This window comes from Spinacia oleracea, chromosome 4 (genome assembly GCF_020520425.1).
Source record: "Spinacia oleracea cultivar Varoflay chromosome 4, BTI_SOV_V1, whole genome shotgun sequence".
In the NCBI taxonomy this organism is placed as follows: Eukaryota; Viridiplantae; Streptophyta; class Magnoliopsida; order Caryophyllales; family Amaranthaceae; genus Spinacia; species Spinacia oleracea.
This window is the reverse complement of record NC_079490.1, coordinates 8,667,277-8,739,365: the sequence shown is the minus strand read 5'-3', so window position 1 is coordinate 8,739,365 and position 72,089 is coordinate 8,667,277. Positions and strand designations below refer to the sequence as shown.

The following is a 72,089-nucleotide window of genomic DNA, read 5'->3' as shown; positions in this document are numbered from 1 at the left end:
GAATCGGAAATATTATCGGAATCGGAAAATAATTCCGGAAACGGAAATATTAAATATTTGTTCGAAACGGAAATTGATTCCGGAATCGGAAATATTAAATATTGTTCGTATCGGAAATGAATTCCGGAATCGGGAATTTAATCGGAAGCGTATCGTACGAATTAGCATCGGACGAGGCCCGCTAGACGAAGGCCCAGCACGAAGCCAGGCCGTCGCCCAGCGAGCCAACGCGCACCATCGCACGCCAAGCCTCGACCAGGCCCAGCGCAAGGCCAGGCCCAGCCAAGGCCTTGGGCGCGCGCGCGAGAGCACAGCAGTGGGCCGAGCGCTGTGCGCCTAGCGTGGGCCGCAAGGCTTGCGCGGGTGTACGGTGCTCGTGCAATGCTTGTGCGGGAATCCTGAAGCAATCAGGATTCGAAGTGTGATTAAATCCTAAAACTATTAGATAATGATTATTTAATTAGAGTCCTAGTAGGGTTATAATTAAATAAATTAGTATCCTAATAGGATTCCAAAACCCTTTCCATAACTCTATAAATAGGTGCCTAGGGTCACATATTTTCATAGATTATTCAAGTATTCAAAGTGAGTTTTTGAGAGAAAATTCAGACACATTTCTTGACTATAAGTGCCGAAAATCTTTAGTACCTTAAGGGCGATTCTAGTTGGTCAATCTTAAGGCGGATCCGGACGTGCTGTGGACTATCTACGGAGGGACGACACTTGGAGTCCTAAAGACTTGTTCTTGTTCGGTTCGGGCGCAGCTAGGGAAGGCACGCAACAAAGAGTATGCATCTAAACTATGCTATATGATTATGTGTAAATAATATGTATTCCTGGCTAAATGGTTTTTCCGCATGATTTATGAATTGTCATATGTATCATAACCTCACAGTGGTATCACGAGCCTCTTATTATTTTCATAATCTAAATTGCATGAACATGGTTAAATATTACAAATTTGCAAGAATTAAAAGGGGTGATTAATTTTCGTAATTGTTAATTAATTGCAAATTGCGTTTATTTAATTATACGTACGCAGTGTTTCGGCAGTTTCTTCGTTACTCATCCAAATCGAGTGATTTTTGTGTCAATTCCGAATGTAAAAGGCATTCTAAAATTTTGACAAAAATAATATTTTTCTGCCGAACCCAGAATTCTCAAATTCGAAGCCTAACTATGACTTTTCGAAGGTTTTAGTTTTTCGAATGCAAAATTTCGTAAATTTAAGATGTTAAATTAAATATTTGCGATTCTTGTTGATAAATCTTGAATTTTTGATTGACCTACTGTATATGTTTAACAAGTTTGAATGCCTAGCCTTGTTAATTATGCAATCTAATTTGTAGTTATGATTAATTAGTTGAAAATTAGAATAATTTAGAATTAATTTGATTTTCAAAATTAATTATAATTTAATTAGATACCTATGATTAAAAACCACCATAAAAATTGTAAATTTATGTTAAATTTTAAATTTTTATGACCTAGGCTTGAATCCATGATAATCGGAAATCAATTGAATAATAAATTTTCGATTTTTCACCCTAAAATTATGAAATTAATATTATTTATTAATTTCTCATTAATTTTAAATATAAATTTTAAATTTTTATGCGATTCGTTCATATAACTTGCACGCACAAAGCAATGGACGCTTCGTGTTACCCTTAAGGGGTGTTGTATAGTGCAGGCATGCGACGACAAGCAAGGGAGCTCGTCGCCCGTGCGGCACGAATGCGATGAGCAGGGGCATGGTGCACGAGCACAAGGCAGCAGCCCTGCCTTGTGTCGTGGGCCACGAGCTATGGATGAATGGGCATGGGCGAAGTCAAGGCATGGCAGTCGCGTGTGGGCAGCAAGCGAGCTGCGCCACAACGCGCACTGCCTCGCGCAAGCGCGCGCAGCCTCGCGCGCAGCGAGCGCAAGCTCGCGTGCCACGAGCGCTGCGCCCAGCGTTGATCGCGCGCAATTGCTCGCGCACAGCGAGCGATGGCTCGCGTGCATCGAGCGCTGGCGCGCGCGCAGCGAGCACCACTTGTGCGATGGCTTGCGATGGGAAGATGCAGCAGCTATGCGACGAGCGCATGGGCTGCGCGCACATGGCCAGCGATGGCTGTGTGCGTGTGGCCCATGGGCGTGCGATGCGTAGGGTGTTTGCGTTGCGATTAGATCGTTTTGAATGTTTAATTTGAAATTTTCAGTTTACGTAATTAATTTTAAAATTAATAATTTAAATTATTTTCTTGGATTTTAATTTTGAATATTGTAATTATAATAAATTTTATTTATTCTAATTATTTTACTAAAATTAAAATCATGAATTAATTTAAATACGACTGAAATTAAATTAAACTTTTTGGATTCAATTATAAATTCATATGAGCTTTAAATTTTGATTAAATTTGTATGTTTCCGGTTAGACTAGAAATACATTTTTATGTTTAAAATTAGTAAAGCATATAAATTTATTGGTTTAAGTGGGAACCCTTTTAGTCATAAACTCTTGATTAGGTCTACAAATCCTTAAGGTTAAAACAACTTGATTAGAATTAATAAGGACTGAATAATTGGTAGATTATTGGTGCCCTTGATTAATTGCTGCAAATGTTTACGTGATGCATAATGTGTTATACTAACCAGCTATGTGGGCCATTCATGATAATGAATGGGTGAATGGTATATATTGTATATGTACTGTTTTGCAGGTTATGAAGTGACTAGTATGGCCCAAATAGGATAGAAAATATGGTCTGCGTACCATTAATTTGAATGTAATTGGTCTAAAGTACCAAAGTTGTTTTTCAATTCAAAATGGTCTGCGTACCATCAAATAGTTGTAATTAGTTTTAATTATAGCTTATCCTATTTGAAGAAAATGGTGCCTCCCACGGAGATTTTCAAGACGGACTTTGAAGTTAAAGCTTCAAGATGAATTCGGGCCATACTAGATCACATTTATCTTATGCATGCTTTAAGTTATTTATTGCTTTAAATATGTCTTAATTATGCATGAGATTGTGGCTTGATTATGTTGCATGATTAAGGATTTTAGTTCACTTAAAATCTAACCAACATAGTAAGAGCCTTAAGTTCCAAACTTAAAAATTGAGTTAAAAGGTGTCATGCCAAAATATACACTTGCTTGGATATCCTTTACATCAATCTAGTAATAGTTTTCGCTCAGCAAGGTGTTACTTATTGGTCCTAAAGGGGCAAGGTACACAAATAATTGTGAGTACATGTTAGTTTTGGTGAAACTCAACGATATAAGTAAGGAGTCCTTTTATGTCGTGGCAAAATCGATAGGTTTACCTAATAAGTTCTTAGACGTACCTATCAACCAAGAATAGTTTCTAGACTATTAGCAAAAGGCTTTTGCTTACCTAAGATGTTTTAGGATTAAGTCGACAAACTGTGCTTAGTTCTTCAATGATTTTAGGATCTTGGAATCATTTTATTCACACCTGCCGGAACACATAACTTGAATAAAATGCTTAATAAACATTGAATTATGCATGTATGCTAGGATTTAAGTTTATTAAGAGAAACTGTGAATGGTTATTTATTTGTTTATTCTTTTCAATTGTAGTTTTTAATATGGCAAACAACAATCAAAACATCATCATGGGTTCTGAGCTTATGGTCAAGCTGAACCTGGCAAATTTTCTTGAATGGGAAGCTAAGCTAGTTGAAATAGTCAAACTCAATGGACTTGAGTATGTACTATCACATCCCATGCCAAGCTACTATGCCAGAGACATGACCCCTGAGAGATTTTACGCCTGGGATGCGGATCTCAAAAAGGTTATGAGTCTCATGCTGAACAATATCCCTGATGATTGGGCTAGAAGGTTTGTAGCCTATGAACCTTTTACGCTCATCAAGAATCTGAGGGATATCTGTCGTGGAAGCACGGAGGACAGGGACCTGAACGTCCATGAGTTGATTGAATCAATGTCTGGTCTAAAGGTTAGTTCTCCCAACAGGTGTTATAGGATGGAGGTCCAAGAAACACATGTTCAGCTCCTTCGCACTAAACAGAGGGTAGGCGTCCCACTGAGGTTCCATGTGGATCTTATGCGTTCATACTTTGATCGCCTAAGTCTACTAGGAACACCAATAAGCGAAAGGATGGCAGTCTCTATCTTGCTCAATTCACTACACAGTGGGTTTGGTCGCTTCAAGCAACTATACCTAAGTGAACCAAGAGAAGAAACAGTTGCAGAATTTGTTCACCTTGTCAGAAAGGCTGAAATAATACTGGACTGTGAAGCCAAAGATTTACTCAAGGCTAGAAGGAGACCGTTCAAGAAAGGTGGAAAGTCCAAGGGCAATGCTAAATCAAAGCAGGACAAGTCCACATCAAGCTGTCTTTATTGTGATGGAATAGGCCATTACAAAAGAAAATGTCCAAAGCTAAAGGAAGATCAGAAGAACGGAACAGTCGTTCCATCTTCAGGTATTTTCGTTATAGACTGTATACTTGCTAATTCAACTTCTTGGGTATTAGATACAGGTTTTGGCTCACACTTATGTTCCAATCCACAGGGACTAAGAAGAAGTAGAAAGTTAAGCAAGGGTGAAGTCGACCTACGAGTGGGAAATGGAGCACGGATTGCTGCATTAGCTGTAGGAACTTACTATTTGTCGTTGCCCTCCGGGCTAGTTTTGGAACTGGAAGAATGTTTCCATGTTCCAAGTCTTACTAAAAACATCATTTCAGTTTCTTTCTTAGATGCTAAGGGATTTTCCTTTTTAATAAAAGACAATAGTTGTTCGTTTTATTTTAAAGAGATGTTTTATGGATCTGCTAGATTAGTCAATGGACTTTATTTATTAGATCACGACAAACAAGTATATAACATAAATACCAAAAAGGCCAAAAAGGATGATTCAGATCTCACCTATCTGTGGCATTGTCGATTAGGCCATATAAACTTGAAACGCTTAGAAAGACTTCAAAAGGAAGGAATTCTAGAACCATTTGACTTAGAGGATTATGGTAAATGCGAATCATGTTTACTTGGCAAAATGACAAAGCAACCTTTCTCTAAAGTTGGAGAAAGAGCAAATGAACTATTGGGTTTAATCCATACAGATGTATGTGGACCAATGAGTACAAATGCTAGAGGTGGTTTCAGCTACTTTATCACTTTCACTGATGACTTCAGTAGGTATGGTTATGTCTACCTAATGAAGCATAAGTCTGAATCCTTTGACAAATTCAAGGAATTTCAGAGTGAAGTAGAGAATCAATTAGGCAAGAAGATTAAGGCACTGCGGTCTGATAGAGGCGGTGAATATCTGAGCTATGAATTTGATGACCATCTGAAAGAATGTGGAATTCTATCAGAATTGACTCCTCCAGGAACACCACAATGGAACGGTGTGTCGGAACGGAGGAACAGAACCTTGCTAGACATGGTCAGGTCAATGATGGGTCAGGCCGAACTTCCATTAGAATTTTGGGGACATGCACTAAATACAGCTGCACTCACTATAAATAGAGCTCCGTCTAAAGCTGTCGAAAAGACTCCATACGAATTATGGTTTGGAAAGCCTCCAAATGTGTCTTTTCTTAAGATTTGGGGATGTGAAGTATACGTCAAACGATTAATTTCAGACAAACTTCATCCAAAATCTGACAAATGTATCCTTGTGGGCTATCCAAAGGAAACAAAGGGGTATTACTTCTACAATACATCTGAGAACAAGGTGTTTGTTGCTCGAGATGGTGTCTTTTTGGAGAAAGATCACATTTCCAAAATGACAAGTGGGAGAAAAGTAGACCTCGAAGAAATTCGAGTCGAACAACAAACTCTAGAGAATGCTCAAGATGACATTCAGGATGAAACTCAGAGATCTTTAGAAGAATCTGGTGAGAATCATGGTCAATCTAGAAATGTTACCCCGCGTAGATCGCAAAGATATAGATCTCAACCGGAAGGATACTTAGGTATTTTGACGAACGAGAGCTATGACGTTCTATTACTTGAAAGTGATGAACCTGCGACTTACAAACAAGCTATGACGAGCCCTAGCTCCAAGCAATGGCGAGAAGCCATGCAATCTGAATTAGACTCCATGTCTGAAAACCAAGTATGGGATTTGGTCGATTTGCCAGATGGCTACCAAGCCATTGGAAGCAAATGGGTTTTCAAACTGAAAAAGGACAAGGATGGGAAACTTGAAGTTTTCAAAGCTAGATTGGTTGCAAAAGGTTACAGGCAAGTCCACGGTGAGGATTACGATGAAACCTTTTCACCAGTTGCAATGCTGAAGTCTATTCGGATAATGTTAGCAATCGCTGCATATTACGATTACGAAATATGGCAGATGGATGTCAAAACTGCTTTCTTAAACGGCATTTTAACAGAAACTGTGTTTATGACACAGCCTGAAGGTTTTGAGGATCCAAAGAATGCTAAAAAGGTATGCAAGCTAAAGAAGTCAATCTACGGATTGAAGCAGGCATCCAGGAGCTGGAATATACGTTTTGATGAAGCAGTCAGTGACTTTGGTTTCATCAAGAACGCGGACGAATCTTGTGTATACAAGAAGGTCAGTGGGAGCAAAATTGCTTTCCTAGTATTATATGTCGACGACATATTACTTATCGGAAATGACATTCCTATGTTGAACTCTGTCAAGATTTGGCTTGGGAAATGTTTTTCGATGAAAGATCTAGGAGAAGCACAGTACATATTGGGCATCAAGATTTACAGAGATAGATCTAAAAAGATGATTGGACTTAGTCAAAGCACTTATATCAATAAGGTGCTTGATAGGTTCAAGATGGCGGACTCCAAGCGAGGCTACCTACCCATGTCTCATGGAATGACTCTAAGCAAGACTCAGTGCCCAAAAACACTTGATGAGCGTAGACGAATGAATGGGATTCCATATGCATCATTGATTGGTTCAATAATGTATGCTATGATATGTACACGCCCGGATGTTGCGTATGCACTCAGTGCTACGAGCAGATACCAGTCAGACCCAGGAGAGGCGCATTGGACTGCTGCCAAGAACGTTCTGAAGTACCTGAAAAGGCACAAAGATGACTTCCTGGTCTATGGTGGAGATGATGAATTAATTGTTAAAGGCTATACGGACGCAAGTTTCCAAACCGACAAAGATGATTTCAGATCACAGTCTGGGTTTGTCTTCTGCCTCAACGGAGGAGCAGTAAGCTGGAAAAGTGCTAAGCAAAGCACCATTGCGGATTCTACAACTGAAGCGGAGTACATTGCTGCACATGAAGCAGCAAAGGAAGCTATATGGCTAAGGAAGTTCATAGGTGAACTTGGTGTAGTCCCCTCCATTAAAGGACCAATAGCCCTGTATTGTGATAATAACGGAGCTATTGCACAGGCAAAGGAGCCTAGACACCACCAGAGAGTCAAGCATGTACTTCGTAGATTTCACCTTCTACGAGAGTTCGTTGAAAGAAAAGAAGTCGAGATAAGCAAAATTGGAACTGATGACAACATATCAGATCCATTGACTAAACCTCTGCCGCAGGCGAAGCACAACTCGCACACTGCAGCTATGGGAATCAAGCATATTGGAGAATGGCTTTGATGTCTCTGTTTAATGTTTTAAAGTTTTGGAGTTTAAATCTTTGTAAAACATTATTGGTTAATCATTCACAATAAATGAAAAGAATTCATTTTTCCATTTAATTTGTGGTTTATTAAATGATGAGTCCCTTCAATTTGACGATATATTCAAGATAGACTGTCAGGACCAGTCCTGTGACTAAGAAATGTCTATCAAGTGAACTTGAATGTCAAAGGTTGAAAATGGTCCCTAGTCGGAGTTTTCTATAAAATTGGACGCATAGAAAACGTTAGACGATTAGAATGCAAGATGACTAGTAGTTCTGTTTCTTAAACTATGTGGACATGGCAATGTCATAATCATTTGCATAGATACTTACTTTGGGAAGACTAGTATCGGACAAGACCTATGAAACTTTACTGTAAGAGATGAAAATCTGTCATAAGTAAATTTCATTAAAATTATTAGACACTAAATCCTCAATACCTGAGTGATTTGAGATTACTTGTTTGAGAACTGGTTGCTTTGACGTTGACCAACCGTCGCACCGTAAAAGGAGGCTATAAAGGCAACGCTCAAGTAATCACCTATCAAACGAAGTCTAATCTCAAGATCGCAAGATTGGGATTGTCCTCCCATAAATCGGGATGAGATGCTTAAAAGTTGTACAAGGCCACTCGGAGAGCTAGAAACTATGAAATGCATGGCCGTGCTCGGATGAATCATAGGCTATGATTATCTGTTTATTTGATCAGTTGAACTCTGAAACCGAGAAACACCTCTGGACATAATAAGGATGACAACTCTTACCTTATGTTCAAGAGCAAGCATCGAGCGACAAAGGAATTAGGAAATGCACACTTGTCCCTAAGGACAAGTGGGAGACAGAAGGAAATAATGCCCTTGGTCCAAGTATGCATTCTATGTTAAGTCTAATAAATGCGGTTCAGTATTAATTAACAAGTTAATAATTCAGTGAGATCAAGTGAGCTGAATGCCTAGCTAGAGGCCGCTTCAGTTCAAGTGGAATTAATGATATTAATCCACAGCTTACTCTTGACTGAACCCGTAGGGTCACACAAATAGTACGTAAACGGATCAAGTATTTAATGGCATTAAATACTCCATCTATGGATATTCGGAATCGACGGATCTTGGTTTCAGTGGGAGCTGAGATCGTCACAGGGAAGAAATGAATACTCCGAAAACGATGATATTGCCGGAAACGGAAATATGGATCGTATCGGAAATATAAATATTATCCAAGTCGTAGATGTTGCCGGAAACGGAAACATGGTACGTATCGGAAAATATTATCGGAAATGGAAATATTGCCAGAATCGGTAATATTGCCGGAAACGGAAATATTGTCAGAATCGGAAATATTATCGGAATCGGAAAATAATTCCCGAAACGGAAATATTAAATATTTGTTCGAAACGGAAATTGATTCCGGAATTGGAAATATTAAATATTGTTCGTATCGGAAATGAATTCCGGAATCGGGAATTTAATCGGAAGCGTATCGTACGAATTAGCATCGGACGAGGCCCGCTAGACGAAGGCCCAGCACGAAGCCAGGCCGTCGCCCAGCGAGCCAACGCGCACCATCGCACGCCAAGACTCGACCAGGCCCAGCGCAAGGCCAGGCCCAGCCAAGGACTTGGGCGCGCGCACGAGAGCACAGCAGTGAGCCGAGTGATGTGCGCCTAGCGTGGGCCGCAAGGCTTGCGCGGGTGTACGGTGCTCGTGCAATGCTTGTGCGGGAATCCTGAAGCAATCAGGATTCGAAGTGTGATTAAATCCTAAAACTATTAGATAATGATTATTTAATTAGAGTCCTAGTAGGGTTATAATTAAATAAATTAGTATCCTAATAGGATTCCAAAACCCTTTCCATAACTCTATAAATAGGTGCCTAGGGTCACATATTTTCATAGATTATTCAAGTATTCAAAGTGAGTTTTTGAGAGAAAATTCAGACACATTTCTTGACTATAAGTGCCGAAAATCTTTAGTACCTTAAGGGCGATTCTAGTTGGTCAATCTTAAGGCGGATCCGGACGTGCTGTGGACTATCTACGGAGGGACGACACTTGGAGTCCTAAAGACTTGTTCTTGTTCTTGTTCGGTTCGGGCGCAGCTAGGGAAGGCACGCAACAAAGAGTATGCATCTAAACTATGCTATATGATTATGTGTAAATAATATGTATTCCTGGCTAAATGGTTTTTCCGCATGATTTATGAATTGTCATATGTATCATAACCTCACATGAAAAGGCGCGCACGCAGGCGGCATAACAGAAACTACTCAGAAGCGGAAGAACAACCAAGAGAAACACCGGGCTTCACCACGTGGTACAGAGCCTCTCGATCACTTCGAACCTTCTTCGGATCACCCCGAGAGGTACGGGTCGGAGGCCCCTGGGAAGAAACCACTCTAGAAGAAGGCTCCGCAGCCGGACCTCCAGCCTCCGCTGTCATGCTCTCAGTCATGGTCCCGGCAACGTCCTCCCTAGCCAATCGCTCCTGCTCCTCCCTGAGCATGTCAGACATAAGAGCCTCCTCCTCGGCAAGCTTCATGGCACGATAATCTTCCTCGAAAACGGCAAAGTCAGCAGAAGGAAGCATGCGCGCAAACAGCTCACGCATCTTGTCCAGAGTGGACTCCTCCCCAAGTGTAAAGGACTGCTGACCCACACTAGCCGAGTAAGCCGCCCCGGCCTCGGACTCCTTCCACGCCTCAATGTAAGCTGGGCCATCCTTGGGCTCCTTGCTCTCCGCCTGGGCCACAAGTAACTCTTCCTCAAGCTTATCCACCTGCTTTTTCGTCTTTGCATATGAAGCTTTACATGACATGTATCTCGCCTTCACCTTGTCATGAGAATTCTTCCACTTAGCTGACTTCTCCTCCGCCGCCTCAAGCTCGGACTCCATTCTCTGATTCTCAGCCTCAAGATCGGACACCCTGATAGAAAGCTCCTCCTTTTGCTTCCTAAGACCATCAAGCTCAACCTCCATACTCCTAAGGTGATGCTTGCGTCTCTAGCCATAGCCGCCGCACGAACGGAGAGCTACACCATCAAAATAAAAGAGTTAACATCCAAAGCAAAGTTAAAAGTTTCAAGAGAGATATTCAAGTACAATTACCTCAGCCCAAGCCATGTGGAATCCATCTAACTCCTCATCCTGCGGAATCCCCTCAAAATACTCATCATCAGCCGGGGTAAAAAGCACGTCTAAGTTCCTAGTGAGGCGCTTGAAGCGATCTTTCTCACTAATCACCATGAAGGGAGGATCGTCAGGACCCCATGGTTGACCTTCTCCTGCCTTCCTCTTCTTCGAAGCCGGGGACGAGTCATGTCCCTCACCAGCGAAAGCCGGCTCAGCACCATCAGCCTGGAGGGGAACATTGTTATCCTCCACCATATGGTCATCACCTTCATGATCCGACTCCTCAACATGAACAACCGAAGGAGCCTTCCCAGCAGAAGCTTGTACGCGCCTTGGTGCCTTCTTATGATCCTACATAAAAACAAGCAAGAAGCCAAGGATGAGTTAGAAAACCAGGGTTGAAAAAGATCAAAGGGGCAGGAACCTCGTAACCAGCACGAGAAAGCTTACCGCAGGTGGCGGAGGAGCCTTCAAAGCACCCGATGCCATCTTGGCCTGAATTTGTGCCCTCAACAACTGTACCTTGGTGATATGACTCGCCATGGGATCCTCACACCTAGTTAACTCTACAAAAAAAAAAAAAAAAAGGGGCAGCCACGCCCAAGAGGAAGGGGCAGCCAAGCCACGAAGGAACAACCGCCCAGCGAAGAGAGCAGCCAAGCCGTGCACATCTACCCCGCCAAAAGAAAAGGAAAGCCTTCCCACCAAGGCCGAGAAAAACAACAGCCTAGGCCGAGAAAAACAGCAGCCACGCCCAAAAAAAAAAAAAAAAAAAAAAAAAAAAAAAAAAAAACAGCCACGCCAGGAAAACGACAGCCACGCCAGGAAAACAACAGCCAAGCCTCGGCTGCCCACTCAAAAAAAAAAAAAAAAAAAAAACGACAGCCACGCTAGGAAAACAACAGCCAAGCCTCGGCTCCCACGCCTGGCCTTCCTCCGCCAGCAAAAAAAAAAAAAAAAAAAAAAAAAAAAGAACAGCAGCCACGCCCAAGAGGAAGGGGCAGCCACGCCGAGTGAAGACACAGCCGCCCGATTGCACGCCCTGCGCGTCACACGTCCGCCCAGCATCGAGGCTCCGATCGCTCAAACGTCTCCCACATTATGTAACGAGACTCCTCGCACATCTTGTGCGCCAAGATGCAAGCAAGAGAGGGCACGACCCTCGCCCCGCATAGCCAACACGAAAAAGAGAAGCCACGCAAGGGAGCATCAAAATCACTCAACCCCCCGCGTGCAAGACAACAGCCCAGGCTTGGCCGGTCGCCGCCTCGCGCCTCGAAGATAACGTTAGCCACGCCAAGTGTTGGGGCTTGGCACATCACGACAACAAAGATCTTTCCCACAGTGCCATCCTCCAACTCGAATTGCATGAGAAGTTGGTACACAGAAATTGCGGCTTTTACTTTGTTTAGTAGAGGTCGGCCCAAGATGATATTATATGGTAGGGAGATGTCCACGACAAGAAAGTCCACCAGTAGTTGTCTTCCTTTGTTCTTAGGACCCAACCTGACAGGTAGCTTGATGGTACCTTGGGGATGCACGGCTTGTCCTCCAAACCCAATGAGCGGCTGGGAGATGGTTTTCAGATCATCCTTGGAGTATTTGAGCCCTTCTAGGCATTTCAGAGTGATAATGTCGGCAGACGACCCACTGTCTATCAGCACTCGCCCGACTGTTGAGTTGGCAACTTTCATTTCGATTACTAGGGGATCGTCATGGGACTCTTGGATTGGGCGGCCAGTGCTCCCGCCAAAGGTCATCACCGGTGCTGTCTGAGAAGCTGATGATACTTTCAGGACTTGGTGTTCAAGTGCCCATAAGCTGTCTTTTGCCTTGCTAACAGACCCGCCTGCGGCTAGGCCTCCAGCTATCACTCCAATGTAATCCCCCGTATCTTCACTGGCGGATTCCTTTTCCTTGGCTTTTCCTTTCGGGGTAGGATTTTTCCTTAAGTAATCATTCAGCTTGCCCTGATCAGCCAGGTGGTCTAGCGCCCTTTTCAGCTCCCTACAATTCTTCGTGGTGTGCCCGCATTCATGGTGGAACTCACACCACTGCGACTTGTCTCGCTTTGCCTCGGGCGTTCGGATTGCAGGGGGCTTGGGAAGGATGTCTTTTCCCTTTAGATCAAGGTAAATCTCTCGCCTGTTGCGGTTGTACCTCGGATCCTCACCATGGTCCTCGGCTATCACTGGCCTTTTGAGGGAGGGTTGAGTTCGATCGGGGCTGCCATTTTTCTTTTTCTCCGATTGCGAGGCCTCTCCCCAACTTGGATTTTGTTTTTGCCTTGTACTGCGCTCACCTCCCCAACTGATTTTACACACATCTGTGGCCTGGATGTGTTTCTGGGCTTTTTCCATGGCTTCTTCGAAGTTCGACACCCCAGACTTGATCAGCTCAAACTTGAAGTCATCCGGTTGGAGACCCGCCAAGAGGGCTGTGAACTTGGTTTCGTCCTTAAGGTTGTGTATCTTCAGGACTTCTTCATTGAATCTCTTTACATAATTGCGAAGGGTCTCCGTATCTCCTTGCCTGACTGCCATTAAGTTGACACTTGTCTTTTGGTGCCTCCGACCCGCCGCAAATTGGCTGATGAAAACTCTTTCAAGTTCATTGTAACTCTTGATACTTCCTTTTGCTACGTGCTTGTTGAACCAGATAAGGGCCAGACCCTTCAAAGTAGTAGGGAAGTATCTGCACCAAGTGGCTCCACACCCGGTCTGGACGCTCATTTGGGCTGCGTAGGCAGCCATGTGCTCCTCTGGGTCCGTAGTTCCATCGAAAGTTTCAATGGTAGGAACCTTCACTTTATCCCGGCGGGGGGTGTTCATTATCTCTTGGGAGAATGGGGTGAGGGCTTCTTGCAATGATGAGGTAGGTCTGTGCTTATCAATTCTTGGTTGGGGGGAGTCCCACCTTCCTCTTGGGGAGGTATGCCTACCTCTGCTCTCTGGGGGTGGCGAGTATGTCCTCTCACGGCGCGGAGGGCTCCTCTCTATTCTCGAAGGCGAACGAGGTCTAGGGCGATGAGAGGATGAATGGTCCCTTGGATGTTGGTCAGGGAATGAAGTCCTTGGCCTGGGGGAAGGGCCTCTAGTTCGGCTAGGGGGTGAGTGCCGCCTCCTTGTGGGAGAAGGTGATTGACTCCTGGGAGATGTCCTTCGGGAGCTGACCTCGATTGGCTCGACTTGCTTTGAAGGAGTGGGGTAATCTCGTGCAGAGACCGTAGTCCTGACACTAGAGGGGGGTAGACCTCGGGTGATCCTATCATTCCTGATGGCTTCTCTGGCTTGTTCGAGGCGCCTCTTGTGTAAGAGGTCTCGAGCATCGAGGTCTCCTCTGTGCAACCGTCGCTCTTCAATTATCCGGCGTGCATCTTGATTGGCCCTTGATTGATTTGGGCGAGGCTGTGCCCCACCCCTGTCTCCTAGCCTGTCCATCACACTTCGAGGCTGTGCCCTGTGGATGGTGTGAGATGCCGTGCTCACCCTTGAGCTAGTAGGGTGGTTTGGATGTTTCCTTGAAGGTCCTTCTCCCCTCCCTTGGAGGTTGTGGATAGCCTCATTGACCTGAGCAGCCAAATGTTCCAGATCCTTTTGGGTGGCCAAGTTCCCAAGGTGACCTTCAACATGGGGCTGCTGGTTCTCATGGTCCTGGTCGCCATCATGATCATCTCCGTTCCCCGGAATAGGCATCAGCACATAATTAGGATGGGACCCTGATCGGTGAGAGGATGATTGTTGCCTGGTTCGTCGAGTGTTAACCATGGCTTGTAGTTGACTTCCCCACAGACGGCGCCAACTGTTTTTGCGAAGAAAATGCTTAAGTAAGAAAATAGGGGAAGCCTCGTCAACCAGGCTGTCGTTTTCCTCCGATCGGTCGTGGTTTGTCCTACAAAAACGGCAAACGTAAACTGGTCCGGGGGGTTTCCGGGAAAACCCTCTCCGACGCTCAAGTCAGTCTTTGTAGAGAGAGAAAGTAGTGAGAAAGTCAGTTTGGGAATAATTGCATACCTCAATAATGATTAGGTGAAGCGTATTTATAGTAATGCCGGATGGCATTATTAGTAAATATAGGCAAGTGTAGGGGTATGGAACCTTGGGCTTGTAGGAGGCTGAGATATGGGCCCCTAACTTCTGGTTTGAGCCCATTAGGAGGTTTGTGTTTGAAGGTATTTTTAGTATTTTCCTTTAGGAGGGTATTTTGGTAATTTGTGTAAAAGGTGGGTCCCACAGGGGGCCCGAACAGACACATTTTGTATTAATCCGTGTAAGAAAGGGGGAAGATTACCATTGACTAACTCGCTTATGCTCGGGTCTTTTCGAAAATTAGTTTTGAGTAATTCGGGTTTGGTTAACGTTGTTAGATTGTTCTACATACAAGTAAACGACTATAATTTTTAACTTTGCATAGTAATATGCAAATTTAGTTCATTTGAATATTTTTTTACACAACTTTGAATTTATACTTTTTTATATATCCTTTTTACTCTCATGTTTTCCTAATATAACAAGTCTTTTAGTTACTATTAAAATAATAAATTATTTTAGTAGTAGCCGTGCGTTGTACGGGCCCTAAACTAGTTCATCTATAGTTGTTAGTTGATTTAGTTCATATGTCCAGTCTTTTCCTTAACATGACTTAACCCGAGTATTTGGTCCACAAATATTACAACATGGAAATTTTAAAACACCCAACCAAGCAAGAACATTATCCTAATGAGAGTAATTGGTAGTTTTGAAATATAAGAACCATATTATATACTACCTCCGTTCTTTTTCAAATGACACAATTATTTAGGCACGTTTGCCAATGTATGGAGTCGCTCTCGACCCAAATTCGATCGTATCCAAGTCGTCTTGCAATCCGTATGCCATATATCTCACCGCCATAGCCTCATCAGCTCCGGAGTCGTATGATGAATCTTCTTTATTAATGTGACTAGTAGTTTACCATCCTCATCTCGACACATTACACCCAAGCCTGCCATACCATGCTCCTTATATAGAGAACATGTAAGAGGTAAATTCAACATAGGAAGTGATTAAAAATCATCGTCTACCTGAGTAAATTATGGTTGTTTTATGATATCGATTTATAATTTGGGATTGCCTATAGCGTAATTCTTTCTAGAAATAATAGACACATATATTATTTTAGGATATCACTTGGTATAATAAAGTTATACAAGTAATTAGATTTCCATATTTATAATTTTTGAAGTGATGTTCGATTCCTCCCTAAAAAAATAGTGTAATGTTCGATTGTTTCTCTTCCTTTAGCATCAACTAGTATAGTACCCGTGCGATGCACGGTTTATAATCTAAAAATAAATTTATATGAAACCTAGTAGATTATAGATGTTCTCCAAGTTAAAAATATGATGGATAATTTGTTATTGCTCATGCGACGTCGTCTTATTTATTGGTTTAATTGAAACAAATAAGCTGGGTACATAGATAAAATTATTTACATTCTCATTCACCACTTGTGTCAAGAATAAAGGTATCGCTTCCACCCTTCACTTCGATAGTAAAACCCACTTAATACACACACGTTCCCCCATCAACCTTATTACCAGATCATTTAACACGTACCTACACCATTTACTTTATTCATTTAGAGATGACTTTAAGGCAGGGTGAGACCTGCACACCCGTACCCGCCTTCAATTCTCATCCTCATCCACGCCGTTCACGATAGGTATGATACCCACCCCTCTCAATCCTCGTTTTGATAGATACAAAATAAAATGCATTCACTTCATCACCCTCCATGTATCCACATCCCCCTCAAACTCAACCCTAGACTCAACATTTCTTTTTTGGCAAAGGAGCTTTGAATTTTAAAACTTTAATCTAGAGTCTTTTGACAATTCGTTTGTTTAATTAGAATAATTAAGTAAACAAAACATTATAATATGCACTCTTAAGTTAGTATGGAGTAGTATTTTTTTCTATATTATTCATAATCAATTATATGTATGATTAGCGGCGCAGGCGAGTCCAATCTAAAATCCATCATCGCCCTGTCACCCCATAACACATACATTTTTAAACCCCGTCACCCACCAAACTTTCCTCTATCCCCGTCCCTTAGGAAGGATGCACATGGGGATCCACAAAAAAACTTGATCCACAGGCAATCTGACACCCCTATATTTGATAAATAATCCACTTTTGGACAGCACATCTATACCCCCCTTACAATTCTCATCCCTATCCCCTCCATCCACGACAGTAATGATACTCACTCCTCCCAATCCCCGTTTCGAGAGGTACAAAAAAAATGTATCCCCTCTTCATAGCCCCTCCCCATGTTTCCACACCCGCCTCAAACCCACATCTAGACTCAATTCTTTTGTTGGTAAGACAATTTTGAAATTTAAAACTCTATTAATTCTAGAGTGTTTGGCAATTCGTTTGTATGATTAAAATAATTAAGTAAATGGACAAAACATTATAATATTTTAGTTATTAGTAACATTTTTTTAATATTCATAATCAACGTGGTAGCACTTTTAGTAAGTGTCAGTTATACATATTATATTTGGTAGAAAGTAATAAACCATTTGATATTACGTTTCTCAACCCTATATTTAGGAATTTGCATACTATTTGCGTCAGGTCGATTATAGGACTGTATTGTTATAATTTCTTTTTTAAGTTTAATTATATTAAACCGTGCATCGCACGGGTACTATACTCGTATTATACTAAAAGAGAGTAAATCAATGTGTTGATATGATAACAAATGTCACTCATTGACGAATCAATGAGTGATATTTTTCATCACAACATTGATTTCCTCTATGTTAGTACGTAGAATATATAGATAGATTACAATATATTAGTCAAAATTTCAATCAAAATACCCTTAAGACTTCAATAATATGAGTGAATAATTATTATTCGTCATAAAAAAGTAATTTTTAGAATGCCGGTGGCCGTGGACGCTATTGTAAATCTTGCATCGCAAAGGTGGGTGATGAAGTATGGATGATTTTTTATTTTGTACCCGACCTCTCGAGACGCGGATTGGGAGGGGTGGGTAGGCGTTAAGTGATCAAATAATGAGGTAAATAAGTACTAAGTGGTATGACTACCGAAGGAATGGTGAATGAGATAACTTAATGCTTGACAGGGGTGAAAATAATTTGTCCATGTACCATTATTTGTTTTAATATTTTTTAATAAATAAGACACTGATAGGGGCAATAATAATTTATCCGTCATTATTTTAATTAGGAGAATATCTATAAGCACTATTTTAATGATAATTATCTACCAGATTTTCATATAAATTTATATTTATATTATAAGCCGTGAATTGCACGGATACTATACTACACAGTACAAAGCACGAATAATAATTATCGTTAAACGTAGTGTTAGGATCTTCAACCGTTAAGGCATAGGAGCTTGGGAGAGAGTAGAGATACAATTTATTATTGTGCTTGATAATGATTATAAACGATTAACAATATTTTTATTTTTGTATGGAAATTTACATAGATTTCATGGTAGTGAGTAGTGGGAGTTTGCAGAATTGCAATAACTCAATAAGGGATGAGGGAGAAGAGAAAAGAGACGGTAAAGATTTACCCAGTTAAACAAAAAAGTGAATAAATAAATTGAGTAATTTTATGATGTGGACTAATGGTATTAAGTTGTACACAGTGGGATAAAAGAGTGGGATAGAGAATCGAACACGTAAAGTATTTGATGTTTTTTATTTTTTTAAGTTAAATTATTTATATTAAAGGAGATGACAATCAATGAATGACATTTGTCATCACCACATTGATTTTCTTATCTTTTTGTATAATATATAGATTATAAGATAATCAAATAAAATAACGACACTTGTCATCACTATGTAATCAGATTTGTACATAGTTTGAGGAAAAAACAACATATAAGAATGTTTAAAAATGTAAATCTTGATAAGTTATATTTTTACGGTATATTTTTAGGATGTTTATTTTATCAACAGAATCTAAAGATTTATAATGGCAATCAATAATATTTTCTTTGGGCATATTTTTCCTTAAATAAAACAAATAAATTTTGACTAATATTTTTAATTATTTTTTTAATATATTAAAAGAGAGGCCAATCAATGAGTGACATTTGTCATCACCACATTGATTTCCTCTCTTTTAGTATAATATATAGATTTTTGAGGTGATGTTCGTGTCTAAGCCTAATTTTCATAAGGAGGTGACACGTGTCATCTAATCATGTGTGGTTATTCTTTTTATAGACTATATATAGATTCTTTTTTAGTGTGAATGAATATTTAAGGAGGATTGAACAACTTACATATTTTTAAATGGAACTTTGAGCGGGTGGCATCAAAATGCAAGGTTTCCTATTTAAAATGTTTTAAATAAAATATCAGGAATTATGGTGTATTTTGAAATTAAACCACTGAGTTGAACGGAAAAGGCTACATGTACACCACCACTTATTTGTTGACACATCATCAAACCTACTAAAAAATGAGGACGAAAGACAATAAATATGTCATTTCAACCAATAGAAAAACATGATATACAAGATGTCTTGTAGATGTCTTGTACACTAGGTGTACATGTAGTAGGATCAGTTGAACTAAGCAGAGAACTGGAGATTCCCAAATAGGTCAACCTCTCAAAATTCTACAAAATAAGTTTACGGTTAAATTAATTTATTTTTATTTAAGTCTCTTGTTCAACTTCTTCTTCAAACAACAACAACAACAACAACAACAACAACAACAACAAAGCCATAGTCCCAAAATGATTTGGGGTCGGCTAACATGAATCGTCGTAGGAGATCGTCATTGTCACCAATCAAACCAAAAAGGAGCAAGAAGTAATAAGAAAAACAAGGAAGAGAAAGTGGAATTAATGAAAGTAAGATAAGAGAAAAATGTATATATATTATAGAAGAAATATTGTAAGAGATAAAAAATAAGTAAAGTTTAAAATAAAAGAATAAGTAAAATAAGTATATTTCAAAATAGCATGTAAATTAAAAAAAAATATTTAAGAATTTTAAAAATAAAATAAAAATAAAAATAAGAATAAAAAATAAAATAAAAATAGAAATAAACAAAAACATGAAAACTGTAGAAATCAACTGAAGTCATCAATGTATATTCTCTCCCTCCATTCTGTCATATCCAACGCCATATTTTCCTCAATCCCAAGAAAGCTCATATCGTGCTCAATCACCTTCCTCCAAGTTTTTTTAGGTCTCAATCAACTTCTTCTTCAAACCTAATAATAAAAAATTTCCTGAAAAGGTAACCTAGTACTATAAAAAGGGGGGAAAGGATTTAGAAAAAAAACCCTAAGTGAAAAGGAAAAAGTTTTAAACCATGAAAATCCCAAAAAAGAACGGAAAATGCAAACTTACCGGTCCTAATGTGTACGCAATATTATATAGGGTTTTTAATTTTTTAACAGTTTTTAGAATGGTCAAATAATGGTCGGGCACGAGTCCATAGCTATGTCTGCTAATGCAGGTGGCCCACGACTTCGTGCTAACGTCAGAACGTGAGCTACCGTACGTATTACATACCCGTCTAACATGAAAAATGTTAAATGTATCGAAAAATAAGCTATCTTTTCTAATGTTCTCATACACAAGGTAAATAGGAGAGACATTCTCGTGCGCTTTTCACCTCTTTGACCACATTTATGGAATCGCTCTCGACCCAAATTCGATCGTATCCAAGTCGTCTTGCAATCCGTATGCCATATCTCGCCGCCATAGCCTCATCCAGCTCCGAAGTCGTACGATGAATCTTCTTTATTGTTGTGACTCGTAATTTACCATCCTCATCTCGACACACTACACCCAAGCCTGCCATACCATACTCCTTATATGGAGAATATGTAAGAGGTAAATTCAAAAATTAAAAAAAACCCTAAGTGGAAAGGAAAAAGTTATAAACCATTAAAAACCCAAAAATAGAACGGAAAATGCAAACTTACCGGTCATAAATCATAATGTGTACGCAATATTATATTAGGGATTTTATCAGATTTTTTGAGGGAGGATTTTATCAGTTTTTAGGTTGGTCAAATAATGATCGGGCACGAGCCCTACCATGCCCATAGCTAAGTCTGCTAATATCCATGGCCCACGACTTCGTGCTAATGCCAGGGCGTGCTTCTTTTCCATGTCGGATCAGGTTCCGGGCTGACCCAACCCACAACCATACATCTTTAGCTAGGCTAGGCTAAGGTGGACACAAGCCCAACTCGGGAAGAACTTGTTTTCGAGCTTAAGAATCCTTCTTAGAGCTAGCTACGCCTGATAATAATTTTTTCAAGTTCGAGCACACCTTCTAACATTTTCGAGCCTTCACTCTATAACTGATCAAACATATTCCAACAATAAACACAACATTATGTTTTTACTAATTTTCTTAATTAACACTAAAATAGTACTCTCTCTATTCCATTTTAAGTGCCACAAATGTAATTTTTCACAGATTTCTAGGATCCAACAGAAAAAGAGAAAAAAGGCACTTTTTATATTATTTTATTGTTATGGGAAGTAATCTTGGGACAACTTTAATTATAATTAATTGAAATAAAAGTATATTAATTTGTATGAAGTCCACTTTTAATATTGATATTGTTGCAATTAAACACAAAATCAATTGTTTGTTGGTTCAGTAGTGATTGTGGCTGAACTTGGTAGGTAGAACCCGTGTTCGATCCCCCGCAACAACAATTGTAAGGGGACTGAAACCTATCCACCCAGAATTCGCTCCGAATTCGGATTAGCCCGGCCCTAAGGGTAAACCTAGTGTTAACACCCCAAAAAAAAATTGGGACAAATACAAAAGAGAAATGTGGCACTTAAGATGGGACCCAGAGAGTATTATTCTTGGACACATTACGGAAAATCCCCTCCTCTTTGTCATTTGATTGATAGTTAACGCATTGGTATTAAATAATACAAAACACTCCTATAAACATGTGCTCCGTATTATTTAATTTTCTTGAAATTAACTAGCTCAATAGCTCATGAGCTTTTGAGCAAAACACTATCGTTGAGTTTGAACTTGACTCCTGTAGATGTCTATCTATAAATTCAAACTCAACCTTGATTTATTAACAAACGAATTGAGTTTCAGCCAAATTGAACCTTTTTTTTTTTTTTTTTTTTTGATAGTGGCAAAATACTTATATTCTATTACTAAACATGAGGCCTTCTTTTCTGCATTTGTTTGCGATGTTTACCGAACAGAATTGGAATTGTTCACAAACAATTTTATTCATGTCCACCCTTTATTTATTTTAATAGGACACAAAAGTACCGTCAGACTAGGAATGTAGTCTGTATAAGAAAGGGGAAATATTAGCATTGACTATCTTTTTCCCCTGAAACTGCTATGACAAATAGAGGATGAGACAAACTTTTAATGGGCTTTTTGCCATGTGTTGATAAATAATTAATGGACAAAAATCTTCCATTTCTTTGTTTTAGATTTCTAACTCAATGAGTAAATTTAAAGAATGAACATCATGTATCGCTATGTACCAATAGCGTTAAGCACTGCTATGTATTACTAAATAATTATTAATTAATAATAAGGATTAATTATTAAATCTTCTTTCTCCCTCAAAAATCATGTATGCGTCTTTGTGCGCAATTTAGAAGGTGGATCATGGTGCACATAGAGCATGGTGCACCTTAAAAACATTAGTATATAATTGAAATAACATCTGGTTACGAGAAAAGAACATGAGTAATTTTTTGTTAATTTTGAACATCTTGATTTTTCATGGACCATTATATCCATCATTCCTTATGATTGTTGTAAACATTTAATTACCAAAAATGATATTTACCTCCTGAGTCCTGACTTTGAAGATCATTCTATGTACGTTTCGCCTTTTTTTAATAAAGTTTGGGAAAATGTATTACATAAAGTAATCAAATAATGTCTCTCTTGTTATTTTCTTCTTTTTCGGATTTATTCCTCCAAAGCATCAAAAAAAAAAAATCAAATAATGTCTCTCTTGAAATTAGATTAACAATTAATAAAATGGTCTCTAATTTGGAAATATAATAAAAGGGGTAATTTTCTGATATGGCTTTGGAGATTCCAGTGAAAAGTATGAAAATTAAAATTTTGTGAGCCATGAGTACCCTGATTTGATGGAGAAAAGGTCGTAGATTGCATTTGATACTGGGAGTGTTTTGTTTAGGAATTTTGGCAGTGTAACAGGTAAAAGCTAGACAGAAGTTTTTTTTTTTTTTTTGGTTCTACTACGAGGAGTTCCCACCGCCTTCGGCGAGGTAATCTCTCGTGGGAGTTTGCATGGGTACCTCGATGGGCAGCATCCCTCCCAGTTGAGATTTTTTCCATTCCCAAGGCTCAAACCCGAGACCTTGGTTAAGGAGCAAGAGGCCCTTAACCACTCATGCCAACCTCAATTGGTAAAAGCTAGACAGAAGTTAGTAACGGCAAAAACATTGATTATATAGGGAAGTAATGCCATTAAAGGGTATGAATAGGTTTCCTAGAAGAGAAAAATGCAGGCTGAATAGCAAGAAAAAAAGCACGTACCACTAACTACAAAAATGTGTTTGAGATCAGAATGAGACAATTCACAATTAAACAAATACAACAAATGATCAACTAAAACACAATTTCTTACCAATCTAAACTGATATTTGGAAAAAAGATTGAAAATTCCTTTTTGAGCCATATGTTATACTCCCTCCGTCCCGGAATACTTGACCTGTTTTTCTTATCGGGTCGTCCCTTAATACTTGACCTGTTTCTAAAAATGGATATATTCTAACAATATTATATTATTTCTCACTCCACCCCTATTAACCCACCTGCCCCCTACTCCATACAAAAAATAATTAAAAATTTAACCCCTACTCTCCCCCAACCCCACCCCTTTACACATTTTCCACTAACTACATTAAAATAACGGTTTTTTCATGAAATGCCCTCGAGGTTTCACGGAATGCACCAAATACACCTGCGTGTTTCAAATTACATAATATACCCCTATTTTTAAAAAAATGCACCAAATACCCTTGGATTTAACGGAAGACTAACGCCGTTAGTGATTAGCCGATAATCAGCCTTAATTAACCTTATTAACTACATATAATTAACCCTATATCAATTCCAATGAAATATAACTAATATTTTCTTTTTTCTTTTTTCTTTTTTCTTTTTTCCTTTCTCTTTTCTCTTTTCTTCGATTATTTCTAATCTTTCGATCCCTTCTCTTTTCATGATTCATCTTCTCCAGTGCCCTTCACCAAGAACAACACTCCATTGTTCTCCATTCTTCCTTCAACTCCATCCTCCAAACCCAATATCAGATCAGATTGCCTACCTCCAACATTACATTACCACCACTGCTCCCCAATTAAAACCCCAATTTCTACAATTTCTACAATTCGGAGTATTAATGAAGGGGACAAAAAAATTTTGAGGCGGAGAAGTAGTAGCGGCGGGGGCGAGGAGTTGACAAGGGTGGTGTTTTAATACTTGATTTTTCATCAAATTGTGTGATTTATTTAGTCAGTTTTGTTGGTAATATTTGAGTGAATTCATGGGAGATCGGACGAATTATGGATGAGATTAGAGGAGTTGCAGCAAAACGAAGAAGAAGGAAGTGAATCTCAATTGAATTGCACCAATTGAAATACTCAAGATTAAATACTCCCAATTGAATCTCACCGGAAGGAAGTGCCCAATTGAATCTCACCAACTGAATTACTGAAATACTCAAGATTAAATACTCCATTTTCTATGAGATTCGAGGATGGATGTGAACGGGGATGATGTCGGTTGTTGTTAAAATATGGGCATTAATGGCTTCTCAAAAACAAGAAGACCGAAGAAGAAGGAAGAGGAGGCGGCGTCAGGGTGGTGGTTGGGTCGGGGAAGTGCAATAATGTGGATGGCCAGAGGAGAGATAAAACAAAGAAGAGTAGAGGTCAGAGATGAGAAAAAAAGAAAAAAAAAAGGGGAAAAAAAGTTAATGAAAAGTAATTAGATAATTAAAAAATGGTTAAATTTAGGGTTAATTAGGTTAATTAAGGGTTAATTAGGATAATTAAGGGCTAATTCAAACTAAATACTAACGGCGTTAGACATCTGTTAAGTCTAGGGGCATCTGGTGCAAATAAGTTTAAATAGGGGTATATTATGTGATTTGAAACACGCAGGTGTATTTGGTGCATTCCGTGAAACCTCAGGGGCATTTCATGAAAAAACCGTTAAAATAATACCCCACTATCAACTACTACCTATTAAATTAAATAAGTCAATTCAAATCCCTTAAACTATGTGCCGGTCAAACCAGGTCGAGTATTTAAACATAAGTAATTTTGAAGTCTGGAGTACCAAAAGAAATGCATATACAAAAATTTGGATTGCGATTAAAAGCCAAAATATAAATGAATTTCTGACCAATCTAAACTGATATAAAAACAGACGAGTCAACTCTTTAAAATTCCTTCGTGAGCCATCTGTTATATCCACTAAACAGAAGTCAATTTGAAGTTTGAAGTACAAAAAATTGCATATGCAGAAGCCAATATAAAGGAAATATACAACCAATGAAGTGGAAAAATCCAGCCTAAGAATATATACGCTAAATACAAACTTTTATATAAGGCGGTCTTACACAAAAGACCACATTGGTGTCATATAAGTTAAATAATGGAATCAATTAGTTAAGCCCTATAACTAATTAGTAAAACACTACAACCAATTAGTTAAACAATGAAACTAATTAGTTACACACTGAAAGTAATTAGTTAAGAAATAAAATCAATTAGTTAAACAGTTAAAGTGGTCTTTCCAGTAAGGCGGTCTTACACAAAAGTTGTCGTACCCTAAAAAAAACCCTCAAATGCAAACAACCTCAGCAATGTGTCGAGTCCTATCAATACACCATTCTTCAAACGGAACATAATTTTGAAACTGGACAGTGAACCACAACACGAAAAAGTTTAATTTGATTACATCAAGTCATAAGTATTTGTGTTAATACCTTTTTCTTTTTTCTTTTTTCTTTTGTATAGATGAAGGAACACCCAATGAATCCTTACAATCTAAGATACACATACGGAGAACCCTTGGTTGAATATTTAACGACACTGATAAAAAGATGCAACTTTTGGGGAATAGTTATTATTGAAGGAAATAACAATTTTACTACTGGACCAACAAGAGTTATCTTTCATATGTATGAAATGGAAAACTAATATCCACTTTTTTTGCAGATTAAAAGGAAAAGAATAAGTGTCATCAACAACATGGCCAAGGAATAGGCTCTTGTATGTGGAATGAAGGACATCAACAATACAAGGATAAAATATTTTTGTTTCTTGTATTAGGTGTTGTAAACACATTAGACATATTACTTTTTAGATTGTAACTAATTCGTTTGATTTTATCAATTAACTTGGTATAACTTTAAAATAATGTAATTCTAAAACTTTATTTATGTACTGTGCAAAGAATTTAGCTTCAAAGGATTAGACATAATAAAGACTCCTGTAAATTCTACACATTATTATTAAATTAAATAAATTTCTAAAACAAACTGTTCTATCTATAAGTTTTATTTTTATAATTTTCTTCTCCTACAGTCAAATACAACAACTTTTTGTGATAAATTTAGTAACTTTAGTAATTCAAAGGTATACTTTAATATTTTTTTGTTGTTCAAACTACAAAACAATAGGGAGTTCCGTGCATGCCACGGGCTTGAAACTAATTTGCTTTACAACATAGAATATACTTCATCAAGGTTTCTCTGATCCGAAGAAACTAGCTAAAAGCTTGCAACGAGAATCAAAAAAGTTTTGTATCATGGAAAAATAGAAAAACAAAAATGTTGATGAAAAAACAAGAATAATGTTGAAAATTAAAAAGAAAACATAACAATATATTTAGTACTAGGTATTTATTAAACCGTTGGTTAACACCGCCCAAACAAAGTTTTTGGATTTGGTGATATTGTTAAAGTAAGTTGTTTCACCAGGAGAAGACCATGCGTCATCGGGATAGCTATCGATCCCAATAGAAGTGATATTCCATATAACAGTGGCGTCAATTTTGTGAGTTTGAGTTTCCTCTTCTTTTTCTTTTTCTTTCTTCTTTCTTCTTTCTTCTTTCTTCTTTCTTCCATCTCATGTCGCACCGTACGACTCCGGAAAAGTCAAAACTTTCACCATACATTAAAACGCAATGCACTTCCAATATATTACTGCTATCATTAATCGTCATCTTATTCATGATTTTCCCATGAACTATGGTTTTATGCGGCAGTAGTGGTGTGATGATAACATACAAAATACAGGAAATTCCAATAATGGAAATAAGAATTTTAAAGATATTCACACAAACATACTTACAAAAATCACACCAGCAGCTAAATGTCAAATGTGTTCATATCATCGTCTCCATCCCAAGCCGGATAACCCGCATAACTAACATCAATATTATGATCAGGAATCACATTAATGTCCGTCACCTTCGAAACCCGACCGCTAACCATTTTTCAAATAAAATATTATTAAGGGTGTAACTTAACTGCGTTGATGGAGAAATATATGAAGGGTTTAACATAAGTATTTTAGCTATACGATAGAATATCGTATGCGATAAAGTTATATTTTAGCTATATGATACGAAGTATAAGATAGAAGTTTATATGAATTATGAAACCTAGCTATGAAGAGTATGATATCTAGTTTGTAATATAAATAGAAGCGTATGTCTACAAATTGTTGGTAATTATAAAGCAATACGGACCCCTTTAACATGATAATGCTTGTGGGCCCGTTTCATTGTTGTCGTGGGTATTGGTTTTGGAGTATTGTTGAGGAGTTGCGGTTTATATACCAGATTAATTCCAACCTTCCAATCGAAAAACAGAGTTGGAAGGTAGCTGTGTTACCACGTATTATTTCCAACCCAAATAATAGTATAATACAACATGCAACACGAACAATATATTTCCAATAAGCGCCTAAATGTACGTCCTCCTTTGTTAAGATAGATTATCCGTATATTACGAAACGTAGGATTGTGATATACTTCCTCCGTTTCAAAAAGATCTTTACACTTACTATTTGCACGGACTCCGGTGTAATGTTTGACCGTTAATATATCTAATTTTGTATGGAAAAAAATTATAAAAAGTTAATATTCTCAAAATGAATAACGAGAACAATCTAACATGATCTTACATGTAACATTTTGATGTATATAATAGTGGGAATTTACGGTCAAAGTTTTCATACTTTAGACACATTTTCCAAAGCGTAAAGAACTTTCTGAAACGGAGGTAGTACGTAGGATTATTAGAATATCAATGCACCTAAGATTGCGGTATATCTAGGACTCTTAGCAATACCTGATTAGAGTAGTAATAGGAGTTGATCAATTACTCCTGTAATATATTTATATGCTTGAATACGTTAGTAATAGATCATCAAGTTTAATTTAGAGTTAAATAATATATTCTCTAGGACATCTTCACGAAATTATATTCTTTACACGACTAATACTAATTTTATTTAATACTAGTAGAAGCTAGAATCATGAAAACGTTAACATGCATTTAGATTGGGAAGAAAAAGAGGCATATACCATTATAATATTTTAATAGTCGTTGGTTAATTAACACAACCCTAACGAACCACAAATTATAAGGTATATCCGGTTGTATGTAGTTCTATATGCAACCGGGTTAAAAGCACATTTACCTACTTAAAAAGCACATTAACGATTTAAAAGCACATACTTACATATTTTTCATTTCCTTTTAATTTACTTGCAAAACTTTGTTTTTCATCTGTAACAATGTACTTTAAAATTGTAAAAAGAGTTTTTAATTTGTAAATATATGCTTTTAAACTATAAAAATATGCTTTTAAGGGGTTAAAAGTATAAAATGAATTGATTACACGTAGAACTACGTACAACCGGGTATATCTTCTAAATTAAATTAAATGACGTTAAAAAAAAGGAAACCAAAAAAAAAAAAAAAAAAAATGGCATACATAAATTGAGATTGTTCCCCAAATGATGGCTTGCCCGCGCAGGTCGAACCCTGCTGGTGACGCAATTGTTTTTAATGTTTTTAGTTTTTAACCTGAAAGTACAAAGTTATAAATAACAAACTCAGCCTGATTTTAACACAAATGTCAATATGTCCGAGTGGTTAAGGAGACAGACTTGAAATCTGTTGGGCTTTGCCCGCGCAGGTTCGAACCCTGCTGTTGACGCAAATTTTTAATTTTTTAAAGTTTCTTTTATCATGTGTATATCTAGGATTGACAATCCCTAGCAGCTAGCCCGACTCTAACCCAACCTGAAGTACACAAATTCAACCTGATTTGACTCACTTATCATATGTATTACATAATTATATCAAGTTTTGCACAATCTAAGATCGTTTTGGAACATAACCTGAATCCAACACATTGATCCGAATTACCACCCATCGATCTGAAGTATGAGGGAAACCTAAACGACCCAAATTCAACCTGATTCGATCATTTATCATAGTAAATTGATTTTTGCACAATCCGAAATCGTCTTGGAACATAAATCGAATCCAACGCATTGATCCGAATAGCCACCCATGGACCTGATAGCATTTACGCCATTGAAAACCAACCCATAAGTCTAACACCCTTTTTCATTACAACAGTACACAGTCTATACACACGATGAATAAAGCCTGTTACACATTTGTTCAATAGTTTTTCCAAGGCCCAATTTTCTAATCCAAGAAACTACGTATATATACATTAAACGAGTCACCTACTTTAATACACGAAAAGTGGAAAACTCTTACGAGGGAACACCAGCTTCACTTGGACCATATCATCTCTTGTAAGGTTGAAGATGATATAATCTTCAACCTCAAAAAAAAAAATGCTGAAAATAAAAAAAAAAACATAAAAATATATATAATATATTTAGTACTAGGTTAACTTGTGGGAGTATTTATTAATTTGTGGGTTAACACAGCCCTAACAAAGTTTTTGTATTTGCTGGTGTTGTTAAAGTAAGTTGTTTCACCAGGAGAAGACCATACGTCACCGATACTAATAGAAGTGATATTCCATATGACAGTGGCGTCAATTTTATGAGATTCTTCTTCTTCTTCTTCTTCTTCTTCTTCTTCTTTCTTCCATCTCATGTCGCATCGTACGACTCGGAAAAGTTCATAGATACCGATGTGAAGCCGGAATTTATATGTGGTGGATGGAAACACGTTCTTCCAACCAAGATCATGTAAATGGTGATAATTATCACCATACTTGAACAAGCAATGCACTTGCAATATATTACTTCTATCATAACTTTCATTAATCGTGTTACCAATATGTGGTATCGGTATCGTCATCTTATTCATGATTTTCCCATGAACTATGGTTTTTTGCAGGAATGGTATGATCATAAGACACAAACAATAGGAAATTAAAACAATGGAAAAAAGAGTCACAATGATATTTGTAGGAAAGAATACTGTAAAATCCGAAAATGTAAATGAAATGTGGGCCGAATATTTGATGTATATAAAGCTGTGACGTGTTATGCAAACACTGTCTTAGAAGCAAAATTCGCCCCGACTATGGTGCAATCGTAATAGGCGTTGCCCCCCAAGATTTTACACAGCAATTCGTTTTAACGTGCACTCGAATAAAACGAACTAGGAACTCATAATATGCTCAGAAGAATAGGAGAAGAGAGTTGGAATTTTTCGGTGTATTCAAAACTGATTATAAAGCAAGCAAGGGTTTGTAACCGAAACCAGAATTAAATTGGGCAATTAAACAGTTGTAACTACCAATCAGAATTGATCATGCAATCAACTGCCAATTAAACTGAAAATCAGAATTGATTTGAGAATTAAAACGGAAGCGAAAATCAAGGAACGGAATTTGGCTACGTAACTGAACGGTCTCATAATAACCTAGACCGTCAATTACGACATGACATGACATGACATGACGTGACACCGCGCACGTGCCACGAACACGAACCAGCCGGACGGCGGCGGCGCGCGTGTGGGGATTCCTTTTCTAGCCCAAACCACTAGCGGAAGCACTTCAAAGTATAAACATCCCTTCCCTATATTTAAACAAAAGGAAGAGTTCATTGTCTTCCCATGTGGGACAATCCCTTTTACTTTAAATACTTCCCTTGAAAACCATACATTTTAATTTCTATCAATGTGGGACATTTTCACAAATGGTAAAATACTTTCTTTGCATTATTTCCAACAATCCCCCACAAATGCAAAGACCCATTTTTATTTAAAAGAAAAGAAGAAAAAGAATTCTGAGCACTTTTTATGAAGGTTTGATACTTAAATGTTGGTGTCTTTCGATTGAACCAACACATAGTGAAGATTAGGCAATTTCTTTGAGAAAGTGAACAAATCTGTAACTATCTCAATCAAGAAATAAAACCCAATAACACATACCATACCTTAGATTATTATGAGTTCCGCGATAGCCAAGCAACAATGGCCATTATACTTGGGATGCTCATGAGTGCTCTAGAAAAACTTGCCCAAGTTTTCCATAGAAGGTGATCAAACCTTCACACTCAAGTAGGTGATTTCATCAAGTCTATCACATAGACCACCCATATCCTGGGATATGAAACCGTTAAGAGTTGTTCCTCAACCTCTCAATATACATGCGGTGAATTCATCAAGTCCTTCTCATTAGGACCACCCAGACCCTGGGATATGAACTTCATTAAAAGCTAAGAAACTTAACCTCACATAAAATATACAAGTCATAGAAATGGGAAGTGTACACAAATGAGTCTTTCCATGGCTTCGTTAGACCACAAGAAACCTTGTGTTAACAAGGTCGGGTGTCCACCATGAATTCCTCAACTAACAGGCTTAAGCCCCATTCCCCTCGACGTATCAAGGACTAATCTTCTATTTAGTCCCTTGGTTAAAGGATCTGCTCAGATCTCACAAATTCCATAGTAATTACACCACTCTCTATTAGTGTTCTCACAGATTCATGCCTCACATGAATATGTCTCTTTTTGCCATTATAAGCGTTGTTTTTAGCAACACAAATAGGAGCTTGAGAATCACAATGTAGAGATACAGGTGGAGCAAGACGCCCCCACAATGGAATATCGGCCAATAAATTTCTCAACCACTCCGCCTCTTGCCCGACCAAGTCCAATGCAATAAATTCGGACTCCATAGTTGACCGGGCCATACAAGTCTGTTTAGAAGACTTCCAAGAGATAGCTGCTCCACATAAAGTAAAAACATATCCACTAGTGGAACTTACCTCATCATTATCAGATACCCAGTTTGCATCACAATAACCTTCTAAAACAGCAGGAAATCCAACATAATGCAAATCCCAATCCATCGTGCCCCTAAGGTACTTTAATAACCTCCTAAGAGCATTCCAATGGTCTCTACCGGGGTTATGGGTATACCGACTAAGTCTACTAACTGCATAGGCTATGTCAGGCCGAGTGTAATTCATGAGAAACATCAAACTCCCAATTATTTTAGCATATTCAGATTGAGACACACTATTGCCTTTATTCTTTTTCAAGTGTATGCTAGCATCATAAGGAGTTTTAACAGGCACAACATCAAAACTGTTAAATTTCTTTAACACTTTTTCCACATAGTGAGATTGAGACAAAGAGAAACCATTACTAGTTTTAGTGACTTTAACACACAAGATCACATCAGTTTCACCCATGTCTTTTGTTGGTATTCAGCTCAGCTCAGCAACACTGCCAGCAACATGATCACAACAACAGCAAACAAGCAAGGCTGCAACAATCATTTCTTCTAGAACATTCCTAACTGATTTGCCTTAGTTCAAGGGAGTTAGTTATAACTGATTTTTGGTGTAATAATTAGCCTAGCTGATGTGTACCAATGCACGTTTATGATTGGTGCTAACACATCATCAATGTAGCTCATCCTAATGTATTTATACTCTCAGCTTGTACTCCTTAATTCATTCAATCAATAACATAAAATAGTTCTCTCTATTTCTCTCTCTCTCTAGTCAGTTTTCTTTGCAGAAGTTCATCCCAAATAGGTGAACTCTGACATGGTATCAGAGCAGTGATCAATAGATCCTGCTGCAATTTTTCCGCGAAATTTTTCTTGTGTACATCTTCTTCTCAGTACATCAAATACAGTCATTGAATCACTGAGCCTGATCAAATAATTTTTGATCGAAGTTTCTCATAAATCACTAAGTTTGATCAAAATCTCTTTCTCAATTCTCAATCGATATTTTTTGAATATTCTTCAAAGATGCCTGCTGATCAAGATTCTGCAACTAATCCTAATTCAGCATATTATCTTAGTAGTCATGATCTTAATGCTTCCAAATTGGTTAGCATTGTGTTTGATGGAAAGTGCTTCAATGACTGGAAGCGTTCCATGGTGATTGCACTTTCAGCAAGGAATAAGTTGTGTTTTGTTGATGGCAGTCTCAATCAACCAGCAAGTAATTCAGCAAATCACAGAATCTGGAACAGATGTAATGACTTAGTAATTTCTTGGATGCTATCTTCCTTAGAGCCTTCAATTGCAAGAAGTGTGTTGTACCTCAAAACTGCAAGAGAAATATGGCTTGATCTGGAGGAGAGATTTTGTCAGTCATCTGGACCACAACTCTTTTCTGTACAACAGAAATTGTGTGATTTGAGTCAAGCAGATGATGAGCAGATTTCAAGTTTTTTCACTAAGATAAAGCTATTATGGGATCAACTTGATGGACTTGATCCTTTACCTTCATGTATCTGCACAGGTTGTAGCTACACTTTAACTCAACAGCTATTGAAGTCTCAACAGAATCAAAGATTGATTCAATTCTTGATGAAATTGAATGAGAAGTATGATCATTCAAATAGCACTATACTCATGATGAGTCCCTTGCCAACTATTTCAAAAGCATATGGACTTCTTTTGCAGGAAGAACAACAGAAGGAAGTCAATAATAGTAGAATTCACAATTCAGAATCCACAGTGTTCACAGCAAGAAGGTTTTCTGACAACAAGTCATACAGATCACCTCCATATGCTTCTGGTTCAGGATCATTCAATACAGCAAATGGAAACCAATCAAGAAACTATACCTATACAAGAAACAATCTCTACTGTGAGCACTGCAAAATGAAGAATCATACTGTGGAGAAGTGCTGGAAATTACATGGATATCCTAAGGATTTCAAAGGCAATGGAAAGAGAGTTGCTGCAGCAGCTCAACTTGAGGAGAATCAGGAGAAAGAAACAAAAGGAGAATCAGGAACTGTACAAGCTACTTTTACTGAGGAGCAATACAATCAGTTGCTTAGCTATCTTGCTAGTCACAACAATCACAAGACTGCTAGTCAAGATGAACATCATGGCTCTAGTTCACTTGGTCTAGCAACCACCTCTCACATGAAAGGTACATTCTGTCTTTTATCTAAATTTAAAAACACATGGATATTGGATAGTGGAGCTAGTGATCATATGTGTTCAGACCTAAGCATGTTCAACACCACAGAACTAATGACTGACAGATTACACACAATTACCATTCCTAATGGTACTGAATTGTCAGTCACACATAAAGGTCAAATTGATTTAGGAACTATTGTTCTTCAGGATGTTCTTCATGTGCCAGGGTTCCAGTTTAACTTGATCTCAATCTCTAAGCTGTGTTCTGATAATAATTGTTCTGTGTTGTTTACAAATGGTGAATGTTTTGCACAGGACCTTTCACAGAACAAGCATACTCTGCTTGGTAGATTGGACAATGGATTGTACAGTCTAAATGATGGTCTATTGGTGTCTAACAACAGTTTCAATAAGCATGCTCTTTCAAGCATCTCTGCAGTAGAAGAAGCAAAACTTTGGCACCTTAGATTAGGTCATATACCTTTTGAGAAAATAAAAAACATCAAAGGCATTGATGTTAAGGGTTGTTTAGCTGAAAGTTTCTGTCAAATTTGTCCATTGGCTAAGCAAACCAGATCTTCTTTTCCTGTAAGTAGTATTAAGACAGTGCAACCCTTTGAATTACTTCACATTGATGTATGGGGACCCTACTCTGTGCATGATAGTTCCAAGTGTAATCAATTTCTCACTATTGTAGATGATTTCACTCGAATGACATGGACTCACTTGATGAGAAATAAAACTGATTCTGTCAAAATTATGCATGATTTTTTCTTATATGTTGAGAATCAGTTTGGTCTTACAGTGAAACAGATTAGGTCAGACAATGCATTAGACTTGACAGAAGGTGCAATGAGAGATTTGTTTCTCAAAAAGGGGATTGTACAACAGAAAAGTTGTAGCAACACACCTCAACAGAATGGTGTTGTTGAAAGAAAACACAAACACCTCCTAGAAACTGCCAGAGCTCTCTCATTTCAAGCTAAACTACCTGACAAATATTGGAGTGAATGCATTCTTACAGCTACTTATTTGATAAATAGAATGCCTCTCAAAAGCATACAGTTCAGCACTCCATATGAAAAGCTGTTTAAAACACCACCTGACTTGTCTCATCTGAAAGTCTTTGGTTGTTTGTGTTATATCAGCTCTTCTAAAACTCATAGAACTAAGTTTGATCCAAGAGCTGAACCCTGTGTTCTTGTTGGGTATCCACCTCATCAAAAGGCCTACAAAGTACTAAATTTAGCTACACACAAATTTGTTGTTTCTAGGGTTGTAGTGTTTCATGAAAAACATTTTCCCTTTCATTTTTCAAACTCTCCAAACACTACCTACTCAAATCAATTCTTCTTGCCTGTTGTGATTCCTTTCTCTACAGAAATCTCTTTTACACCATCCACTTCACTAGACCAGCCTCACAATATCTTCAGTAATCCTCAAACCTCACAAATCCACTCCAACTCCAACTCCAATTCTCCTACTTCTTCTTCTGCTGATATTTTACACACTTCTCCTTCTACTGCTGATACACCCATTCTATCTACCAGTCCACCAACTGAACCCCCAGCTCCCAGAAAATCTACCAGACCTTCCAAACCACCTGCTCACTTACAAGATTTCATATGTTCTAAGCCTACAAAGCATTGGTGTAATCTTGTAGCATATGACAGCATACCAATTCAACACAGATTGCTAATTGCTGCACACATGGAACTTGTTGAACCAACTTCTTACACTGAGGCTGCAACAGATTCTAAATGGATACAGGCTATGGACAATGAGATTACTGCTTTACAGAATAACAATACATGGGATTTTGTTTTGCTTCCTAAAGGAAAGAAGGCAATAGGGTGCAAGTGGGTTTACAGAATTAAAAAACATGCTGATGGAACAATTGAGAGATATAAAGCAAGGTTGGTAGCAAAAGGGTTTACTCAAAAGTATGGCATTGACTATCATGAGACCTTTTCTCCAGTTGTCAAAATGTCCACTGTCAGGTGTTTAATCAGCCTAGCTGCCAGTAAGAATTGGAGAATTTTCCAACTAGATATCAACAATGCTTTTCTTCATGGACACCTTGATGAGGAAGTCTATATGAAAATTCCTGAGTGTGTTACTGCCCCACCTGGTTTTGTTTGCAAACTCAACAAGTCTTTATATGGTTTAAAGCAGGCATCAAGGCAGTGGTTTGCTAGATTACACTCTGAACTAAAGTCACAGGGTTATAAGCAGTCTAAAAGTGATTACTCTTTGTTTATCAAACAAGATTCTGGTGATTTGACTGTGGTGGCTGTATATGTTGATGACATCCTCATCACAGGATCCAATGAGGATAAAATTGCTGCCCTGAAATCACATTTGCATCTCACATTCAGCATTAAGGATTTGGCCGGGAGTTCTTAATTTTTTTCTTGGTATTGAAGTCAGTCATACCAATGAAGGTTATATTCTTACTCAAAAGAAGTATACCAAGGAACTTCTTCAAGATTGTGAGCTGGACATTTCCAAACCTGTTGTGACTCCATTTCCTCTCAATCTAAAGCTCACCACTGAAGGAACACCTTATCACAATGCAGAACTATATAGATGTTATGTTGGCAAGCTGAATTTTCTCACTCACACAAGACCAGATATCTCCTTTGCTGTTCAATGTTTGAGTCAATTTATGCACTCTCCTACTCTGCAACATATTGAAGCTTTGACTCACACTCTCAGATACATTCATTCCACTTCAGGACAAGGTATTCTACTCAGGGCTACAGAACAGCTCACCTTGCAAGCTTTTTCTGATTCAGATTGGGCAGCCTGTCCAACAACAAGGAGATCTGTTACTGGTTATGTTTTACTACTAGGAAATTCTCCTATTAGTTGGAAATCGAAGAAGCAATCAACCATCTCCAAAAGTTCTTCTGAAGCAGAATATAGAGCAATGTCTCAAGCTGCTGCTGAAGTTACCTGGATTGTTCGACTTCTTGAAGAACTAGGGGTGCACAATTTGAAGCTTGTTGCTCTACATTGTGACAACCAGTCAGCCATTCACATTGCTACAAATCCTATCTTCCATGAGCGCACAAAGCATATTGAAGTGGACTGTCATTTTACTCAAGATAAGGTTCTTGAGGGGCTTTTGCATCTAAGTTATCTTCCTACTCACAATCAGTTAGCTGATATTTTTACTAAAGTTTTACCTGGTGCTCAACACAGAAATCTGTCTACCAAACTTGGCATGATCAATGACTCTCCCATGCCAAGTTTGAGGGGGGGTGTTGGTATTCAGCTCAGCTCAGCAACACTGCCAGCAACATGATCACAACAACAGCAAACAAGCAAGGCTGCAACAATCATTTCTTCTAGAACATTCCTAACTGATTTGCCTTAGTTCAAGGGAGTTAGTTATAACTGATTTTTGGTGTAATAATTAGCCTAGCTGATGTGTACCAATGCACGTTTATGATTGGTGCTAACACATCATCAATGTAGCTCATCCTAATGTATTTATACTCTCAGCTTGTACTCCTTAATTCATTCAATCAATAACATAAAATAGTTCTCTCTATTTCTCTCTCTCTCTAGTCAGTTTTCTTTGCAGAAGTTCATCCCAAATAGGTGAACTCTGACATCTTTCATTTCAAATTGAGAGGATAGAAACCTTTTGGTTTCATTAATAGCATCAATATGTGTACCAAAAATCAACATGTCATCTACATATAAGCAGACAATAACACAATCAGAACCAAACATTTTTGAGTACACACAAGCATCAGCACGGTTCACAATAAATCCAAAATTTAAAATAGTTTTATGAAACTTTTCGTACCATTGTGAAAATGTCCAAAAATAATGCAAAGAAAGTATTACAAGTATCAGACTTACAAAAATCAGACCAGCAGCTAAATGTGTTCATATCGACGTCTCCATCCCAGGCCGGATAACCCGCATAACTAACATGATTATTATGATTAGGAATTACATTAATGTCTGTCACCTTCGCAACACGACCGCTAGCCATTGTTCAAATAAAATATGATTAAGGGTGGAATTGGAATTGCGTTGATGGAGACTTAATTGTGTGAGCTATAGAATTTAATTAAGTGTTGTAAAATATATAAAGGGTTTGTATTGGGCGAGACGATAGAATATCGTATGTAATATCTTAGCTATATGATGTAAGATAGAAGTCTATATAAGTTAGGAAACCTATAAAGAATAAGATATCTAGTTTGTAAATATAAATAGAGGACGAATGTCCACAAATAATACAAAACACAACCCAATATATTTTTCCCTCGATAATATTTTAACATGATGAATAATTAGTTAGCCTAATAAGCGCCTAAATGTCCTCCTTTGTTAAGATAGATTATACGTAAATTACGAAACATATATAGGATTGTGATATACGTAGGATTATTAGAATATCAATGCATCTAGGATTGTGGTATATCTATTACGTAATAGGAGTCAATTACTCCTGTAATATATTTATACTAGTAAGATTTGTGTTATTACATTTAAACTGAAATAACATGTAAAAATATAATATAAATACGATGCGTGCGAATATGAGAAACATATAAGTTAGATAGAGTCGAACGCATATATATAAACAAATTGATTAAATGGTAAAGATTTATTTAAGGGGCTAGATTGATTAAAATGATTCTTTGGGTTTTTCCTATTGAATAAGTTGTCATTATATTATCTTATTCTATAAGTGTGGAGGGTATATTAGTAATCCAAGGGTAAACACCGAATGTAGATTTACTAAAATAACCTCACATCTTCAGTTACTTCCTCCGTCCCGGAATACTTGCACCGGTTTGACTTTTTGCACTATTCACATAATTCACTTTGACCATATTTTATTTCTAGTATATGAAAACAAAAGTTAGCATATAATATATTGTTGGCTTCATCTTAACATATATTTTCAAACTATTACTCCCTCCGTCCCAAAATTATCTTCCTGTTTTCCTAAACGAGCGTCCCAAAATTATCTTCCTGTTTCTAATTTTGGCTACTAAGGTCCCCACTTTCTCATGTACTATATTAATTAAAATTGAATTGAAAACCCCACTCATGTACTATATTCCACTTTTCCCATGTACTATACTCTCTTTCACATGTACTTTATGTTAGGTTATGATACATATGACAATTTATAAATCATGCAGAAAAACCATAAAGCCAGGAAAGCATATTATTTACACATAATCATTTAGCATAGTTTAGATGCATACACTTTGTTGCGTGCCTTCCCTAGCTGCGCCCGAACCGAACAAGAACAAGTCTTTAGGACTCCAAATGTCGTCCCTCCGTAGATAGTCCACAGCACGTCCGGATCCGCCTTAAGCTTGACCAACTAGAATCGCCCTTAAGGTACTTAGAATTTTCGGCTATTGTAGGCAATTATATGACTGAATTTTTGCTCTCAAAAATCACTTTGAATACTTGAATCGTTCGTATAAATTATGACCCTAGGCCCTTATTTATAGAGGTTTGGAAAAGGAACTGGAATCCTAGTAGGATACGATTTAATTAAACTTAGAATCCTACAAGGACTCTATTTAATTAAATAATCCTAATAGGAATAGGAATTTAATCATCAAACAAATCCTATACAATTTAGGTTTCGTATGTGAACACAAACTCTACACGAGCATGACCCACGAGCGTGCAGGCCATGCCCGCGCACAGCCCACACGGCTGCTCGGCCCACGCGAGCCGCAAGCCCACGCGAGCAGCAGCACAGCTCGCAGCCCATTGCTGCGTGCGCTGTGCGCGCTGCCACGACCTGCTGGGCCTGGCCTTGCGCTGGGCCTGGCGTGGCCTTGGCTGTTCGTGTGGCGCGCTTGGCTTGCTGGGCGATGGCCTGGCTTCGTGCTGGGCCTTCGTCCGGCAGGCCTCGTCCGATGCTTATTCGTACGATACGCTTCCGATTAAATTCCCGGTTCCGGAATTCATTTCCGATACGAACAATATTTAATATTTCCGATTCCGGAATCAATTTCCGTTTCGAACAAATATTTAATATTTCCGTTTCCGGAATTATTTTCCGATTCCGATAATATTTCCGATTCTGACAATATTTCCGTTTCCGGCAATATTTCCGATTCCGGTAATATTTCCATTTCCGATAATATTTTCCGATACGTACCATGTTTCCGTTTTCGGCAACATCTACGACTTGGATAATATTTATATTTCCGATACGATCCATATTTCCGTTTCTGGCAATATCATCGTTTCCGGAGTCTTCATTTCTTGCTTGTGACGATCTCAGCTCCCACTGAAACCAAGATCCGTCGATTCCGAATATCCATAGATAGAGTATTTAATGCCATTAAATACTTGATCCGTTTACGTACTATTTGTGTGACCCTACGGGTTCAGTCAAGAGTAAGCTGTGGATTAATATCATTAATTCCACTTGAACTGAAGCGGCCTCTAGCTAGGCATTCAACTCACTTGATCTCACTGAATTATTAACTTGTTAATTAATACTGAACCGCATTTATTAGACTTAACATTGAATGCATACTTGGACCAAGGGCATTATTTCCTTCAGTCTCCCACTTGTCCTTAGGGACAAGTGTGCATTTCCTAATTCCTTTGTCGCTCGATGCTTGCTCTTGAACATAAGGTAAGAGTTGTCATCCTTATTATGTCCAGAGGTGTTTCTCGGTTTCAGAGTTCAACTGATCAAATAAACAGATAATCATAGCCTATGATTCATCCGAGCACGGCCATGCATTTCACAGTTTCTAGCTCTCCGAGTGGCCTTGTACAACTTTTAAGCATCTCATCCCGATTTATGGGAGGACAATCCCAATCTTGCGATCTTGAGATTAGACTTCGTTTGATAGGTGATTACCTGAGCGTTGCCTTTATAGCCTCCTTTTACTCAAACAAGTAATCTCAAATCACTCAGGTATTGAGGATTTAGTGTCTAATAATTTTAATGAAATTTACTTATGACAGATTTTCATCTCTTACAGTAAAGTTTCATAGGTCTTGTCCGATACTAGTCTTCCCAAAGTAAGTATCTATGCAAATGATTATGACATTGCCATGTCCACATAGTTCAAGAAACAGAACTACTAGTCATCTTGTATTCTAGTCGTCTAACGTTTTCTATGCGTCCAATTTTATAGAAAACTCCGACCAGGGACCATTTTCAACTTTTGACATTCAAGTTCACTTGATAGACATTTCTTAGTCACAGGACTGGTCCTGACAGTCTATCTTGAATATTTTGTCAAATTGAAGGGACTCATCATTTAATACTAAACCAAGATTAAATGGAATATGAAAAATACATTTCATATATGATAAATGTTCAACCCCAACGTTTTACAACCATGGGCCTCTAAGCCATCTTTAAACATTTCATGGAATTCAAAGCTATGCTTGATTTCCAGTGCTACAATGTGAGTGTTGCTTCTCACTTGTTGCATAGGTTTAGTTATCATGCTTTGCCAATCTTAATATCCTTTTCATCGAATGTTCTTCGAGATATGATGATAAGATCTTTTGAGTATGTTTATTTTGTGATCTAGTCTTTCTTACTTAAATAGTGGTTCTACGCATTTTGCAATGAAGAACCATCAAGTTAGCAGACATGTGATCCAGCCAAGTTCAGTGAAGAACTTTTAATGTAAACAAATAAGTTTTATTGCTTCTTAGGCAATAAGTACTTCTACTTCAACTGTATAGGTTGCTAGTGATGCTTTGGTTTGGATTTTCTTATCCAAGCAGTTCACGGATATGTGGAAGACTTTCCAGCTGTATCTTAGAACATAGAAATTAATATTTAGTTTCCCACGCAACAACTCATGGTCTCCAATCCATGTTGCCATTTCAAAACACGATGCTCTATAGCTCGTCCTTATCAATGGTTAACTCCAAAGGGTCTTGCTTGATCCTTTGCCAGTGTTTATGCGTGTAGCATCAATATTTAGCATATCTTTATTTCCTTGAATCAAGAACTATTCCTATGTACCTTTTCAAGTACCATAAGTTTTTCTTGATCTCAATCTAATTGGTCTTCACTTAGATCAATAGAGATTGGTATATGTTCGTCATGCCTAAAGTCATACGATACGTTTTTGGCGATCCTCATATTATATCATACATGATAAATTCTTTTGCAGAATAATTCCCAATTGAATTCTATTCATGTAACTTTAGCTTATTCAATTTCAGTAGATACTGAATCCAGCTAAATTCTTTGACATAAAATATAGGTGAAGAATCTCATTAGATTCTTTGATGTTAACTTAGTAAATGCTTATACATAGTTCAAACATTCTTTACTTAGATTTATTCACATGGGTCGAATATCTCCAATGGAGTCTTTCGTGTTTGATTTAGTAAATGCCATTACTTAATCCAAAACATTAATATAAGATCTTTGTAAATAGATCTTAATACCCAGTATGTACTAAGTTTCGCCTTGGTCCATCATTGATGAATAATTTCAAATCTAAGTCATTAGCATTTGAATGTTATTTTACAATAGAGAGATATGTGTGTGATACACACAGGACCAGTTAAGTTTTTATGTACTCCCACTAAACTTCTTATATATCTATAAGAATCATGTACATTTTATGAAACTAAAATACTTATTAGCTTCACTAAAATACATTTCTAATTCCCAATTGCTTGCTTAAATCTGTACTTAGATTTCATAAGCTAGCTTTCTTTTTCAAGCATTTATTTGGATCCACAAATCCTATGACATACCATGTACATAGTTTATTCCAACATTTTATTGAGGAATTGTTTTGTCATCCAATTGCCATATGTACCAATATGCGATCATTGCTTGATTTATAGACTTGAGCATTACGATTATGCATGAGGTTTCAACACAATCTACGCCATGAATTTGCTTGTAACCTTTAGCAACTAATCTAGCTTTGTGTGTGAACACAATTTCATGTTTGATGGTTTTTATCCTTAAAACAAACTTGCAACCAATAGGTGTGAAACTATTCTTGCAAATCAACAAAATTTCAATTTTGTCATCAAAACATTGAGTATGTTTTATGGCCTCTAACCATTTAAAACATTTGAGTCTATATATGGCCTCTAACCATTTTAGGGAATCTGGGTTTCGTCATAGCTTTCTTACAGGTCACAAACTCATTAATCTACATGATAATAGTTTGACTGTAAGTTGTAGGTTTCTTCACTATCTAATAGAAGAATTGCATAGTTTCAGTGACCTGAACTCCATGTTTCTTCACTATCTAATAGAAGAATCTCATAGTTTCAGTGATTTGAATTCTATGCCTACTTGGGTATAGAACATCAAACAATAGAATATCAATAGCCACTTGAAAGTCCGTAGAATATTCTGTTCTCCTTGAAGCACTTGTAAAGTCTTCTAAGAGATGTCTATTCTTTAAAGCCACTTCTAAAGTCCTTAAAGAATAAGTTCGGATTTTCTGAAGCACTTCGAAAAGCCTCCTGAATGTCCGTTTATGTTTGTTGTTCGCCTCGAAGACTTTCGAGGTCTATTTTCTCCCACTTGTCATTTTGGAAACGAATCACCAAAAGGACATCATTTCGAGCAAACAAACATTATGTTCTCAAAAATTCGTGGTAGAAACAATACCCTTGTGTCTCATTTGAATAAATCACAATGAAACATATATCTATACTTGGGGCCTTAGTTTGTTGAATAACAAACACTAAGCTCCCACTGAGTTTAAGAACTCTTTAGATATATTATGAAAAGATATTTTGAAATTACTTTTCAATAGCTTTGACGAATTTGGTTTAGTTTGGTGGTAGTTGAGCATTTTGTTTTAGAAATTATAGGAAAAGTCTTTATGATCCATCATTGATCGAATCAAGTACTAATTGACTTCGATTATTCCAACTAAGATATGCCATATCTTATGGACCTAGATTGTGAAATTACAACACACAATCATTGATGATCATATTTGGTCTCAAGTAATCATCAACATGATCTAACCTAGATCTTTATGATTTCTTGCCAAGTGGATTTTATACTTCTGAATCTTTGAACTAGCCAAAAAGATTCAACTTATATCACATTTGAGTAAATAAACCTATATTCACTCAAATCCATGTGAAATAATAAAGTCATAAAACCTTTCTTTAGCTTTGAACTCTATCGTCTAGGCGTTCTAACAATAGTTCATATTCTTTGTTACTTTCAACAAGTAAGACTAGCTTGTCTTAAGTTGATCTAGAAATCAACCAACTTTCAAAAGTCCATTAAAATAGAGCTTGTGAATGTTAACTTGTTGACATGGTCTAAGCAACAATGCCAAAGATTAGTGGAACTCAAATCAAGGGTTTGATTTAAACCTAGTAAAGTTTTTATTGTTAAAGAGTTGTTTGTTTTAATCAAGCAAATTGACTCAACCCGTAAATGACCATTTCACTCAAATAAACAAACAAACATTGTTTTTGTTTTTCTTGAATGTGAGTCTTTCTGTGTTTGAAAAACAGAAATTTAGGTATGCTGATTATGGAACAAAATAGCCATTTAGTTCCAGCCTTTGAAAGGACTTAAAACAAACTAGATGACCCTACAACTAATGTAGCATTGCCATGCTTCATTTCCCACTTGTAGGCCATTAGTGTAGCCTAGCTTCCATTGTTTGAGTTATTACCGAAGTAAGAACCTCAAGCGGTATATGATAACAAGGAAGTTTGATTGCTAGGTCACTTTTCTTTAAACATAAACTTACAGGTAGAAACGGAATTGTAAATTCCTTTCATCTGTTCCTTTGTTTTCCTATTTCTTGTACCCTTTCTTATAGCCTTAAGAATTGAATTCTCTAGTGTTGACTTTTATATTTTGTTAGACATGTCCAATGTCACTCCAACAAGGTTCTTTCCATTTAATTTATGTTGAATATTCTGTTTCAACTAGATGATCTTACCAGAAGCTTCTAAAGTTCTCTAAGCATCGATCTATTCGAATGTCTAGGGACTAGACTCATTCGAGAATTAAATGGACAAATATATTAGGTTGTTAACCATTGGTAAAGCTGAGCGTTTAAACTCAATGCTTTATGATCTCAAAACTACATTGTATTTTGAATTCACAAGCACCAATCGGTTTGCCATTCGACTTTGATACTCGAAAACAACCATAAAAGTCGCTAAAAGAAACGTACATTTTAAATCGCTCATTTTCTCTCATTTCCGTGAATCGTTCTTGAATTCACTACCAATCGAGGAAATTTACTGTTACCTTTCTAAAAGGATTTATTGCAGTGCAAGATATTTAATTATAAACAATAATTAAAACATACATTGAAGCATGAAAAGTCTAAACATTTATCATGAATAATAACTTGAAAATGAAAGCAATCATGCAATTTAAACAAGTCATTAGCATTTTATTCGAATTATGTGTTCCGGCAGGTGTGAATAAAATGATTCCAAGATCCTAAAATCATTGAAGAACTAAGCACAGTTTGTCGACTTAATCCTAAAACATCTTAGGTAAGCAAAAGCCTTTTGCTAATAGTCTAGAAACTATTCTTGGTTGATAGGTACGTCTAAGAACTTATTAGGTAAACCTATCGATTTTGCCACGACATAAAAGGACTCCTTACTTATATCGTTGAGTTTCACCAAAACTAACATGTACTCACAATTATTTGTGTACCTTGCCCCTTTAGGACCAATAAGTAACACCTCGCTGAGCGAAAACTATTACTAGATTGATGTAAAGGATATCCAAGCAAATGTATATTTTGGCATGGCACCTTTTAACTCAATTTTTAAGTTTGGAACTTAAGGCTCTTACTATGTTGGTTAGATTTTAAGTGAACTAAAATCCTTAATCATGCAACATAATCAAGCTTTTGATCTCATGCATTTTAAGACATATTTAAAAGCAATAAATAACTTAAAACATGCATAAGATAAATGTGATCTAGTATGGCCCGACTTCATCTTGAAGCTTTAACTTCAAAGTCCGTCTTGAAAATCTCCGTGGGAGGCACCATTTTCTTCAAATAGGATAAGCTATAATTAAAACTAATTACAACTATTTGATGGTACGCAGACCATTTTTGAATTGAAAAACAACTTTGGTACTTTAGACCAATTACATTCAAATTAATGGTACGCAGACCATATTTTCTATCCTATTTGGGCCATACTAGTCACTTCATAACCTGCAAAACAGTACATATACAATATATACCATTCACCCATTCATTATCATGAATGGCCCACATAGCTGGTTAGTAAAACACATTATGCATCACATAAACATTTGCAGCAATTAATCAAGGGCACCAATAATCTACAAATTATTCAGTCCTTATTAATTCTAATCAAGTTGTTTTAACCTTAAGCATTTGTAGACCTAATCAAGAGTTTATGACTAAAAAGGGCTCCCACTTAAACCAATAAATTCATATGCTTTACTAATTTTAAACATAAAAATGTATTTCTAGTCTAACCGAAAACATACAAATTTAATTAAAATTTAAAGCTCATATAAATTTATAACTGAATCCAAAAAGTTTAATTTAATTTCAGTCGTATTTAAATTAATTCATGATTTTAATTTTAGTAAAATAATTAGAATAAATAAAATTTATTATAATTACAATATTCAAAATTAAAATCCAAGAAAATAATTTAAATTATTAATTTTAAAATTAATTAAAATTATGTAAACTGAAAATTACAAATTAAAATTTCAAAACGATCTAATTGCAACGCAACAATCCCACGCAACGCACGCCCATGGGCCACACGCACACAGCCATCGCTGGCCATGTGCGCGCAGCCCATGCGCTGCGTCGCATCGCTGCTGCTCACCATCGCAAGGCATCACGCGAGCTGGTGCTCGCTGCGCGCGCCAGCGCTCGATGCACGCGAGCCATCGCTAGCTGCGCTCGCTTGCCAGCGCTCGATCCATGCGAGCCATCGCTCGCTGCGCGCCTGCCTATCCCGCACGCGAGCTTGCGCTCATCGCACGAGGCAGCAGTATGCGAGCTGGCGCTCGCTGCGCGCGAGCCATCGACGCTGTGCGTAGCGCTCGTGGCACGCGAGCTTGCGCAAGCTGCGCGCGAGGCTCCGCATGCTTGCGCGAGGCGGTGCGCGCTGTGGCGCAACACGCTTGCTGCCCACACGCGACTGCTCGTGCCTTGCTCTCGCCCCTGCCCACACGCCCATTGCTCACAGCCCACGACACAAGGCAGGGTTGCTGCCTTGTGCTCGTGCACCATGCCCTTGCTCGCTGCATTCGTACCGCATGGGCGACGAGCTCCCTTGCTCGTCGTCGCATGCCCGCACTATACAACACCCCTTAAGGGTAACACGTAGCGTCCATTGCTTTGTGCGTGCAAGTTATATGAGCGAGTCGCATAAAAAAAATTAAAAAATTATATTCAAAATTAATGACAAATTAATAAATAATATTAATTTCATAATTTTAGGGCGAAAAATCGAAAATTTATTATTTAATTGATTTCCGATTAACATGGATTCAAGTCTAGGTCATAAAAATTTAAAATTTAACATAAATTTACAATTTTTATGGTGGTTTTTAATCATAGGTTTCTAATTAAATTATAACTAATTATGAAAATCAAATTAATTCTAAATTATTCCAATTTTCAACAAATTAATCATAATTACAAATTAGATTGCATAATTAACAAGGCTAGGCATTCAAACTTGTTAAACATATACAGTAGGTCAATCAAAAATTCAAGATTTATCAACAAGAATCGCAAATATTTAATTTAACATCTTAACTTTACGAAATTTTGCATTCGAAAAACTAAAACCTCCGAAAAGTCATAGTTAGGCTTCAAAATTTTAGAATGCCTTTTACATGCCGAATTGACACAAAAATCACTCGATTTGGATGAGTAACGAAGAAACTGCCGAAAAACTGCGTACGTATAATTAAATAAACGCAATTTGCAATTAATTAACAATTACGAAAATTAATCACCCCTTTTAATTCTTGCAAATTTGTAATATTTAACCATGTTTATGCAATTTAGATTATGAAAATAATAAGAGGCTCGTGATACCACTGTTAGGTTATGATACATATGACAATTCATAAATCATGCGGAAAAACCATAAAGCCAGGAAAGCATATTATTTACACATAATCATTTAGCATAGTTTAGATGCATACACTTTGTTGCGTGCCTTCCCTAGCTGCGCCCGAACCGAACAAGAACAAGTCTTTAGGACTCCAAATGTCGTCCCTCCGTAGATAGTCCACAGCACGTCCGGATCCGCCTTAAACTTGACCAACTAGAATCGCCCTTAAGGTACTTAGAATTTTCGGCTATTGTAGGCAATTATATGACTGAATTTTTGCTCTCAAAAATCACTTTGAATACTTGAATCGTTCGTATAAATTATGACCCTAGGCCCTTATTTATAGAGGTTTGGAAAGGGAACTGGAATCCTAGTAGGATACGATTTAATTAAACTTAGAATCCTACAAGGACTCTATTTAATTAAATAATCCTAATAGGAATAGGAATTTAATCATCAAACAAATCCTATACAATTTAGGTTTCGTATGTGAACACAAACTCTACACGAGCATGACCCACGAGCGTGCAGGCCATGCCCGCGCACAGCCCACACGGCTGCTCGGCCCACGCGAGCCGCAAGCCCACGCGAGCAGCAGCACAGCTCGCAGCCCATTGCTGCGTGCGCTGTGCGCGCTGCCACGGCCTGTTGGGCCTGGCCTTGCGCTGGGCCTGGCGTGGCCTTGGCTGTTCGTGTGGCGCGCTTGGCTTGCTGGGCGATGGCCTGGCTTCGTGCTGGGCCTTCGTCCGGCAGGCCTCGTCCGATGCTTATTCGTACGATACGCTTCCGATTAAATTCCCGGTTCCGGAATTCATTTCCGATACGAACAATATTTAATATTTCCGATTCCGGAATCAATTTCCGTTTCGAACAAATATTTAATATTTCCGTTTCCGGAATTATTTTCCGATTCCGATAATATTTCCGATTCTGACAATATTTCCATTTCCGGCAATATTTCCGATTCCGCTAATATTTCCATTTCCGATAATATTTTCCGATACGTACCATGTTTCCGTTTCCGGCAACATCTACGACTTGGATAATATTTATATTTCCGATACGATCCATATTTCCGTTTCTGGCAATATCATCGTTTCCGGAGTATTCATTTCTTGCTTGTGACGATCTCAGCTCCCACTGAAACCAAGATCCGTCGATTCCGAATATCCATAGATAGAGTATTTAATGCCATTAAATACTTGATCCGTTTACGTACTATTTGTGTGACCCTACGGGTTCAGTCAAGAGTAAGCTGTGGATTAATATCATTAATTCCACTTGAACTGAAGCGGCCTCTAGCTAGGCATTCAACTCACTTGATCTCACTGAATTATTAACTTGTTAATTAATACTGAACCGCATTTATTAGACTTAACATTGAATGCATACTTGGACCAAGGGCATTATTTCCTTCACTTTATTCCACTTTTCCATACAACTCAATCATCATTTGTAATTTATTCCACTTTTTCATGTACTATATTCCACTTTTCTTAAAATCCGTGTTTTTGGTCAAACAGGAAGATAATTGTGGGACGGAGGGAGTAATATTTTATAAGTTTTTATAATACCTAGTTAAAGATATTAGTGGTCAAAGTTGTGCATTGACAAGCGTGTCCACTCGAACCGGTGCGAGTATTCTAGGACAGAGGGAGTATATAATAGTGATGCTTGAATACGTTAGTAATAGATCATCAAGTTTTAGAGTTAAATAATATATTCTCTATAATTTGTCATCCTTGTAGATGTATAATTGTATATATTGTTAAATCAGTTAATAAAGGATATCTTCATAAATTATATTTTTTACACGACTAATACTAATTTTATTTAATGGAAATTACAGCTTATGGAAAGTTGGAAACCAAAATATCAACAGTAAGAATTGAACCAAAATTTTTAACAACTTCCATGACAGGAATTTCTGAGCTGTCATTAGCTGATTTGTTGATCAAGTTGAGCTTGTTTTTACTAGTTAAAGCATTAATTAGTTTATTTGATTCTAACAAGTTCGTAAAATATCTTTTTCCAACAACATTAACTCGAGATGAAGAACGTAACTACTGGTTTGCTGATAAATTCAATTGAGTTTTATACATTGTTAGGGACCTTCCAAACTTTTTTTTTCGTTTACTAAAAAAATATATATGGCATATTTTGCATTTTGCAAGTTTGAAAAATTATCTTGCTTGTTTAGTGGCTATTTGAAATTTATCTCCTCTTATTCTACATCATGTATGAACTATGAAGTAATTACACATTATGTAATTAAGGGGAAATTATTACACCGATATGTCAAATAGGAGAAGATTATTAGTACAACTTATCATTAATGAGTATTCCCTATCAACCTATCTCATTTTAAGCATAGAGAGTAAACAAATGCATATGAAAAAAAAAAAAAAAAAAAAAGTCAAACTTCATTGATCACTTACTTGAGAGTTGAGACGAGGGGCTGTACCTAGTGCGAAAGGCTCCCGCTACAAAAATGTGAATAAATTAGTCATCATCGAATTATATCACTTGATCTGTTAGATTATCGAATTATAGCACTTGATCTGTTAGAGTTATCGAATTATAGCACTTGATCTGTTAGAGTTATGGTATCCCGACCGCTACAACTCTAGTTTTCTAAATATACTAGAACCTTAGATATACCATAACTCTAACATGATCAGCTCATGAATGCCAGGTTTTTCTAACAACGAAAAGAGGTAAATACATGCATAGCCGTATAGGTATATAAAAGTCAAGCTCCAATGCTCCATGTGACATCTGGAATTGATCTGATCACTTACTTAAGTTTATAGAAGAAATTGCATCTTTGTCACACAAATGTCGATATGTCCGAGTGGTTAAGGAGACAGACTTGAAATCTGTTGGGCTTTGCCCGCGCAGGTTCGAACCCTGCTGTCGACGCCACCTAATTTATACCATGTCTGTTTTTTCACATTATAGCATTAGAATCAGCTCACGACTGCCATAAAATAGTTATAGTTTTTCTAACAATCAATCTCCCGTAAAAAATAAGGGAGTGTTTGGTATGGGGTATTCAGGAAAGGGAAAGGGAATTAAAAGGACTAATTTCCTTTGTTGTTGTTTGTATTGTCATTTTAATTATTCCCTTTACCACAAATCTCTCTATATTGATTCCTCACCCTCCCCCCCCAAGGTATTGGCATTCCCTTTCCTTTGAGCTACGACACCACCCATCCATCACTGCCAACCCAACACATTTTCACCCTCACCGGCATGACTTCACCACCATCTCCCTCAAATACCACCGCGAAACTCTAGCCGGCGCCGAAAGACCTATCTTAATCGCCGACTAAAACCCTCACCGGCACGGCTCCACCACCACCACCCTAGCCACCGCAAAACCCTAATCGCTGCAAAACCCTAGCCACCACAAAACCCTAATCGCCGCAAATCCCTAATCGCCGGGAAGTCCATCTTAACCGCAAAACCCTAATCACCGAAAATCCTAGCCGCCACAGAAGAGGCCCATCCTAACCATTAAAAGAAGCCACCCTAGCCGCCGAAAACCTATTACACGGTAGTGAGATGTAAGAGAAGATGAGAGAGAAAGGAGGCGGCGGTAGTAGGGGAGGGGCGGCGGTAGTAGGGCGTCTGTGGAGGGGATAGGAGGGGCGGCCGGCAGTAGAGGGTTTCATGGTGGAGAAATTCTGCAGGGGTGCAAATGTGCGTGCAATGGTGGAGAATAGTCCAGGAAAGAGCTGAAATATAATGTCACCAAACCACTCTACATATCAAAGGGTTTTCCATTCTATTCCCTTTCAATCCCTTTTTTGATTCCACTCCCTTTACCCTGTCTGAACCAAACGCACCCTAAAAACAATCAATCTTCAATTCCCAAAGAAATCAATAGAACTCGACTATATCTAGCATGAAGTACAACTAGACCTGGTCAAAAGGCAGGCTGGGCCACGACATGGAAAATCAGCCCATCAAGTCCAGCCGGGCCAAGATTCAGACCGGATTTTCGAACCCAAACCCGCTATTCCGGGCCTAAAATACTTAGTTTTTCGGGTCACTTTTGGATCAGGCCAAATTTATAACAGAAAATGTAGTTTTACGTTACCCAAAGTCCTTAAAATTATATACCAAGTCTTTTTTTCACATTATAGAGCTCATGACTGCCATATTTCTCTTCCCATCACACTGCAAAATTTTGTATAAAAGGGTTAAAGTTTCTCTAACAATCAATCTTCAATTCCCAAACAAATCTATAGAACTAGACTATATCCAACATGAAGTACAAATAGACCTGATCAAAAGACAAGTCGGGCCAAGACATAAAATCAGCCCATCATGTCCAGCCGGGCCAAGATTCGGGCCGGATTTTAGTGCCCAAATCCGCTATTTCAGGCCTAAAATACTGAGGTTACAACTTTTGGGCCGGACCAAATTTATAACTAAAAGTGTAGTTTTACGTTACCCAAACCCCGTACAAATTAGAGTCGGGACTAAAAATTCTGTCCAGACCCAAAAAAAACGGCTCGGGCATGAAGTACAAAGTAACAAAGAACACACCAGCTTCACTTGGACCATATCATCTCTTGTATGGTTGAAGAAGATGATATAATCTTCAACCTCAAAAAAAGAATATGCTGAAAATTAAAAAGAAAACATAACAATATATATAATAATATATTTAGTACTAGGTATTTATTAATTTGTTGGTTAACACAGCCCTAACAAAGTTTTTGGATTTGTTGATGTTGTTAAAGTAAGTTGTTTCACCAGGAGAAGACCATACGTCATTGAAATAGCTATAGAACCTAATAGAAGTGATATTCCATATAACAGTGGCGTCAATTTTGTGAGTTTCTTCTTTTTCTTTTTCTTTTTCTTCTTCTTTCTTCCATCTCATGTCGCACCGTACGACTCCGGGAAAATCTAGACTTTGACCGATGTGAAGCCGGAATTTATATCTGGTGGATGGAAGCACGTTCTTCAAACCAAGATCATGTAAATGATCACCATACTTTAACACGCAATGCACTTGCAATATATTACTGCCATCATAACTTTCATTAATCGTCTTACCAATTTGTGGTATTGGTATCATCATCTTATTCATGATTTTCCCATGAAATATGGTTTCATGCAGGTATGGTGCGATTATAATGTACAAAATCATGGAAAATACAACAATGAAAATAAGAGCTTTAGTGATATTCACACAAATATTCACACAAATATCAGACTTACAAAAATCAGACCAGTAGCTAAATGTATTCATATCGATGTCTCCATTCCAGGCCGCATAAGTAACATGGTTATTATGATTAGGAATCACATTGATGTCCGTCACCTTCGCAACACGACCGCGAACCATTTTTCAAATAAAATATTATTAAGGGTGGAACTGCGTTGATGGAGTTAGCTACAGAATTTAAGTGTTGTAAAATATATGAAGGGTTTAATATAGGTATGCTAGAGGATAGAATATCGTAAGTGACTGAGTTTTATGTTCGATCTTAGCTATATGATATAAGATAGAAGTCTATATGACTTAGGAAACCGATATCTAGTTTGTAATATAGACAGAGGTGTATGTCCAAAAATAATATAAGAAGAAATCTATATGACTTGGGAAAACTACGAAGAGTAGGATATCTAGTTTGAAATATAGATAGAGTCATAGTCCATAGAGGCGTATATTCACAAATAATACAACACACAACCCAATATATGTTTCCCTCAATAATATTTTAATACGATTAATAATTAATTAGCCTAATCAGCGGCTACATGATGTATATATTGTTAAATAAGTTAATGAAGGATATCTTTACGAAATTATATTCTTTACACGACTAATACTAATTTTATTTAATAAAAGCTAGAATCTTGAAAACGTTAACATGCATTTAGATTGGAAAGAAAAAAGAGGCATACAACAATGTAATATTTTAATAGTCGTTGGTTAATTAACATAACCCTAACGAACTTCTAAATTAAATTAAATGACATTAAATCCGCTACTTCGGGCCTAGGCTCTTCGGGCTGGGTCAAATAATTTATAACCAAAAGTCTAGTTTTACGTTGTTCAAAGCCCATATAAAAAATGAATCGGGCCAAATTTAGAACCAAAAGTGTAGTTTTACGTTGCCCAAAACCCACAAAACAAAATTAAAAAATCGAGCCGGGTTGAAAAATGGGTTGGGTCGAAAATCGGGCCAAAAAACTGCCCAAACCCGCAAAAAATCGGGCCGGGTATGAAGTACAAAGAACACACCTCGAGATTGTTCCCCAAATATAGACCTGATCAAATGGCGGGCCTGGGCCGGGTTCGGGACGGGCTTGAGCTGTGTCGGACCGGGCCAAGATTTGGGCTAAAATTTTTGTGCCCAACCCCGTTATTTTCGGGCCGGGCTGGGCGGGCTTTTCAGGCCGGGGCAAATTTATAACTAAAAAGTGTATTTTTGTGTTTTCCAAACCCGCCCAAAAAAATAAAATTTTCGGACCGGGCCCGGAAACCGGGCCGGAAAATTCTGCCCAAACCCGCAAAAAATTCAGGTCTACCCAAATATCATCTCTTGTAAGGTTGAAGATGATAATCTTCAAACTCAGACCCAAATGATACAGACTCCTCTTGGAGTTTCTTCTTCAACCTCCACCAAGTTTTCATCTTATCAGCTTGTATCAACCCTCTATAAAGCATCTCAAAAGTTACCTTCTGTGGAAGAAACCCTTTTTCAATCATCTGTACAAAATACTCACAAGCCTCCCTCCATTTCTCTTTCTCAACCAGACCATGAATCAACACAGTATACGAGTCCAAATCAGGTCCAGCACCTGCTTCTTTCATGTCATTCCATATCTCCTCAACAATCTCCATCTTATTCAACTTCACAAACATTTGAACCAGAATGTTATACGTGTGTAAACTCGCAACACAAACGCCTTCTTTCTTCATCCTCCTATACAAATCCAAAGCCTTTTCTACATCCTTTCTTCCTCGCAACTCCTTGAAGAAACAGTTGTATGTAACAGCAGTGGGTGTAACCCCATTTGAAATCATCTCATTTAGCAGCTTTTCAGCATCATCAAACCTCCCACAAGAACAAAGACATTTAACAACTGAGGTATAAGTAGCTACACTTGGGCAAATCCCTTTCAACTTCATCCCTTCCAATCTGTGTAAAGTCAAGTCAGGTTTATGAGCACGGCTACACACATGAAGCAAAATTGAGTAGGTGGTAACATCAGGTTGAATTCCTCTTTCACGCATTTCATCAAACACCTTGTCTGCAGCTCGAATTGTCCTCTCGAATCTGTCATCTGGGTGCAAGCTTGATTTCCTGCAAATCCCATTGATCAAACTGTTGTAACATACTACATTTGGCTCAATCCCTTTATCAATCATCTCTCTTAATAATCTCTCTGCAAAATCAACCCTCTTGACTTTACACCACCCATCAATCAAGACAGCGTAAGTTTTCACACAAACCTCAAACCCGAATTTCCTTTTATTGAAGATCTCCATTGCAACCCTAACATACCCGTATTTACACAGCGTATCAATCAAATATACAAAATCTTCATTGCAAACCTCTGTTTCGGTAAAACAGGGCATATCATCAAACGCCCGAATCGCTTGGCGGGTAAGATTCGCGGCAATCAAACGACGAACAAAGATTAAGAAGGTGGAGTTCTGGGGTTTTAGGTTTAGGGTTTGCATTTGCAGAATAAGCTGCCAAACGACGTCGAATTGGCGCACTTTTCCGAGGATGTCGACGATGAGGTTGAAGGAGGTGACATCAATGGAAGAAGGGTGGGAGGAGAGAGAGTAAGAGAAGAAAGAGAGGGCGATTTTGGAGAGGTGGGAAAGGCGGATTAGGGTTTGGTGAAGAAGAGAAGAAGAGAGAGAAATTCCGTAGAGTTGAAGGGAGGATTCCATGGCGTGAAAAGGGTTGTGATGTTGGATTAGAATGTTGGAGATTAAATCTGCGTCGTGTGATTGTTGCAGTGATGGGAGTGATGGTTTTGTTGATGATGATGATGGAGTTTGGGTGATTGTGCAGAGTAAACGAGAAATGGCGGGATGATGAAGATGGAGAGTTCGGAGAAGGGTTAGTTTTGAAGTGAGTTGTGCCGCCATTGATGGATTTTCTGAAGAGTGTTAGAGCTGTTTCAGTGTCCAGTCCTTCAGTTGAATCAGCTTCGACAGAGAAACTCGTATGTGCTTTGAGTGAGAAGGTGGCGGGCCGTGGCGGCAATAAACTACTACTCTGTTTGTTTGTTTTGTTTTTTTCTTTTGTTTTTTAAGGGTAATATAAATTCCTCCGTGTTTAAAATTTAAATGTTCGTAGATTTGTTGAGTAATCATCCGTACTTATAATTAAGTACTCGTAGAAATTAAATATTCAAAAGGTCTTGCGCGCACAAGGTGTACAATAAATTTATTGTACACCAAGATAACTTTTATGCAGTTTTTTGTAACTTTAACCTATTTTTCTGTAACTTTTATATTATAAAATTAAAAAGTTGATAGATAAACATTTTAAAGGGTTAAATAATTAATTTATACATTATTAGTGATTTTGAAGAAATAATTTTTATTCAAATGAAAAAATTTATCATTAAAAATTAGATAACTTTTACATATATAAATGTAACTTTTAAGCATTTTAAGTCAACTTTTACTCCGGTGTACAATATTTATTGTACACCCATTATAAATAAGAATTTGTTTTAAATATTTGCATAGAAAAATAAAGTATTTAGGGTGTTATTAACCTTTTAGCTGCATATAAAGAGCTAAAATTGAAAATATTTAGTTAAATTAAAAACAAAGTTATATTACCCTTAAAATGTACTTGAAAATTACCTAATTTATCTCGAAATTAACCAATAGATTATCCAAACCCTCAATGATAAAATATTATCGGAATAAGATTTTTTTTAAAGTAGTTAACAAATACTCCTTCTGTTTCGCAATATTTTCCGTGTTCAGAATCTTGCAACTATTTAGAATTTGAGAGAATCTACTAATATGTAAGAAAAAAAGACAAAGTCAAATGAAGTATTCTTTGATTCAACCAAATAAGTGCTTTAAGAATATCAAATTTAATAATGTTTACTAATACGAAATTAGATACGGAATATAGATGGTCAAAGATGTGCATTAACGAAAATCCACAATCAAAACAAAATGAGCATTTTAAAAAACAACTTTAGTGAATTTGGGTCATAAAATTATCAATTAATTAAAAAGAAGTTCATGGCAATAACTAAACAAGGAAGCTTTTTTGGAGTAATAAAAATAAGGAAAGATGAAACAATTTTAGTGAATTTGGGACTTAAAATTATCAATTACGTGATGCTACACCAACAAAAGATCAGCAACAAAGTGAGACACCTCAATTCACTATTCTTACTTCTGAAAGCATACATTAAATCTCTGAACATACAAAATATGCTGAAGTAAGCAAAAGCCTTGGGCAGAGTGAGTTCGTTCTGACCAAAAGATTACATTTTCAAATAAGGGCATCAACCTTGTGCCTCACAAAATGCTTTCAGCAGAGTTCGTTCGTTCAGACCAAAACATTACATTCTCAAAAAGGGCACCGAGCTTGTGCCTCGTGAATGAATCACCGCGCCAAAATAGCAAAAAAAAAGGCATGTACCTTTTGTACACCTAAGTTAATTACATATCAATTCAGCACAAAGGCAATCAAGGTACTATACATGCAATGACGACCTCTGTAATGCGTCAGTAATATCATCCAAGTCAATAACCTGATTGGTTTTCTCAGGTGTAGTTAGGTTTACAAGCTCCGTATTCAGTTCACTGATTTGCTTCCTAAGTCTCTCACCTCTGTCAGGCAATCTTAAACCCTGCAACAGGTGGAAAGATAGTAAATGGCAAGAATTTGTAACAAATAGAGAATTAGTAAAGGATCGAAGTTGACATAACATTATACTTCGAATTTAAAAGTGTGACAGTAGTCAGACCTTATCTGATAAAAGCTGTGAAAGTCTATTGATTCTCTCCTTGATATCTGATTCAGTCATCTTAGTAGTATATTGTGGTGAAACATTTGTCTTGTTGAGGTTTACATCCTTTGGGTTAAATGCATATTGAGCCCTGTGAAGTGTGTGATTAAAACAAGATAAAGAGGTTATTGCATATAACTTGGATCATATTAAGAAGGCAAAGAAACATAAATGGAGTTGTCTTCAAATTTATAAGATTTAGGAAGATCGTACCCAGCAACGTAATGCTCTGTTGAAGTTGAAGAAGAACCATATTTCTTGTAAATTTTAGTTCCCATTCTCCTGAAAATGAAAAAAATGTGAAGAAATTACACGGAATTGAAGGGTTTCTATCATCCTACTTTGCTAAGTATTCCAATCATGGTTGCATGTACCACATAGAAAATGGTCCGTATATACAATATAAGTACTGTCTTAAGTCTCAACTGCTGAAGAGTGTAGTCCCTTACCTTGGTTCATCTTCTTCTACCTGTACAACTGCTGGTGCAGGTTCTGATTTGGTATAGAGCAAACTGTGGTGACTGACACCTCCTATGCCTAAAGATTCCAGGAAATTGATGTGGGTTCTCAAAAAATCACTCCTAATAACAGCAATAAAACAGCCATTAACCAGGGGAGAAATCAAGGAAAGAACTCGTGAATTGGAGAACATCAAACAAACACAATAAAGTTACAAAGAAAATTACATTGCGACCTGGTCACCATGTTCTGCAACTAACTGCAACTGAGTGGGAGAAACATCAAAACCATCTTTGGGAAGGCTGAAAAGTTCTTTAAGATCCTGAATACGGTAGTATAGTTAAGGACAGAATGCCAAGACCCTAACAAACAGCGCAACAGCAACAATACAGTAGTCAAAAGCCAAACCTGTTGACTGAAATAACGTGTTTGCTCTTTTTGCTCTGTAGCTGTTTTGAATAAGCCACCCTTGAATATCTAATGCAGAATTTGAGATGTTAACCCAAAATCAACAAGGTATCTACATGAAAAAAAATGGACAAAACAAGAAAGAAAAATAAAACTAACCTGCATCCTGTATATTTTTTCTTCAATTGTAGCGCATGTCATCAGTCTGTAAACTAGAACATCTTTCTTCTGGCCAATCCGATAAGCACGGTCCACACTTTGGTTATCCATACTGTAAAGATCAAACAGGTGTCTTTTATTCGTTTGCGATGTAGGAGCCTTAGAGGTTTTCATTTTTTAAGTAAACATATAAATAGCCATTTACTGATAGCCTATTTAACAAACAAAACAACAACAGAGTAATGATTCTGCAAAATACACACGCATAAATAAAAGAATTGATTCTACTGGCAGAGACGATTCATCAGCAGCATCTGAATAGGTACGGGAGATAAGAAATCCAGAATTACGGATGATAAGGTGTTCAAAGACAGAGCAGTTGCTGAAAATATATGGTTATTGATGCTATGCTAAAGAAATTTGAAGAAGCTATTAGTGAAATTGGGGGTCACAGACAGAAACCTGCTCAAAACAAGACATTCATGAACATATAGAAAGATTTAAATTCAAAAAGGCTTCCTCTTTTTGTAAAAAAAAATACTTGTGTGGAATACTTCTTTTAGGGCATAAAATAGTATCCTTGTATTACTTTCCACTAATCCTTTTATTTCAGCAGCTTAAAGGATTTTAAAGACTAGGGCTCCATTTGGTAGAGCGTAAAACGTTTTCAATGTAAAATGATTTTCCATGGAAAACATTTTTCAAGGGAAAACACAACACCAAACTAGTTTTCCCTTGTTTGGTACCTTAAAGGAAAATGGTAGAAGATGGTGAAGATTGAGAGGAAGAAAGGAGAGGGAGGTAAGGAGGAAAGAAGGAAAAGTGGTTTCCCTCCATTCCAAATGGAAAAGGGTTTTCCACAATTGAAGGAGTCATGGAAAATTGTTTTCCATCCCTTACCCAACCAAACAACGTAAAATGATTGAAAAGGGGAAAATCGTTTTCCATGCAAACGTTTTACGCCCTACCAAACGGAGCCAAGGAGACATGAAGAATTTCCTTACAGGACAAAGATATATATATATATATATATATATATATATATATGTTGTACTTGGAATAGAAGGGACTTCATACCCACAAAATATTCAAAAGAGCTAAAAGAAAATTCTTTTCCTCGCTCTCACTTCTTTTTTCACTCAAAACATGGACATTTTGCAAAGAAATAAAACCATAGAATCTTAGTATTTTCAAATACATGAAAGAGCTTGCTACGAACATACCTGGGATTCCATGCTGGATCGACAACAATTACACGATCAGCATTTGTGAGAGTCAAACCAAGACCACCAACTTGAGAAGTTAATAAGAAAATAGGAGCTCCTCGACCTTCTTGAAATTCCTAATTATCATACAGAGATGAAAATTACAATGATATCCAAAAACAAATTATTCAACTATTATGGGAGAAGGTTTAAGCCCTCACATTTACAATCTTCAGCCTGTCACTAGCTTTTGTCGTGCCATCAATACGTAGGAACTCAAAACCATTAGTCAACAATGATTCCTGATAATAGTCATAATACCACAAGAGAAGGGTGAACCCACTTGTGATTTGTGAAGGATAAACAAAAACAACAGATAATAATCACACCTGGCAATAAACTTGATATACAGGGAAAAGTACATAGCTATATTCTTAAAGAAAACCTACTAGACTACTATGATACCCTAAATATCTAGTAGCAAATCCACATTAAGAAATAATGCAATTTCACCACAAACTTCTAATAATTTTCACTTTTTATGTACTATTGCGCAGGGAAGAGGGGGTGGGGTTACTTGCCTCTGTGTGCACCTAATTTTGTAACCTAAGAAAACATCAACATATCATATGGTGATTTAAAGATTGAAGCCATGAAAAAAGGGAGATGTACAAGGTATTTAAAAATAATCGCACTGAATAATGGATCAACGGAAGAACCATATGTGTACCCACTTTGAAGAAAAATGCAACATAAAGAAAGGTGGTAGAGACTAAAAGAGATAAAAAATGAAGCAAAAGAAAAGAGACAAATATTCTCAAGAAGAAGGTGTCTCCTAGGTGTTTTAAAAAAAACAATGATAAATAATCCTCAAAAAATACTGATTGATTTTCGCATAAAACGAACTACACACTCCCCACGTAATACCAACATGATAATACAGGAAGACAATTGTGTCCCTCAGTTCCTTAATTCAAGTACCCTACAGCACTTAATTAACTCTGTTAGTTTGCTATATTACTTGTTCTTATCCTTGAGAAGTTTAGAGGCAGAAAATTCAGGGAGCTGACTAGCTGAGGAGTACTGAAACTAACCTGAATGATATTAAGCATTTTCCGAGTCTGAGAAAATATAAGAACATTATGCCCCTCAGGAATTAACTTTTCCTGCAAGAATTCCAATACTACGTTAGACATTACAAAACAAAATATGGTTAAGCATAATATAAGGCGGATACTGGAAAGCCTACGAACCAACAAAGATAGTATAAATGATATTTTGCAAGAGAGATTGGCATGCTTCTCCTGTAAATCATTTTCCTCTGTCAATTGTGCTGCATGCATAGCCAATTTCTCTGCTAGACCACAATCCTCCTGATTAAGCATCGAATCCATGCCTTCCAACACATCTTCAGCCGCTCTCTTTGTTAAAAGATAAGGATGATCGCATATCTTCTTCAAGATCTGTGTTTGGAAAAAATTGTATGTCAAATTGCATAGACAGGAAATGTTTAAACAGGGAATTTGTTGATTATCAAATAGATAAACAATCGAGAAATTTTTATAGCAACCAGGCCTCCACTATCAAGCAACACATCCATGAAAAGCAACAGGTATGTTAAAGCAGATGGCTTAGCATTTGTTCGCTTGAAAGGTGTATATGTTTGGTTTACAGTTAACAAAGTAAGTTGTTATTTACCGAACGAACGTGTTCCCTATGGTGAACAGCCAGATAAATTTTGCCAAATTATTCATAAAGACTGGATGACCTTGTATGACTTGCTACAATTTACACGGGAAAAAACAATGCATCATCTTCTATATATTGAACCAAATGCATCAATCGAAAACCTTCTACGCCAATGCAAACCAAGAAGAATGCAGGGAAAAACACCAAAATTGAGGAAAACAACAGGATACAATACCGTGATTGCAGCAAGAGGAGAGCCATCAAAAGCTGAAAGGACAATTTCACTCTTTAAAAAGGCTTCATAGAGTTGACGCTGCACAAAACATGTGAGAAGAAAGGCAATTTAACAGTGTAGCAGTTCAAATAAGAACCATTGAAAGTGTCCTCCTACAGAGAAACTGTACCTGGCAGCTAGTCAACCGCAGCCATACTATTATTTCATTCTTCTTGGACAGCTTTTTGCTCTCGGAAGTGTCATCGTCACGGAACACTTCGCTTTTCATTCTTCTAAGAAAATAAGGCTGAATGCGTTCCCTTAGCTCCTGCAAGTACAAAGAATTGAATCAAATAAGCATCTAGAGTAATCTAACTGTTATGACGTATGAGGTTAACATGCTCCCTTACCTTTCCTTCAAATTATATCATCTTATCAACATTATCACATTTGATTTAGAAATATAACTTAGAGTTAAGCTAATAACATGTTAACTTGTCATCCTTCAAAAGGACACTTGTAAAAGATGAATTACTTTCAATATTAATATTCTTTTTAAACGAAACACGTTACCCCACCGAAAGATTGAAAGGATGGACATCCCTAAAGCAATAAGATTAATGTTGTAATTGAAAGGTGAATGACCAGGTTTTAGCCATTAAGTCACAAAATTATAGTCAGACCATTAAGGCAATGCCCAAAGAGAATTTAAATGCTTATCTCATCAACCCAAATTCATAAAAAAAACATCATCAACAACTCAATAATCTACATTAAGGATGGAATGGAATAGAAGCATACAAAATAATCATTACCTTTGCAACCTTTGAACCGACATGCCTTTCTCTATCAGAGGCTTTTTTGTCATTACCACGAAGGATTGGATGCTCGTATCTGTCTCTAAACCTGAATAAACATCAAATTCACATTGTATGGTGAGAAATAATCCTCCTTCAAAAGTTACATGATTGGGAAAAAAACCTACTCTCTGTGATCACCCAGCAAATCAGGACAGCAAAAGCTGAAGAGTGCCCAAAGCTCCTATTTTAATCAAGAGAAGAAGGGGAAACTAGCATCAGCTCGCATGTATACTTTTTGCACATGTTACACAAATTCTTAAAAAGATAAATCAATAGTACCTTCAGATTATTTTGAATTGGTGTACCACTGATGATAATGCGATGGGCACAAGGTATTCCAAGCAAACTCTTGGCTCTCTGTGTACTCGGATTCTTGATAAGATGACCCTGAATACAGGAAATACAATCAAGAAACACCAATGGATTTAAATAGTGTCGATATAATCAAAAGTTGTTTCCAACACAGCCACACCATCCCTACTTCTAATACTTTACTAGGTGAAGTGCAAATGGATAAATAAAATCTACTAAGATATCTGAATAGGCACACTAGCACATATAACCTATATTGACAAATAGGAGGACATTAGATTGTAGATTAGGAGGAAAGCAGCTTGCCAAAGGGCAATCAATTCGCAAAGATGATTGTCAGACACTCAGATGGTAGCCATCTGCAACCATTATCAATAAGCGGTACTAATAATTTTTTCCCCCTCTTTTTCAGGAAATACAGAGTTATTATACAGAAATTGTAGGTTGTATAATAGGGTTTTCATAATGTCATAAACATAACTTTTTTTTCTTCTATTTACGCTTTTGGGTGTCTAAATTCCAAGGACACCAGAAAACTAAAACGTACAGAATATGAGAAAATTACATATGTAAGCATTTCCAAAAAAACTTGCCAAATGATGAAAGAAAGCAAGAGATAGAGGATAAACAGCAAAAAAAGGTCAAGGAAAAGAAGTATGATCTTAGCAAATAAAATACTTGTATAGTTGTATATGATATGTCATGGTATATCTACCCACTTGTTACCCACCTCATCCAGTATCATATAGTCCCAAAGAGGGATATCATCATCCTCGTCATAATAGTCACTTCCACATAATTGTTTTGCGTTGAAGCGTACAATGTCGTAAGTTGTTAAAAGAATACCCTTGTCCTGCAGGACAAACAAGTAATTAATCAGAAAAATCAAGCAGATAAACAGGGAAAACTAATGACAGCGATATAGATAATTAAAAAAACAAGTTATGTAGATCTTTTCTAGCTTCGGTATATATTGATCTCGTGATCTCATAAACAATTTGTATGATTCAAAAGTAGCTTATCTAAAAAGATAATCCATATGTGCACAAATAACATAAACCCTCTTTCATTTAAATTTGACAAGCCAAACTCAAACCTGAAGCACATATTCGAGCTCATACTGGCGCAGCTTTGGACACGTTCCAAAATATCTGCATAGAAGCAATAGTTAGGAGGTCAAACTTTCATTTTGTATGACAACTCCCCAAGTTAAATGAATACTCAAGAAAGCTCACTCTTTTATCCTCTTTGAAAGACCCACAGCAGAGAGTTCTTTGATCCAGTGAGGGAGGAGCGTCTTTGGAGCTACGATCATTGCCCTCTTTATCAAACGAGAGCTAAACAAACCAGCTAAAAAACCGGCAATCTGAACAGCCAAAAAAACAGTAAGCAAAGTACACCAAATAAAATAGTAACAGCTCCGAAAAAAATACGAAGAAGTAGTTACCTGCATTGTTTTCCCTAAACCCATGTCATCTCCTAAAATCCCACCTTTCTCTTGACAGTGAAGAGACCAAAGCCACCTTAGCCCTTCACGTTGATGAGGATACAACATTTTGCCAATTTTAGAAGATAACTTGTAAGTTGATCTTGGGCCGCTTAAGTTAATTGCAAACTCATCTCCTGAAACGGTCTCACGAGTATCATCATCTAAAACCTCAACCACACTTGAATCACCATACTCCTCATCGACAAAAGCATCATCCTCGTCTCCCAAAGCATCATGACCCTTTGCTCTCCTGGTCCAATTATTACCTCCCACCTCTACACAATCATCCTCGTCACTGTCACCCTCATCTTTATAATCATAAAATGAACTCCTCTGTGAGACAACAGGCTTTTCCTCAACCGTCCTGCTCACATTCTTTGATTTTCCTTTGTAAACATTCTCATTCTTTTTAGTTTCCTCAACCATCCTGCTCACATTCTGTGATTTTCCTTTGTAAGCATTCTTGTTCTTTTCAGTTTCCTCAACCGCCCTGCTCACATTCTTTGATTTTCCTTTGTAAGCATTCTTGTTCTGTTTAGGTTCTTCAGCAAAATTGCACCCATCAGGTTCGCTCAACCCACTCTCCACTTCATTGTCTTCAACCCCACCCGTAACACTCAATGAAGAGCTTGATAAATCTGAACCGTTAGCGAAAGACGAATCAACACTACCAAATTCAGAGTCTTCCAATTCATCCTTTTGACCTGCACCCTTCTCCTCCTCTTTCTTCAATGAAACATCCTCCAAAGGAACAGCTTTTAGGTCAACAGGCCTAGGGTTTCGCTTCTTCTCAATAGACAGAAACCCCATCTTGGAACTCAAATCATTCAATATATCCCTAATCTCATCCCCCCCACAACTCACATCCTTTACGGGCGGCGGGGAGCTAAAATCAGAAATATCAAACAAATTATGATTCTCTTCCTTAATCTGTTCTTCATCATCTGTGGATGCTACTTTGCAAAGACGTCTCCTTCCTTTGATTTTCACTTTCTCCGGCTTTGATTTCTCTGTCAATTCAAGTTATTCAACCACAAATTGATCAAACCAACCATCCAAAAGAAATTGGCATAATATTTTAGCTAATCTAAAATAATTTACCATCTTTTCACCTAGAATATCATAATAAAATAATAATCATGTACTAAACTCAATTTCTTTGTAAAATTCAAAAAATAGGGAGACATACCAGGAAGAGGCTCAACATCGGCAAACCCAGAATCATGCGCGACACTGTCATCAATTTCTTCTTCATCCTCATAAACCACAGATTCCCTGGCAGTTCCAATCTTCGCCTCTGAAAACTCACTAACGTCTGAAATTGACCAACACTTCAATAACCCCCTAACAAAAATTCATGCCAAAAAAAAAAGGGCAGAATTTAAAGCAAGGACATACCAGGAGAAGAATCGAAATCGTTGATTGAAAATTGAGGAGCATCATATTTGAGTTCATTCAACTTTGATTGATTTTCTTCACCTGTAATAAAACGAACAAATGAGGCTTCAGATTATGGAAAAATCGACAGAAAACTGCAGATATGGTGTTGAATTGAGGAGAGGGAAAGTTTACGAGTAGGAGGTTTGGAGTGAGAAGCAGAGAGGAAGTTAGTGTAGCGTTGGTTGAGACTCAATGGTTTCTTCGCCGTCGTCGTCGCCGCCGCCGGGGTTTCCTCCATTTTTGCGTTGCTCACGGTGGGGCTTTTTTCCCGCTTGTGTGAAATGGGGTTTTGAATTTTGATTTGTCGTTTCAAATTTGTAGAAGTGTAGAACTGTAGAACTGTAGAAGTGTAGATGACTGAACTTCTAATAAGGCTCCGTTTGGTAGGGCGTAAAACGTTTTCAATGTAAAATGATTTTCCATGGAAAACATTTTTCAAGTGAAAATACAATTTCAAACTAGTTTTCCTTTGTTTGGTAGTTTAAAGGAAAATGGGAGAAGATGGTGAAGATTGAGGGGAAGAAAGGATAAGGAGGTAAAGAGGAAAGAAGGAAAAGTGGTTTCCCTCCCTTTCAAATGGAAAAGTGTTTTCCACCTTTGAGGGAGTAATGGAAAATTGTTTTCCATACTTTACCCAACCAAACAACGTAAAATGATTGAAAAGGGGAAAATCGTTTTCCATGAAAACGTTTTACGCCCTACCAAACGGAGCCTAGATGCGATAATTGGAACCGTGGAGCGTTGGAAATGGAATGGAATGGAATGTTGGATTATGTCCCAAATTCTTTTACTAGCCCATTACGAATTTTGTAGACCTGATCAAATAGCGGGTCGGGTCGGGTTCGGTTTGGGCCGAGCGAATAAACATTTGCCCATTATATCGGGCCAAGCTTTGGGTCAATTTTTTGTGCCCAAAACCCGCAATTTCGGGCTAAAATTGACGGGTTTTTCGGGCCGGCCCAAATTTATAGCTAAAATTGTTGTTTTACGTTGTCCAAAGCCCTCATTTTTTATAAAAGTTCAGGTTGGGTCCGAAAAGCGGGCCGAAATATTCTGCCCAAAACCCGCAAATTTCCGGGTCGGGTCGGGGCCATGATGATCAGCTCTAGAATTTTGCTATGTACTTCCTTTTAGGGTTGTTCATTTGTTCAACTACATAATAGGGGTACTAATTGACCCACCACCGCCGTGTCGACTGGGACAGATAGAAAATTGGGAATGCTCAGTAATTGGCCTATTCTTCGGCCCAAATCCACCGACCGTTTATGTGATTCAGAATTCAGTAGACAACTGTTGGATGAAGAGAAGGCCAATTCGGGCAAGGAGAATTGGGCCATATTTTGCTTTCTAATGCGAAAGTCACCAAGATGTGAATGCTTTGTTCCAACAACAAACTGCAACAATGGATGGTCGAATTATAAATTTTCGTAGAGGACACAGTGATCTGGTTTTTTGTGATCTTAATTTCGATTACGCAAAGATGTGGATACGAGTACACAACCTACCTTTAAGCTATCTACACAATGAACGGGGAGTGCAAGCACTTCGTTATGTGGGTGATGTGGAGCAAGTTGACTAGGGCAACGCTGATGGGATGATGGAGACAAGCGTTCGAGTTGAGTTCTGATACTTATGTCGAAATTGTGGGCAAAGAAGAGGTTTAGGCCTTCTAGTATGGGATTTGGTAGAGCTTGCTCGAAAAGTTCGCTTGATATTGTAAGGTTCTGCAACACCGTCTGAAAATAGAAAAGGAGAATGTTGAAGTTCAAACGATGGGAAGTGAAAGGGGCTTACAACATATGGGCCTCGAACGATGCAGGTACAATCTTGAAGGCAAAATGTGTGACAAGCCTGATCTTGACAACATATATGGAGCTCAAAAAAGGAGAGGGGGCGACTTTCTCCCTCAAACCTGCTACTTTAACCAATAGATGAATAAATAACAAGCTGCATAATAGAAAGGAGACACGCAATACCAAGAGAAGAAAAAGCTCTCCATTCTCGGAAAATCCTGATTCTACTAGCAGTAACAATAGTGTAAAGATGCAGAGGCTTTTTACTAGCTCTCTATCTCTCCAGGCCGAGTATTTGGGGGCAGGGCCCTCTTCACCTAAATGAAGACCATCTCATGGAATTGTAGGGGCGTCGACAATCCAGAAACCTTGAAGTTACCTTATGTATTATGGCTTTTTAAATTACATAACCCTACTTTTTTTTTGTCCATGGTCTTTTGTTGTGGTGCGCCTGCTTTAGAGGATAAACATGATGTTTGTAATGAATTAATCTCTCTTCTGAATTACAACCCAAAACACTACTCTTAGGAGATGTTAATCAAATAGAGTTTTCTTCTAATAAATTGGGGAGTTCAAACACAATTCGGGGTTGGGATTCGTTTACAAGTTGGCGTTTAAATATTAACCTACTTGAGGTGTCGTTAACTAGCCCTAGGTTCACTTGGTCAAATAAAAGGGACAGACATAGCTTGTACTTGAAAGATTAGATAGGGGATACATGTCACATGAGTAGTTTAATTCCTCTCCTGAGAGCCGAATTTTAAATCAACTAAGATATAGTTTCGGACAATGCGGCTATTGTTTTTTATAACACACCAATAGGACTCAAGAAGTATAGACCTTACCAAATTGAGAATTGGTGCCTTAATTTTGGAGAGGTAATAAACCTAGTACATGAGGAGTGGAATATGCAAGTTCTTGGCTCCCCTATGTACATTGCCTCAAGGAGGTTGGTTTCACTTCGAGGGAAAATACGTTTTTGGTGCCTGAAAAACAAAAAACTTTGGGGCATAAATTAGAAGGAATTTAATGATGCTCTACTCAATCAAGACAACAATATCATCAATCTTCAACAAGGAAGGGAGTACATGGTTACCGTAAATCAAGCTACAATAAAAATAAATTTTTGGAGGCAGCGTATATGAAGGAGCTGGATTGTCAATGGGGATATACCCTCTCCACTTTTTTACTCTCGGATCAAGACAAGGCAGGAGAAGAACCAAATTTTAGTGTTAAAGAATATTGATCCTGGAAAGAAGGCCAGGAACTAATACAACACATTGTGGTTGAGAGTCTTAAAGACGTCTTAAAGTGGGAAACACAATCCCGCTCGAGACGTCGAATATAGACGTGGTACTACGAGAGATGGACCTCCTGAAAACTATCGGAAACACAATTTTCTCAACTACAAAGGTCGTTTAGGGATTCTGAAATTCAGATAACCATGTTTTCCATTGATAATTCTAGGTCACCGGGACCAGATGGGTACTCTTCGGCATTTTTTAAACAACACTGGGAAACTGTTGGTGACACGGTAGGTCAAACAGTGTGTGGTTTACTTATTACTAGCTACCTCTTAGAAGAGAGAAACCACTCCATCCTAGTCATGATACCAACAAGACATTCCTGAGGAAATAGGACATCTTCAGCCAACTAGCTTACGCAACACAATTTACAAATGTGCAACCAGATGCATTGCACTAAGAATGAAGCCGATCTTGCCATCGATAATGTCAATCTCCTAGCACACTTGCATAGCAGTCAGATATATGATGGATAATATCATGTTAAGTCATGAGCTCATAGAAAAAATAAACCACATAAAAAATGGCACATAATACATTGCCTCAGTTAAAATAGATATGAGTAAAGCCTATGACAGGATCAAATGTGATTTCATCCTAAAGGCCTTACGCGCATATGGTTTTTTGAGGCATTAGATCCAGCTTATAAATTAGTGCATATCTACGGTGACTTATAAGGTCCTGATCAACGACCACACATCTGATCAATTTAGGCCAAATTGTGGAATTCGACAAGGAGATTTGCTTTCGTCCTACCTTTTCTTTTTCTGTATGGACATCCTCTCCCGAATGCTACAATTAGGGATAGATATTAGTCAGTTCATAGGTAGCATGTCCATCTCTCACCTTTTTTTTTTTTTGCAGATGATGCCCTCCTCTTTTTCAAAGCTACAACCACGAGCTGTTAGACTATCAAAGATATTGTTTCACGATTCTACGAGATATCAAGCCATGAAATAAACCTTTTGAAATCTCATTTCAAGCTCAGCCCGAATGTTTTGGCTACGGATCAAGTAGATTTCCAAGCTATATTACGAATTCCACAAGTTGATAACATGAGATGTCATCTTGGAATAACGATTGACCTCGGTAGGAAAAAAGACATAGGATTTTCAGTTCTTAGTCGATAAAATTTCCAAGAAAGTTTATGCTTGGAACACTATTCTCCTATCTCAATCTCAAAAGTTTATTCTTATTAACTTAGTGCTTATTGGAATGGCCTCACACATTATGAGTTGTATGGAAATCCCAATATCTAGGGCGGCCAAAATCGACTCAATTATTTCAAACTTCTTCTGGGCAACATGACATGGTAGGGGGGTGCATTGAGTAAAAAGGAATATTACCAATCTCCCTAAAGGTTTAGGAGGGCCAGGGATCCGTTCAGTGGCTAACCTGACCAAGGCACTGTTGATGAAGAACTCTTGGAGGGTTTTGAAAATTCTCAATCCATGCTAGCGAGAGTTTGTTATCATAAGCTCCCAATGGAAATGGCTACAAGAGTTCCGACTAGAACTTTAGGGAGGGGACTTTCATGGGGCATGCGTGGCCATGCAAGAGTTGGGAACCTCCTACTAAAGGGGTGTAGCTGGAAGGTAGGTAACGACAGTAAAGTGGTGGCGGGTAAAGATACATAAATGGATGGATGATCGACAGCTGGAATATAAAGATAATGTAACTCTCCACGAAGCCAAGACATGGAAGGTTGAGCATTTTTTTCACCAACACGGAGGGGGTGGATCACGATAGAATTAACTCATGTTTTGAATTTAAAGATGTGAAGCAGATAGTGGCTCTGGAACCACCAGAGGAAGATACGAATGACTTCCTATATTGGAAATATCACAAGTCGGCGAAGGTAACGGTGAAGACGGCTTACGCAATGCTCCAGAAAGCGAAGAGGCGTACCCCCACTATGCTAGGCGACCATTTTACTTTCCGTAAATTATGGTCCCTTAATATTTCCCAAAAGAAAGCTATTCCTTTGGAAGCAGATTTACAATGGAATCGATACCAAGGAGAATCTACACATAAGAGGTATCTAGTTAACCTCAGTTTGTGACCTTTGCAGGGAGTAGACGGAGGACCGACAACATATTTTCCACCTTTGTGACATAGCAAGGCAAACTTGGAGAAGTGGAAGTTTAGGCATATCCACTCAAAAATCGACAGTGACCTACCCTTTGTGGACTGCTTAATATTTTATCCCCGACTCTTCTTTAGCCAGGATGGATTGAATAGACCTAGGTGTACTTACTTCATTTGTACACTATGGAGTCTTTGGTTGACTAGGAATAACAGGGTTTTTTTGGCAAGATGTGACTAGTGTGGTAACGATGCAAAGCATTATCATTGTGGTGATGGAACAACATGACCTGATTGAGGCTAATAGTGGCTTCCTCAGACCTATTACCACACAGGATGAGTGCA

General features: G+C 37.7%; 2 protein-coding genes and 2 non-coding genes across 5 annotated transcripts; 2 read left to right on the top strand and 2 right to left on the bottom strand.

Annotated features, from left to right (window-relative positions):
- The first annotated feature begins 28,945 nt into the window (after window positions 1–28,945).
- TRNAS-UGA (transfer RNA serine (anticodon UGA)) lies at window positions 28,946–29,027 on the top strand. Its single transcript has one exon. It is a non-coding gene; the product is annotated as a tRNA-Ser (tRNA).
- A 22,108-nt stretch (window positions 29,028–51,135) lies between these two features.
- On the top strand, window positions 51,136–51,217 carry TRNAS-UGA (transfer RNA serine (anticodon UGA)). Its single transcript has one exon. It is a non-coding gene; the product is annotated as a tRNA-Ser (tRNA).
- A 2,966-nt stretch (window positions 51,218–54,183) lies between these two features.
- Window positions 54,184–56,559, bottom strand: LOC110801029 (pentatricopeptide repeat-containing protein At2g13420, mitochondrial). The gene has a single exon (XM_022006341.2). The coding sequence runs from the start codon at window positions 56,427–56,429 to the stop codon at window positions 54,858–54,860; it is 1,572 nt and encodes a 523-aa protein (XP_021862033.2). The 5' UTR covers window positions 56,430–56,559; the 3' UTR covers window positions 54,184–54,857.
- A 1,108-nt stretch (window positions 56,560–57,667) lies between these two features.
- On the bottom strand, window positions 57,668–66,891 carry LOC110801014 (protein CHROMATIN REMODELING 24). Of its 2 annotated transcripts, none has more exons than XM_022006325.2 (23): window positions 66,695–66,891; window positions 66,521–66,601; window positions 66,312–66,419; window positions 65,081–66,132; window positions 64,869–64,999; window positions 64,730–64,784; window positions 64,364–64,486; window positions 63,601–63,708; window positions 63,447–63,502; window positions 63,277–63,367; window positions 62,652–62,789; window positions 62,483–62,560; window positions 61,812–62,021; window positions 61,653–61,724; window positions 60,780–60,860; window positions 60,577–60,695; window positions 59,354–59,465; window positions 59,195–59,263; window positions 59,014–59,108; window positions 58,777–58,908; window positions 58,541–58,609; window positions 58,286–58,418; window positions 57,668–58,168 (listed from the first exon to the last, which is right to left on the bottom strand). In XM_022006325.2, the coding sequence occupies exons 1-23, from the start codon at window positions 66,798–66,800 to the stop codon at window positions 58,013–58,015; spliced, it is 3,375 nt and encodes a 1,124-aa protein (XP_021862017.2). In that variant the 5' UTR covers window positions 66,801–66,891; the 3' UTR covers window positions 57,668–58,012. The 2 variants fall into 2 exon arrangements, with proteins under 2 accessions (XP_021862017.2, XP_021862016.2); XM_022006324.2 differs by having other exon boundaries at window positions 66,312–66,437; window positions 66,695–66,890.
- Between the last annotated feature and the right edge of the window lie 5,198 nt (window positions 66,892–72,089).

Excerpts from the sequence above, each read along its gene's own strand:
- LOC110801014 (XM_022006324.2), bottom strand. The coding sequence starts at position 66,800 with ATGGAGGAAACCCCGGCGGCGGCGACGACGACGGCGAAGAAACCATTG. Across the intron at positions 63,368-63,446 it reads TTGCTGGGTGATCACAGAGA|GTTTAGAGACAGATACGAGC; the intron begins GTAGGTTTTTTT and ends ATGTTTATTCAG. Across the intron at positions 58,909-59,013 it reads CATGGTGACCAGGTCGCAAT|GAGTGATTTTTTGAGAACCC; the intron begins GTAATTTTCTTT and ends TGCTGTTATTAG.
- LOC110801029 (XM_022006341.2), bottom strand. The coding sequence starts at position 56,429 with ATGGCGGCACAACTCACTTCAAAACTAACCCTTCTCCGAACTCTCCAT.